Source organism: Centropristis striata, chromosome 1 (genome assembly GCF_030273125.1).
Source record: "Centropristis striata isolate RG_2023a ecotype Rhode Island chromosome 1, C.striata_1.0, whole genome shotgun sequence".
In the NCBI taxonomy this organism is placed as follows: domain Eukaryota; kingdom Metazoa; phylum Chordata; class Actinopteri; order Perciformes; family Serranidae; genus Centropristis; species Centropristis striata.
In genome coordinates this window covers 40,294,239-40,350,518 of record NC_081517.1, presented here as the reverse complement: position 1 = coordinate 40,350,518, position 56,280 = coordinate 40,294,239, and the positions used below count along the sequence as shown (strand labels likewise).

Sequence of the window (56,280 nt, the reverse complement as noted above, 5' to 3'; positions counted from 1 at the left end):
CTTATCTTATCTCATCTTATCTTATCTTATCTTATCTTATCTTATCTTATCTTATCTTATCTTATCTTATCTTATAATCGTGAGTTTTTATCTCTGAATTTGACTACTTAGAAAGTTTGAAACCATTTTCTCGTAAATCATGTATTTGTACTGTACACTCAATGAAAAACTGTCAAATTATATTGCTTTTAACTGTTTTTTTTTAATAACTTAAAAAAACTTTTTGTAACTTTAGAGCAAGAGCCAGAATTTCCTTCAGGATAAATAAAGTTCTATCTTATCTCACCTCATCTTATCTTATCTTATCTTATCTTATCTTATCTTATCTTATCTTATCTTATCTTATAATCGTGAGTTTTTATCTCTGAATTTGACTACTTAGAAAGTTTGAAACCATTTTCTCGTAATTTTGACAAAGAAAGAATAACAAATTTTGACTTTGGCTATCTAAGTATCATTTTTGTTTGTTTTTGCTGACATAAAATATTTTTTTTTACCTCTTTCCTTGAAATGATTGTGACTTATTGACTTATGTGATTTAGTCTTGACAGATGAAGTATATATCCTCTCAAAACGGTATTAATCAATCTCTTCCAAACATATCACAATGAAAATGAAAGCCCAATTAACAAAACCAAATTATTCCAACTTTATGGGCGACCATGTAGTACATTACAGAGTCATATTTGGAACCTTAGTATAATACCAGCAGGGTTAAAATAAGTATTTGGATATTTTACTGAGGTAAAACTCATAAAAAGAGAATAAAAAATACCCAATTACAGCAACCCAGTCTGCTGGTGATCCCACACCACCACCAACACGACTCACATAGCCTCCCATAGCCTCCCATAGCCTCCCATCACATCACTGGATCTGGACTCTTATTATCCACTGTTATCCAACACTGTATTAATCTTCATTTATCTCAGGGATGCATTGCGGCTCCGTAACTTTCTGTCTTATTTATATTCTATTCTTTTGTGTATTATAGTATTTTTCTTCCTAGTCTTTTATAATTTTCAATATTTTTCATATGATTTATTTTGTGTATATATATATATATATATATATATATATATATATATACACACACACACAAAAATAAACAATATAATAATATACAAAATAAATCATGTGAAAAAAAAAAAGATATATATTGCATCTTTAATAGAGCTCCTACAGCATTTCATAGCAGGGACAATAAAAATATTTTATCTTATTTTAAATTCTTATAAAGATTAAATGTTAAGAAGCAGGAAATATACATTGGTAGATAAAATGTTAAGTAATCACTACAGCTGTTAGATAAATGTAGTGTAATGTAAGGTACAATATTTTCTTCTGAATGTGGTAAAGTAGAAGTACAAAGTGGCAAAAAATTAAAAATATTCTGGAATAATGCACAAATTGTGGCTTAGTTAGGTACAGCTGTTGAGTAAATGTATTTAGTTAATTCCCACCATCTCCAGAAAGCTAAAGTGAAGCTAAAAGGTTTAAGTTTGTAAGCATCTAAGAATAATGAATGGATAATACATAAGAGGGAAGACACACACATACACACAAGGCAAGACAAAAATGTTACTTACAGGATACAAAAAGGGATGCAGTATGATAAAAACCCCACTATGAACAAGATAAACATTTACACGATAGGCCTATATAGTAGTATAGGTACATGAGGTTGTAAGCTACAAACAGTGTAATACAAGAATTACAGATGGGTGGCAAAATTGGGACTTGACTCTGGAGTTAAAGACTGGAGACTCATCTGTGGCATGAAAAAGAAAGACTGGTCCCACCTCTAGCTTAACGTACGAGAATGCAACATTCAAGACATACAACCCAGTTACAAGCACATTAAATCATTTTCATTTTAAGACTGCTTCTTTCATGTTCCACTGTAGTAGTTTTCACGAGTGGGAATCATCCTGATCTTTTGTAATCTTTGATTGTGCTTCAAGATTAATCTGTCATTGGTTCCGTCAGAGGTAAATCTGAGGCGGGAACATTTATATTTAGCGCAATTTGTAAATACCTGCGTAAATTATTATTCACCGTGTTTTCTGGAGTTAACACCGTACCGTTCGTAAAATATATTATAAATATTGGTTTTAAATGCATTAAAGGTCAGTACAGTTTCGTACGTGGAACCTTGTCTCGTCACTTGTTTCTAACCGGACTGTTTAGGGCGCGGACACGGTCCTTGTTTGGTTTAGCGGTAGATGAAAATGTGATTTACAGTTTTTGTCAACATTTCGCTGCTTTAACGTGGGGAAAAACAGATATGGTCGTTTTTTGGCATGCAGTTAACCTATTGCAACTTGCTGCTTAAACAGATTTTATTATTTGAGCTAACGTTAGGCTGCTGCCAGAGGAAGGATTGCTTATAATCTGCTAACGATTTTATCGGACATCACCGTAATGTTAACGAAATTAACGGCAGTACTTTAACTAAACAACAGTAGATCTAAAACAACAAACAGTAAGTCAACTTAAGTTTCTAGTGCTGGCTGTAAAGTACTTAGCATTTAGTTTGAAGAGTCTTTATTAACGTGTTTTATGTTATTAACATTAGCGTACTTGCTTCTTACTAAGTAATATTCCAATTTTATGTTGACGTTATTATAATCCATCCACCCATTATCGTTAACCGCTTATCCGCACTCGGTTCGCGGGGGGCTGGAGCCTATTATTATTATTATTATTATTATTATTATTATTATTATAACATTTCCTGGGGGAAAATTAGATTAACTAATATTTTGGAATTAAAAATAAATATAATATCTATGTAAGTCAAATCTATGAGCTCTCCTGATATTTTAATATAAAACCAATTTAAATTCATTAATTAAAAAAAACACATTTGAAGGATTTTGGAATTCACTTATTTTTTCATTGATAACTCCGTTTTGATTTATTTTCTTGAATCCTAATTTATTTTATTTTATTTTTGTTTTTTAGTGCAGTCAGGGGGAATATCAGTAAAACTGGTGTTTTGATAATAGCTCTTAACTTTGGTTTCTTAGTAAATAGGTATAGTTCATACCTCATCAATTTGACTAATTAAAAAAAAAGTTTTAAATTGTATTGACAAAATTGACAGAGAAATACAAAATATGACACACTGCTAAATAAATAAAAAATGTAAATCCTTTTGGTCATGTTTTGTCTTTCGCTGGCCCAAATGGACTTCTATACACCATACAGTACATTACAGAGTCATATGTGGAACCCAATCTAATCTTAATCTGTATGTTATCATTTCCTAATAGTCTCTCCTTTTTTTTTCTTTTGTAAGAGATGCCTAATGCCAGCGCGAGACCGAAGCATGGCAGGAGGACCCGAAGGCGCCGCAGAGAGGACCCTGCCAGAAACGAGCTGGTCTCTAGTTCCCTAGAAAGCGCCCAGCAGTGTCTGTTCAACCAGGACTATGGAACTGCGTTTGTGCACTACCTTCTGGTCCTCAACCTGGCGCCTATGTTTAAGGACTTTGCAAGGGTAACAACTGTTTATACTGCTGTGGAAACCTGACTGTGTACATTTAGTCAGGCGGACACGCCGGACAAAAGCACCAAAATTTTTCCACATGCTCTCTATCACCAAAGGTTTCAACTATTGGTAGGAGCCACTTCATCAAGATTGCAGATAGGAGACGGCAGCCATATAAGCCATAAGTCTATGAGAACCAATATATCTTCCAAGCCACTTAGAAGGTCAATCTTGGTGTCAAAATATACATTTTCTGTATATTTTGTATATCTTCTCCAGTCTGAGTGAAAATGAACATATCTATTTGATCAAATAATCATCTAGTGATATTCTCAATAGCTTTAAATAATTCCTGGACCCAGAAAATGTATATTTTGACACCAAGATTGACCTTCTAAGTGGCTTGGAAGATATAGCATTTCTCATAGACTTTATATGGCTGCCATCACCGCAATCTTGATGAAGTGGCTCCTACTAAAAATTGAAACCTATAATGATAGAGAGTATGTGGAAAAAATGTGGTGCTTTTGTCCGGCGTGTCCCCTTTATTTGGCTAAGCCGCCTGACTAATTCACTGCCAAAGTCATACGTGCAGCAATCTGTTTTTACTGCTGCAGAATCGAAAGATGTTTAGGTTTGAAGCTAAATTTTGTGACCTCTTTTCTTTCAGGAGTCCTTCAGGTTCACTCTCTTCAAATGGACAGAAGAGCTGGACTCTGTGGGCCGCATTCAGGACCTCTTTGACTGTTACGAACAAGCGCTGGAGCTGTTTCCAGCTGATGAGGTTATCCTGAACAGCATGGGTGAACACCTATTCAGGTATTATTCTCATCCTCATAAATGCTATCATTGCTTGGAAACATACACTACCGGTCAGAAGTTTTAGAACACCCCAATTTTTCAATTTTTTACTGAAATTCAAGCAGTTCAAGTCAAATGAACAGCTTGAAAGGGTACGAAGGTAAGTGGTGAACTGCCAGAGGTAAATAAAAAAAAGGTAAGCTTAACCAAAACTGAAAAATAATGTACATTTCAGAATTATACAAGTAGGCGTTTTTCAGGGAACAAGAAATGGGTTAACAACTTAACTCTATGCAGTCTTGGGCTATTTTCTGCATTTTTGAATTCTTTTCATGTCTTTTTTAAGTCATTTTGTGTCTTTTTTTTGTCATTGTGTGTCTTTTTTTAGTCCTTTAGTTCAACATAAAATGTGATTTTGAATCTTTTTTTATTTTCAAAACACTATCATGCTCAATAAAGAATTTTAAATGTGCATTAATTTCAGAGTCGACTGAGACATTAAACTACATCATTTTCAATTAAATTCTGGAAAAGTTGGTGTGTTCTAAAACTTTTGACCAGTAGTGTATAATGTAGTTTTTGACTGTTTTCTGACTCCTTTTTTAAAATCCAGAATGGGTTTTAGAGACGAAGCAGCAGGTCATTTCCATAAAGCCTTGAAGCTGAGACCAGACTACCCCGAAGCCAGGGAAAACTTCTACCGTGTGGCCAACTGGCTGGTGGAGCGCTGGCATTTCCTAATGCTGAACGACCACGGGAGGAACCGCAAGTATCAGCAAGCCATCCAGAAAGCCGTTCAGAGCGGCTGCAACACTGTACTTGACATAGGTACTGGCACTGGGATCCTTGGGTGAGAATTTGGAAACTTTTTATTATTAAGTCACAGAGTGCAGGACCTGTGTCTCAATGCGTGAGTGTTATTGTTCTGATTTCCTGATTCTCTTTGCTAAGGATGTGTGCGAAGAAGGCGGGAGCTGCTGAGGTGTACGCTTGTGAGCTCTCCAAGACGATGTATGAACTGGCCTGTGAGGTGCTGGCCGCCAACAAAATGGACGGCAGCATCAAGATCCTCCACATGAAGTCTCTGGAGATGGAAGTGCCAAAAGACATCCCACACAGGTACAATTTATACCAACAATACTCCACATCAAGCCTACAAGAACAATACTGCAGTCGTTTCCTGTTCCTTTGTTTTTGTTTTTCCATTTAATGTTGTGTTTTTCTCAGGGTGTCCTTGGTGGTGACAGAGACAGTAGATGCTGGGTTGTTTGGAGAGGGCATCATAGAGAGTCTGATCCATGCCTGGCACCACCTCCTGCTGCCCCCACAGGTAACTTCAATAATTAAACACAAACACAGTTCTCCAGTTCCTACGGTACAATATTAATGTTTCTTTGAGTTCTTGGTGCCCAGAATCTCTTGACGTTTGCCGCTGACAAATGGGGTTGAAAAATCCTAGAAATGTGATTGTCATATTTTCACAGTTCAGGGCTTGGAGGACAGGAAATGTTTTAGCTTCAAAGACACCTTTTCCACCAACTTATCTCAGGGTCTTGAACGGCTCTATAACAGATTCTTTGCACCTTTGTACTAGCTTGCAAATCAGATCGCTTTCCACTAGTTGTGAGTGAAACCACTGTGATTAAAGATGAGTCATTAACAGAGGACGCTGCACAATGCGAAACAGAAGTAAACAGTAGAAGCAAGTAGGGATGGGCGTTTGGAAGAAACCTGCCAACTCAAGCATCTATTACGTTAACGATCAATTAATCAATGTTTTTAAACATTCTCCAGTATGTATAAAAACATGCATTAGCAAAATAATATAACTGATAACGGGCGCTTTTATTTTGAAAGGACGAAAAGAGACTCCCTGTCGATCGTTAAACTAACTCAAGTAAGATTAAACTATAAAGATGACGTATGTTTTAGCCCCAGAAGAGGTATGAGGTTAGTTTTTGACAGTACTCTTTTGTGTTTTAATAAGTTTTGCATAAAATTAAACTCAGTAATTCATGCTAGCAAGATTTGGTACAGTAAGCTAGTTTTGCTCAAATTAAGTGTGTTTTATAATTGTTATTGCAACTTTCAGTTTGCAAACTGTAGCTTTATCCAACTTAATTCTCTGCTCTTTGGTTTATTCACGTACAGCTGCAGAACTGAACGCTCGGCCGTGTTTCAGTTCAGTGAGTACTGATACGCAGTCATAGATAGAATTAAATAATACACCGATCGATTAAAAAATCCATGTGATCGACCAAATACTTAACGACCATTAATCGATCATCGATTAATTATTTCCATCCCTGGTAGCAAGATGGCAGATCACGGTCATTACCAGCAAGCTTTTGTCCTGTTATTACAGATATGTGTTTTTATCTTCAATACCAAACTTTCAATGACAAGAAAATGTAGGAGACTCCATCCAACCTGTAGAATATAGCGCCCACTGAAGTTCACACTATAGATCGAGAAAAACCTGCTGTTTGATGTTTTGGTTCCAGCTAGGAAACAACTTTTTGTTTTCCAAACTAATTAGTTATTGGTTGAAATGCTCCGAAATTGAAGACAAAAATACAAATCAATCAATCAAATCAAAATTACTTTATTTATCCCCAAGGGGAAATTCAGTTAGTCTGGTAGAATCTCTGTTAGAATGAGACAGCCTGATGGCTGCAGGAGAGAAGGATCTTTTGTATCTCTCTGTCCTGCACCGGAGAGAGAGGAGCCGTCCACTGCTGATTTTTTGGTCCATAAAGGTTTTGTGTAGTGGATAATCCGGGTATTTCAGGATGGCCTCGAACATCTTGACAGTGCATCTCTCCGCCACCTCCTCTGTCTGTCCAACCAACCGCCTTCTCTGTGTGTGATGCTGCCTCCCCAGCAGACTGCAGCATAAAACAACACACTACCACCACACACTGATAAAACATCTGCAGCATCTTACTACAGATGTTCAGAGATCTGAGCTTCCTTAAGAAAAAGAGGCGGTTCTGCCCCTTTTTGTAGAGAGCGTCTGTGTTTAGGGACCAGTCCAACTTATCATCCAGGTATACACCTAGATACTTATAACTTGGCACCACCTCCATGTCCACCCCACAGGTATTCACTGGCAGAGGAGGGGGCTTGAGCCTGCGTAAATCTATGATCATTTCCTTAGTCTTTGAGGTGTTCAGTAGGAGATAGTTCTTGTGACTCCAGTCACTGAAGGCTTTTATGAGATCCCTATATTCAGATTCCTGTCCATTCCTGATACACGTCTGAGTACTTCTGGATGTGGCAGGACTCAGAGTTGTATTTGAAGTCCCCTATGTACAGTGTGAACAGCAATGGAGCCAGAACAGTTCCTTGTGGAGCCCCTGTGCTGCTCATTAATGTCCCAGAAACACAGTTCCCCAACCTGACATACTGTGGTCTTCCTGTCAGGTAATCTGTGATCCAGGAAATGAAGGAAAGATCCACTCCCATCTCTGTGAGCTTGTTTTTAAGTATGTTGGGTTGGATGGTGTTGAATGTGCTTGAAAAATCAAAGAACATGATTCTCACATAAGCACCAGATTCCTCCAGATGAGCGAGGGCACGGTGAAGCATGTAGAGGACAGCAACACTGGTTGAGTTCATCAGCTCTTTCTACATCACCCGCAACTGGCTGTCTTTTCTTGTTGTTGTAACCAGAGATGGTGTTGATTCCTCTCCACATTTCACGGATGTTGCTGTTCTGTAGATTTCTCTCCAGTTTCTTCTTGTATTCCATCTCTGCCATCTTTAATCTCTTCTTCAACTTATATTGTACTAGTTTGAGCCGTGCTTTGTCACCATCTCTAAAAGCTGCCATCTTCTCATTGAGGATTGCCTTTAAATCACTAGTAATCCAAGGTTTGTTATTGTGGAAACAGCGTACAGTCCTAGTGGGTATGACCGTGTCTCTACAGAAGTTGATGGAATCAGTAAAGCAGTCAACCTGTCTGTCATAGTCCATACTGTTCTCCTCTGTTTCCAGCAACACATTCAGTCTGTTCATTCAAAGCAGTCCTTTAGAGCCTCAGCTGCCTCTGGTGTCCATTTGACTGTGAGTTTAGTTGCAGGCTGCCTCCGCACACAGGGTTTGTAACAAGTCTCCAGAAGAACTAAGTTGTGGTCCGATTGTCCTATTGGGGGCATGGCAGTAGCTCTGTAAGCTTATTTGACATTAGCATATAGCAGATCAAGGGTTTTATTTTCTCTGGTGGGACAATTAACGAACTGTGTAAATCCATTCAGGTGAGAGGAGAGGGAAACATGATTAAAGTCTCCTGATATGATCAAGAATGCTTCTGGGTGTTTAGTCTGTATCCTAGCAATGTAGAACTTCACATGGAACTTCAGCAGTTGCCTTGGATGGAATGTACACAAGTATTGTTATGATAAATACAAAATTTAGATTTTAATAAAAAAGGATGATCTAATACTTTTTACCTTGACTGTATATACAAATGGACTTATTTTTGCTGCTCCCCCTGCTGGCCGTTAGATAGAACACAGGTTTAGGCACTTCTGCTTTGACCTCACTCATCAGGCCTGGACACAAACAGTAAACAGGTTAATGTATCTAGTTAACTCTGATGTTGTGCCGTAAAAGAGGGTTAATGTGCAGTTTTATTAAAAGCACATGTTTCCTGTCCTAAAGAGAGGTGAGAATGAATTCCAGGAACAGTCTGCGACAGGACGGGTCATTCCTGCTGGAGCCACTGTGTTTGGTATGGCTGTTGAGAGCCTGGAGATCCGCCGACATCACAGGTACGAGTCCATCTGTGTTCCTGTGAGTAGGCTGTGTGTCTGATAAAATATGCTTTCCGTGGAGTTAACTTATCACAACAACAGAACCTGGATCTTTTCATTATGACAGCGCTGTTTGTTTTTCACACAGGATTTGTGTGTCCGAGGTGGGCGGTCTGTCCATAGCTGCAGCCGGGGAGCTCCGCAGCCCCGTGAGCTGCAGCCCAGAGCCGGACGACTCCATGGAGCCGTACACCACAGAGAGACTCAGCAGACTGCCAGGAGGGTATAAACCTCTCACCAAGCCGTTCACAGCCCTCAACATAGATTTCAACAACGTGCAGGTGAGCACAAAAGGGGACAACAGATGCTGATAAACCGTGATAATTGGATTCATTCAGCTACTATCAATTTAATGTGTTTTGACTCTGAGAAAAATAATTAATTTACCTGACCATATTTCCGTCGGCCCCATAAAACGAACATATTGGCTGCCTCACAGGCCAAAATTTTGCACGTCGGTGGCCACTTATTATTTAGCTATAGGCCTGCAGGGATTGTTGCCTGGTTTATTAGCTCGCAGTGAACACCTGGCAGATTGGAGTCACAGTGTTTATCTCCCACACAGCACCAGGAGGATCATTAGTTGATACTTAGCCAAACACGACCAGTAGGGACTTTAAGACAAACTTAGGCTGATGACAGAGCTGCGATAATGTGTCGAGCATCAGAGACGCAAACTCTTCTTAGTAAAATGACACTCAGACGTCAGAGCACTGCAGTGTACCTCAGTCAGTTATATAGTACTCTGACATAAAGACACAACATTGGTCACCTAAACAGTTATTCAAGTTGAAGAAAAAACATTAGCCAACTATTTTGATAATGTATATATTGTTATAGTAGTTTTTCTTGCAGAAAATGCTTTGTTTAGCCTCTCAATAAGGACATTTTCTGCTTTTTTTAACTAAACTGAATATCTTTGGGTTTTGGAGTGACAAAACAACACCACCTTGGATATTTCACTATTTTCTGACATTATATAGACCAAACAACAATTAGTTGCAACCCAATTCTTGCAATGCTCCACATCAGCTACAGTACTAGGAATATGACAGTGAGTATGAGTAAAAAAGATAATAATAATAATAAGATTTCCTGTTGCATTTTGTTCTTCCACATTTTGAGAGTTTCTGTTTGTGCAATTTCCCGTTCAAGGGGTTGAGATGTTATCTCACACAGTAATTCTATTTGCATTTCCACCTCTAATCCTCAGGCTTCAAAGGGTTTTCGCTATGATTACCATTTACTTTTTTTTAAATATAATTTTGAAGTATTTACAAATATCCCCAACTTACTTGCGAAGTGCCACAAAACACATTGTGACACAGTGACACATTTATTGTGCATTTGTAAGCGTTGAAACAAGAATATCCACAAAAAAGGCATTTATTTGGTGACAATAATGTGGTGGGCATTAGTACATTACATTACATTCAAGGTCAAGGTCAAGGTCACGTTTATTTATAGAGCACTTTATATACAACCAAGGTTGACCAAAGTGCTTTACATAACTGAATCACAACAAAAAATCCAATCCAATACAAGATACATAATTGAATAACAATAAACTCACAAAATAAAAATAAAAGACAATTTAATCTAATAATATATGAGATGAGATGTACAGTACAGCACACAGAAACAACTTTCTTCTCACGCAGGTTCGAAAGCCTGGGAGAAAAAATTAGTCTTAAGAGAAGATTTAAAATTGTCCAATGTCTTTGACGACCGGATATGCAGCGGTAAACATTAGACCCTGCAACAAACCCGCTGTCTTGTCTTTAACTTTAACGTTTTATTTTGGTAACCTGCAGGACCTGGAGGGGCTGAGCTCCAGGGAGGTTCAGCAGATCCGCCTGCCTGTCACTCAGGAGGGGGTACTGGACGCTCTGGCCGTGTGGTTCCAGCTCCATCTGGACGAGGAGAGCAGTCTGTCCACCGGACCCCAAGAGGACACCTGTTGGGAGCAGGCCATCTACCCCGTCCACAGCACCAGGGGTAAGACTCAGTCGACATGCAGAGAGAAAATATTGGCCTGAGGTTTGGCAAGGCAATAAAGTGTCCATAATTATAATTAATTCTCATGACATATATTAACCATTTTAGTTGTAATCAAATTAATTTTATTTTCCTCTCAGCTTGTATTCTCTGCTTTGATTTATTGTGCATTTCCACATTACAACAGATGAGGGCAGTGTGTGTGTTGCAGACTACAGTACATTCAGTATTTAACATTTCTAACTGTAAATAATGCCTCTTGCAGAAAACATTTCAGCCTATAATCATCACAACTACTTTATTGCAGTTAACATCAGACCAAGAGTTCTGACTACTTAATACTTTTGGTTAATCTCCATTTGAAATAGTGAGAATAATTATTTACTGTCATGACAGGATGATATCTTTATCATCACATAAAGATTTAGCTCCCAAAAAAATCTTGTAAACCTGACACTTATTGCTTAATTATCAACACTGAAGTCCAATGGTGGAATGTAACTAAGTAGATTTACTCAGGTACTGTACTTGTCTATTTCCATATATGTGACTTTACACTTCTACTCCACTACATTTTAGAGGCAAACATTGTACTTTTACTCCACTACATTTAGCTGCCAACTTCAGTTACTTTTCAGGTTGAGATTTAACTTAAAAATACAATCAATTTAAAATGATAATACATTGTTTTTTAAAAGTTAAACCACATAAAATTATATTAAGTAGTTAAAATTTGCCCTACAAGGACAATAGTAACATGATGCACGCATAAATGCATTAAAATAATAATAATATTACAATAATTAGTTTTGTCATATATTTAACAATCTAAGTGGGTTCATTGTGCATAATGAGTACTTTAACTCTGAAGTACATTTTGATGCTGAAACTTTTGTACTTTTACTTAAGTAAGTTTTGAACGCAGGACTTTAACTTGTATGGAGTAATTATGTAGTTCTGTATTAGTACTTTTACTGAAGTAAAGGATCTGAATTCTTCTTCCATCACTGCTAAAGTCTGAAATATGTCAGCGTAAAAATTACATTTTGGACAAAACACTTTTCAGACCCACCAATGTAGCACACTACTACACCAAATAAAATAAAAAACTACAATTTTAAACAACATACTTAAACTGACAAGAAGTGCAAAAAGTTAAAATGTGCCAAATGTCAGTAAGAGCTCTGCATACTCTTTACTTTTCTATCATCCTAACTGTGAACTTAATAGCCGCTGACATGAGGTGACATGTTCCAGTTGGCGTTGCGGAGCCTCGTCTCTCAGACGCGACTCAAACAGCGTTTCACTGTGCTGCTAATTGGCGTCGGCAGCGTCGAGGGAGCCGCCACCTTTCCCGGTGATCACCAACATCCGTTTCCCGGTCGATGTGACGTGTGCGCCGTGATCGCCTGTGACACTCTTTAGTGTTCATGAAATTCTTATAGGCGATAAATATGCATTTTTCCCAAATGCCTCTGACGAGCCGCGCACTGACATGGAGACAGGAACAGATGTTATTCCTGTAGGAATCCTTTCTGGGCCTCTCCCCCTCTCTCTGTGCACCCGGTCCCCTGAATCTCATTTCTCTGTTGGCCTCGCTCTTTTCTTCACTCTCGGTCTCTTTTTAAAAGTCTTTCAATTGTCAAGTCAATTTTATTTATATAAGTGCAAATCATAAATTTGGCTTAAAGGGGCTTAACAATCTGTAGACCAAGCAACACCTTCTAACCTTGAACCCCTGTCAGCTTAGCATTTATAAAATCATAAGCATGAACTTATAAATTATAATTTTGCTGTCTATTTATCTGCAGTTCTTCCCTTTCTGATCATTTCAGGTGTTTTATGAGGTTTCTTTTTTACAGCAGGTGTGGATAAACCGTTTTTTATACTTAACTTTTAGAAATATAAAGATGTTTTTTAAAATAACCTTATTTTTATATGTTGTTAAGCACAAGAAGCTGTATAACTTTGAATTTAACCAACATAAAAGACACTATAAGGAACTTTCTTATTAAAAGTATATCATACTTAAGAAGTCAGACATTTGCCAGTTTCAGTGTGTGACAGTTTTAAATTCTCTATGCCTCAGTACATTTCAGTCGATGCTAAAACTTTAGTGCAGTTCACACACATTAAGTATAATCAGGTCAAGTTAGTGTTTTCTTCTTTTGATTCTTTTCAGGTTTTGTCCTGAAGCCCCGAGACGAGCTGATTGTTGAAGTCTCCTGCAGAGATGCCTTCCTGAGGCTCTGCAGTGTCGCTGTGCTGAGGGACGGCCGTGAAATCCGTTTAGACGAGCTTGTGGATTTGCAGGACTCTGAAAACCCCATTTCAAATCAAACCCCAGAGGCAGAACTGTGCAGTGCTCTAGCATGTCTTCAGACTGACCAGGCTCAAACTAAAGACTTCTGCATGCTGGAGTGTTCAGAAATGGCGCTCCTGAACAACCAGGAATACCACCAGAGTTTTTCCAATGCGCTTGCCAAACTCATCTCCCAGCTGAAGGTGAAATGCCAGAACAAAGAGCGAGGATCAGATGTTCAGTCTGGCCTCCCTGACTCCACAGACTGTAGTGACCTGTTCTATGTCCTGGATGTGTCAGAGGGCTTCTCTCTGCTCTCGCTCATCGCTGCCAGCCAGGGCCGCGTGAAAGCGTACAGCTCCATGGAAAAGAACAAGCAACAGGAAGTGCTAAAGAGACTGGCTCGTGGCAACAATGTCCCAGAACAGAGACTAGAGTTCTGGCTGAACCACATGGAGGACGAGCAGGGGATGCTGAAAAGGCCGACCAGAGAGAAGCTTTGGAGCGCCATCATGCTGGACTGCGTGGAGACTTGTGGTCTCATCAGACAGAAGCTGATGGAGAAAGCTTCACTGGCGAGGTAAGAGGAAGCAGCCAGAAAAGGGCATACAGAAATGTTTGATCACATTTGTTTAGGTGCTTGGTAGGCATATCTCCACTGAGTACTTTTTGGAAAGTTAGTTAGCTAGTTAGTTCCCCTCGGCCCCTGTTCCCATACAGGTACTTTTGTAGCGGCTAACCAACATAGTTAGAATATGACGTAAATAGTTCTGCGACACTTACGTGATTATTCGGGGACAATTTTGACCGTGACGTCAGTGACGCGACGCCACGACTTCACAGTCAATCTACTTGTCGACGGTATTTCTTTTTCCTTTGTCCATCGTCTTCGCTTCTTTGGTTTCTTGTTCTCAATTCTTTCATCTCAGTCTGCTCTGCTTATTTCTTTCGAAGATGGCGCTGTCATGTGTTGGTTGTGTCGAGTTCTACTCATGACATATCCCGCCTCAACCGTATACAACCAGCGTTGACTAGTTAGTAGTGGCTCAGTAGTGGCTCAGAAAAGTGAATACCAGAGGCGGGTACTTTCTGAGCTGCTAACTGGTGGAGTTGGGCGGATCTTAGGCAGATCCTCTCTCCCAAGCCACACCCATAGCAGCTTACTAAAGGGAAAAGTACCTAATAGAATGCGCCTTATGTTTTGATCATTTGAATGTTTCACTTTTGGATATTGGAAATGTTTCAGTAGAGGGGCCTTCATCAGGTTATTATTTTTGATATAATAGAGAACAATCTGATATAAATGTGGGTTGTTTTCTATGATCTGTTCTAGGTGTTTGCTGGAGGATGGAGGAAGTATTTTCCCAGCAAAGATTGAGGTCCATGGTATGATGGTGGAGTCGGAAACGTTGCTGCTGGAGAGTGCTGTCCAGGGTCAGGAGCCCACACTGGGATTCAATATCGCTCCCTTCATCAACCAGTTCACTGTAAGTACAACCACATCAGCTTCTATCTATCAAGGTTAACTTGGGTTAACCAGGGTTTGCTGCTGACCTCGGATCTCGAACTTGAGAAACAAAAAGATGTCGGCTTCCTAAACAGGATGCCATATCATATCTTATGCCTGCCTCTCTGTATTTTCACAAAGAGAGGGTTACAGCAACAAGACAAAAAGGGGAAAATGATGGTCCATTTTTCTGCAGGTCTTGAAATGGTAGTTTAGCCATCATACGTATTGCTTAAGCCCCCTAAAAATATGAAAAAGTACTACATGTTGCTGCTACAGTTTGGTCAGCAGATTACCTGCTGCATTGCAGGCCCGCCCAAAGAAATGTCTGGGCCCCTGAAAAGATCCAGTGATTGGGGCTCCTCTCCAAATCCAAAACTTTACTCATATTAACTAATCCGCATGCTCTCTCTGTCTGACCCATCTGACCAAACACCTGGCATAGTATGGAAATCCACTCGGGCATCAGCTAATAGTTAAAATTAGTCCGTTTCTTAGTTCATGTGGCTGTATGGCTGCATTTTTTTAATAGTTGCATACACATACTCCTACAATAATCAAGGAGAGCATTCAAGGATTCAAGGAAGTTTATTGTCATTATTGGAACATGTTGGTACATGAAGTGGAACGAAATGATGTACTTGGGTCCCGCTGGGGGAGCAAAGTTAGAAAAGAATAGAGCACACAAAAAACAAAACTCAGGCCCTGAAATAAATAAAAACAATGAGTAGACATTGCAATAAAAAGACAATAAATAGAACACATACATTAAATAAAAAGTGTGTGAGAGAGAGGGTGTTGCATTATGAATCAGGCTCAGTTGGTAAAGCGGCTGCATACCGATCGGAATGTTGGTGGTTCGATCCCTGACCATGGCAGCCTACATGTCAAAGGATCCTTGAGCAAATTACTCAACCCCAAATTGCTCCCGATGCTGCGTCCATGGGTGTGTGAATGAATTCCCAATGGTGGCAGGTGGCACCAGTGTGCCCTGGTAGCCTCGGCCACCAGTATGAATGTGTGTGTGTGTGTGAACGGGTGAATGAGTGCAGTCTGTAGTGTAAAGCACTTTGGATAAAAGCACTATATAAGTGCAGTCCATTTACCATTTATTACACTGTTTATTTTTCTTGTTTTTGCCGAAAATGCCGAATATTTTTGTTCAAAATTAAAATGTGGTTGTCATTGCTTATATTTGGGATAGACAAGTTCATTGCTGGCCTCCATGGACCCTCAACACTGCAGGGGCCCAGAAAGCTTTCCCCTGTTGGAAGTGGTTGGAATGATCCTAAAAGTGGGCAGCCCTGTTGCAGTCATAAGATGACCAAAAACAACACACAATGACAAAAAAAGACACAAAATGACCAAAAAAAAGACACAAAATGACCAAAAATAGATGTAAAATGACAAAAAAGACACAAAATGACAAAAAATAGACGTAAAATGACAAAAAAAGACACAAAATTACCAAAATTTGACACAAAATTACCAAAACATGACCAAAAAAGACAAAAAAAAAGACTGTTGTAGTCAGTGACAGTAAATAGTGGCATAAGAAGTCAAATTGAACCATATTGTCAAGCTGAAACTTCTCCAGTCTTCACAAGACAAGTTGCAAAATCTTCCTTTTGTACATCTCAGGCCACTCACATCTCCAATTCTGTCTCATGTTCCTGATGCAACAGTCAATATTTCCAGTTTTCACATGCAGTATGCAGTGTTGCATTAGCAGTGTTTGTAAGCTTGCTTTCGCATTCAAAGTTTGTCCATTCGGAGTAAACGCGTTACTTGTGGATTTGGTTAAATACGATTGACATATAGTGCAAAACTAAAAAGGTACAAAAAAAGACTGTGTGTGTCTTTTGTTGAACAAGGTATTTCACTTGGAATACTAAGGTCCAGGGCTGTGTTTTCTGTTGTGCACGACTCTTTGATGTGTGCTTCCAGCTGTGTTAAAGAAGCTGAAAAAAATCCCTTTTGAATTCTTTTTCTTTATTTGGTCTGGAAATTATCTCTTTTTTTTTCTTCCCAGCATCATGTTTGTGCTCTAATTTCACAGGCCCCCACATGGGACGGTCGTTTGTTTTAACAGGTGTTGTCTTTGAAGCCCTCAGTGGAGGGCACTTTCTAGCACAACTGTCACACAAAGACACAACACACAGCTTGGCCCAAGACATTCCTACCTGAATCCATCAGTATACATTACATCAAGCACATCAAACAGCGGGCTCTGAGGTCTACACAACTGTGACAGGGAGGAGGAAAGATTCTTTTGTTCTGCAGTAAAGGAAACTGTGACACTTTCTGCGCTGCCACTTTGGCTTCTCCCTCAGCTTTTAACTGTGCTGCCCTGCAGCCACGGCCCGTTTGTCAAGTTTGCAAGAGTTTGAAGTGGAAGATTAGTTTCCAAGCATTAATCAGGGATTGAGCGATTATCTACTGACACTACGAATTAAAACCTAATGTGGATAAATAATGGTCTGGGAGTGCCAACAACAACAACAACAACAACCGTGAGTCAGCTTTTGCATGGTTTTTAAAACACTGCAGCAGTGCTTCTGTTTTTTGGTTTTGTTTTAAGGTCTGAGCCTTTTTTCTGAGACTTATAAAAAATGCGGTCTCATGAGCAAAAAATAAACAACCTAGTTTTTTTGTTTTCAAATATAAGAGAACATGATGTAGGTCCTCTACAATAAAGAGAAAAGAGGCACACAGCTTTGTTATAGTACCTAATTTAAAAACAATTGAGAAAGCAATGGTCTTTAAAAAAATATAGCCACAAAAATTAAGTCTTTTTTTATTTGTGTACTTAAACAAAACAGAGTGCTTTGATTTAAAAAAAAAAAAATGTAATATATTTTTTAGGGGGAAATCCATTCCATTGCTTGATACTGGAATGGATTAAATCGTGTGATTTAATCCATTCCAGTTTCCTTTATTACTGACTTTATCTTTTATGTCCTGTAGGTACCGGTACATGTGTTTTTGGACTTTTCCACACTGGAGTGCAGGCATCTCAGTGAGTCTGTGGAGCTCTTTGTTCTTGACCTGATGAACACCAACGCAAACTACATTAACAGAGACGTAAAGGTGAGATATCTGCAGCATGATTGGATTTAATTGTAGAATGCATGAGTGAAGAGGACGTAGCCATCACAGTATCACCCATTAGTTTGTGGACTACTGTTTTGAAGCCTCATACCTACTATACAGGTGTATCTCAATATATTAGAATATCATGGAAATGTCCATTTCCAGTAGTTCAAGTCAAATAGCCCCAACCAAGTATTGAGTGCATATAGATGGACATACTTTTCAGAGGCCGACATTTCCATATTAAACATACTTTTTAAAATTGGTGTTTTGTAACATTCAATTATTTTTTAGAAACTGAATTTTAGGTCTTCATTAAATATAAGCCATAATCATTATAATTAGAAGAAATTAAATTAATTAAGACATGAAATGTTTCATTCTGTGTGTAATGGATCTTTATAATGTGTTATTTACACTTTTTGAATTGAATAACTGACATAAAATGAACTTTCTATGATATTCGAATTCATTGAGATGCACCTGTACACACATCTCTCTTCGATCCACTAAAAATATATTAAGGATCTTTTTTTGAAACTTTTTTTTTTTTTTTTTTGCATAAGTCATTTATTACTTTTAAACTAATAGAAGCAAAACATGACCAGTGATTTAATGGTAATTATCACTGAGTAGCTGATTGTTCTTATCTACCATTAAGTCTCTTTTTACAATCTGTTTCTCAGGTCCAGGCTACATCTTCAGGCAGAATAACTGCAGTTCCCTTTTGGTACCACATCTACCTGGACCAGGAGATCAGTGTGAGCACCCTCAGCAAGAACTCTCACTGGAAGCAGGCGGCTGTGGTGCTGCAGCAGCCCCTGGAGGTACGAGTCGGAGACTGGGTTCGCCTCGCTGTGAAGCTTCACAAGAGCGCCATCTCCATATCAGCACATATAGAGAACACCCCTGGGCCAATGGACCAATAACCTGTTACACTGTAGGTCTGCAACAAGATCATTTCTATATAGTTTATGCCTCAATCAGAAGGAGGCTATTGTCACATTGGGAAATGCATTAAATGCTGTGCATTCCTTTTCTGCTATCATTTACGATTTCTCCTGCATGAGCCACACTGATCTTACTTATCGGTGGGAAGTCATCACGATGGGCCTTCAAGTCATGTTTTTGTTTGTAAATTGTGCCATAAGATTATAGGACATTTATAGTTTGTACTTATATTTGTAAGTATATATTATAAATATTATAGTCGTCCGTTCATTATGGGCACAGTTGTTTTTGTAAATGTTTGTCGGTATCAAAAATTCAAACAATAAATGTGACATTTTCTTAAAAAAAACGCAAGAAAAAATGTAATTAATCTGATTTATTCAAGAGACTGTCAGAGATGGAATTTAATTAAAATGTTGAACCATTTACATAACCCTGTCAGTTTTGTTTTTTAAGAATCATATAAGGCAATGTAACATTCTGTAGATGGACATGATGCAGATAATGCAGTTGATTTGATACTTTTTGTTTTCTGACAAAACCTGATATCCAACACTGTACATTAAACATGTTAATATCCCTGTACGTATCCACGTAAGTCACAATAACCCAAAAAAAAAAGAAGCTAAACAAAAATCTATGGTGAAAAGAAAATGGCTTTGGTACAAAACAGCTCAATCTTAAAAGCTAAAAATAGGATACAGAGAATAAAACTGATCATGGAATATAATGGGTGGTGTAGTGGATAGAATAGTTCCACGGCACATAAAACAAGGCATCTGAGAAGACGAGTTAACACATTTCTATTAACACTTTAGAGTGCGCTGTGTGCAGAAAAGCATTGATAGGAATTTACTAGAATGTGCTGATTGTACCGTTTCAGACTGAACTGTGTGTTATTTTAATACTTCATATGTACTTAGTATACTTAGTAAAACATTGTATTAATATTAGGACACACGTCAGTTCTCCCAAATTGATTTCTCCACTAACAGTTTAGTCATAACTGTTCAACATTTGTTGCTTCGGCTCTTTTCTTTCTCACCCTCATTGATACAAATCTTCTACAAGCTAGGACAAAAAAATAGACACTTTTAGACATCTAATGTGCTTTAAAATCGTAGATTTCCATTTACGATTACTTATTTTAATTGATGTCGTCTGAAATCACTCTAAATTCAGATATAGTGAAGGAAACATGTATTTTAAAAGTTGCATATTTGTCTGTATCATCCAAGTGTCACATCAGAGATGATGATATGATTGAGACGGCATGAGAAAGTGTAATAATTTCCTATTGGGAAAGGATACACATGCAAGTTTTACCAGACTTAAAGGTATGTGGCGTCTCATCTCAACAAATGTGACTAGTGTGCTCATCAGGACGCACATTAAAGGGACAGTTCAACCCAAATCTAAACCACATTTTCCCTTTCACCTGTACCTGTGCTACTAATCAATCTAGATTGTTTGGGTGAGAGATGCTGAGAGCTGGAGATCTGCTTTCTCTTGAATATAATGGGACTATTTGGCACTTGGCTTGTGGTACTCAAGGATCCAAAATAATACATTTGAAGACCCAACAGCAAAGTCTCTTTCCAGAAATGATGCAGTTAGTGGAGATGATCCACACACCTTGTTGTAAGGAGTTTAATAACGGAATTTTTTTTCTTTCTAAGACAGTTCCTAGAGGAAAATATTTGATTTGGGGGTGTACTGTCCCTTTCTGCAGAACCTACAGCCAAGAACAATAAAAACTGCACCTTATCTACAGGTTATTTAGTGCCATAACTTCACTGAACATTCTTGGAGCTGTCACTGGCAGAGAGGTCCATCTTGTTTCGTATTTGTTGGCAAATGTCTACTATGTTGGTTGATGTGCCTTTTGAAAACAGTTTATTTAATGTTGCATCAGTACAGTAATGTCTGAAAGAAAATGGCAAGGCTGTAATTGGGTCCCGCCCAACCTTGTCTGGTAGTCTGTCGGTCACGTCACCTTTTACAACAGGCTAGGTGATCACGATGAGATCTGCTTCTGTTGGCTCTTTGCTTTGGTTGGTCCTTTCCTCTTCAGGGGTTTCTTCGGGATCGGGCTCATATCCATCATCCCACGGCGCCGAGCTGAGCCCAGCAGGGGCGGACAAAGAGTGCGGTGTGAGGGTTTTGCCCAGGCCCTCGTATTGACCTCTGGGGGACACCGGGTTGGATGCTGCCTCTGTGATTGCATCTTGGGAGCTGGAAGAGAGCAGACCAGACCGCTCGCCATCACTCTGCGCCTCACCGAAGTAGGACTTTCTCGGACGACCCATAACTGTTCTCCCTGTCAAAGAGGACAAAAAAAGTCTTTACCAGTGTCTGAGAATTACATTACATTACATGTCATTTAGCAGACACTTTTGTCCAAAGCGACTTACAATAAGTGCATTCAACCTGATGGTACTAGACATAGACCATAGGAATCGAGTAAGTACACAACTTTAAGAGCTAACTGTCATTGCTAAGGAGTGCTATATGTTAAAGAAGAAAAGAAGAGAAAAGAAGAAGAGTTTTTTTTTTTTTTTTAATATATCTGTTAGGAGAGGGTTGCCGGTTCGCCTCCCGCCTGCGGCTCTTCTGTGTGGAGTTTGCATGTTCTCCCCATGTCAGCGTGGGTTCTCACCGGGTACTCCGGCTTCCTCCCACAGTCCAAAAACATGCACTTAGGTTTAATTGGTGACTCTAAATTGCCCATAGGTGTGAATGAGAGTGTGATTGTCTGTCTCTATGTGTCAGCCCTGCGATAGTCTGGCGTCCTGTCCAGGGTGTACCCCGCCTCTCGCCCAATGACAGCTGGGATAGGCTCCAGCCCCCCGCGACCCGATTGCGGATAATCGGTTAATGGGAATGAATGAATGAATGAATGAATATCTGTTAGGTGACCATGACTTAACCGAGGTATTGTTGGAAGAGATAGGTCTTCAGCCTAATATATATGCTACAATGTATTTCAGTAGTCAGGAGAGCACCTACCAACATTGCGGACTTGTTCAGAGATGTCCGCTCGGACGTCAGAAATGTCCCACATTGCCATGAAAGAGTCAAAGCAAGAACCCTCCTCAGCCTCCTGTATGTAGGGCTTGTAGGTGAAGCTGAAGTGATGGGCGATGGCTGCCAGAAACATCTCCACACAGATGATGAAATCCTGAGGGGATTTGGTTGTTGGTTGGTTGTTTTCCACAGCGGTAAAAAGTTAAGTTGGTAAACATTTCGGAGGCCATATAGATATGTATTAACTTACCTGTAAGCCAGTAGCTACAGCCTCCACACTATTCCAGTCCCATGTACGTGTCTCTGAGATAATGCCCACTTTCACCAGCAAAGCAATGAACACAGCTTGCCTAGAAGGGTCCACAAGCATTTACAAAGGATAAATAAAGCATATTTTCAGAAGGTTCCAGGTCGTGTCATTAAGTTTGAACGCAGAATTACCAGAAAGAGACGAACACCACCATTTTGACACATAGAAATTTTCCCACTGGTCTGATTGGACTCAGTTCCTCTCTGAGAGCCCTGTAGAACAGCACCAGGCAGTACATGGCAAACTAGATCAAGAGAAGACAGACAAAGAGAAATATATTCCATCCTTACATGCCCTTAATACAATCTTTACTTTTACATTTAGACTCAAGAATTAGAAGCAGCATTACCAGCTGTGACATGTTGTTAAAGATGACCAGGTACGTCCATGCATTTTTGGAACTAAAATTGCCTTCATCATACACTCCACATAGCTGACAGATCCTAGGAAGAAGGAGAAACAGATGCAATAGATGTTAATTCAAATAGTGATCAAAAAGCGAAAGATGTGGATGAGGAGCAGTTTACTTACAAGGCAATCACTGTTGTGACGGGTCTGACCACGGTGTACTGCAACACTCCCAATTTGCATCTCAACAATAAAACCCTGCAGGGGAATATATCATTTGAATTAGATTTAATTAATTAGTTTAACAACATTGAGTTTGCTCATATTGTATTTTAAATCAAACCCATTTATGGTCATAATGCATGTGGTGAGTGGATCCTTGAAACAAGTGTAATCACAACATTTTAATGCTAAACTGTCATATTCCTCAACAACTATTCAATCATGGACTATGACATCCATGTGCAAAATGCAATACGACCCTGGAGGGTTAAATCATTTACCAAGGCAGTATTATAAAATACAAAGCTAATGCAATGAGGCTGATACTGCTGGCATTTGGGCCAAGTTAATTAATTTGTTCTGCTTCAGTTATGACGTACAAACTGATTCTCATGAAAAACAAATCTGGATAAAATTAACTGCACACAAGCATGTTAACCAATTACAGATGGTTCCTGTCTGACTGGGTATAATTTGAAACTGATGACAAGCATTGATTTGTTTACTACAACAAAGAAAAAAGATTTCTATGCCTTGAAACAATCTCAAATTAACTTTTTTGTACAAGAAACAAACCTGGCACTGTTTATCTTTTAGGCATTTCCATTGTTGACTTGACACTACTCCTTGAGAACACAGCTACAGTAAACTACTATTGAAAAGATTAAGCATTTGTTTAGCTGTAGTGTGTTGGCTGCCACATTGTAAGATGAACCTGCGGTCCTACATGGATTGCATGTATTTCAGTCCTTATAGTAAAAGTGGTTTAATTTTAAAGGAAACATACTCTCCCATTGGCCAGGGTGGGCAGCAGCAAAGAGGGGGCAGATGTTTCTGCTGCTCCTGGGCCTCCAGCATCGACACCAGGCTGGGGTACTGATTCTCCAGGTAGTTCAGCAAGAAGGTCATGAAGTTGTAGATGACATAGGCCTCGTAGCACTCCCTGCATGTGTCCACATAAATTGCTATACGGGGGTATTTCAATGCAATCCACTGCAAAAAAAAAAGAGAGGGGGAATTACATTGAAAGAGAATATGTTTAATTATCTTAATCATGCAGCTTTTATTTTTGAATGTTCTTTAATATAGTAACATGGACGTATGTAGACTGTAATTTTGTAATATACATAGTAATTGTATTTATGTTTATAATATTTATATATATATAGTCATTTACAATATACATGTATAGGTATTCACAATGTAATATAAATTGTTTATAGTATATGTATATATAATTATCTATAATATTTGTATGTGACTATATTGATTATTCACATATGTATGTATATACTGACCCATTAAGGGGTAGGACTAGATACGTTTTTTTACTTCTTCCTACCCCCTTTCGAGCTTGCAGAAAGTGTCTGTTTTTTTTCAATTTTTTTTGCTTTTTTGTTTTGTATTTTATTTATTAATCTATTAATATTTAAACTTGTTTTTTTATTGCTTGCATATTCGAAATAAAGACAATCAATCAATCAATATATAACACACAACTCACACTGTCCAGGCTGTATATTGGGACCATCCATAGTATCCTATAAACAAAAAAAAAAACAACAATAACAAAAAACATTAAAACACAGTCTCAGACAGTCTCATGGATGACATGATTGTTGACGTCTTTACCTGATGATAGGTTTCTGCAGCTCTGGCTGAGTGTAGTGAACCAGATGCTGCAGGATGCCCCATAATGATATGGGTATGGTCATGAAGACAAATATTCCAGCGATGAACCATGCTTTATTATGAGTGCCAACCTGTCATTACATAGAAAGACACAGTCAACAAAGTTAAAGTTAAGTTTTAAGGCTGGGAAAATAGACATTTTTGTAATTTTTCTACATGTAATATGAAGCAGTATTCAGACCCTTTACTCTAGGTTTTATTATACAATTGTGCTCAATAGTAGTTAAAATGCAGAAAGCAATTTTATAGTGTTACAGATTACAGTTATACAGATAATATTTTGTAGGATTATCAGTAAAGATGCATTCATTTTAAATAGTATTTTACAGTTAATCATGATATTTTTTGCTAAAATTCAGCCCTGACAGCCGTATTATCTTTAACAGCGGTATGATTATTCAAAAAGTTTTATAACTGAAATTTACATCTGCAAAGACTCTTTTTAATTATGACAAGTCACTGGACTGGAATCACGAAGAAAGCCACTTCATTTTTACTTCATTTTAGCAATTGCCTAAAATAGGTTTAATTAAGATTAAAACCAGCACTAACAACAAATAAATTGTATATATGTACATTTTAAAGCACATTTAGACATATTTTTATCCTTATTTCTAGGATGAACATTATGATTTTTTATGTGTGTAGTAAACAAGAAAAAGACAATAAACTAAATCTTGAATCTCAATTTAGAAATCTCCAAGGGGACTCAACTACAGACTATAACAATAATACTTGAGTAGAAGACTGTTCTGCTGGAAGCAATGGATCAAATCTATAAAAAGTTTTATTTATGTGTGAATGTTTAAAATTTTATGTGCTTGATGCTTTGGTATTCCCTTAGAAACATTTTCTCATTTTGCACTATACAACTGCTGATTTGCAAGATGACAATAAAGACTTTGTTTGATTGATTGTAACATAAATGCAGTGGTGTAAAGAAAAAGTTGTATAGCATATTATATTCTAACTTGGCATATAACATTACTGACTAAAAAGTACCTCAACATTGCAGTACAGTGCTTGAGTACCAAATGTGATGTTACATTTCACCACATTGTCAAACCAACAGGGCTCCCAAAACCAAAATTAAGCGACATGTCAGCAAGGCCGGCTCTACGCTGGGGCAAGAGGGGGCCCAGCCCCCTTAAATAAATGTCTTGCCCCCTCACATCAAATTTTAGAAGTTGAGAAAGCACATTTTAATATACTCACAAAATAAACAATACATCTGAAATCTGGATGGAGGATGTTTTATTTTATTTTATTCATTCATTTTATTTTTATTTTTCAGTCCCCCCCCCGAGGGATTGCCACTGTTGTGCCGTATTAAGCACCTCTGCCGTGAAAAGCACCCCCTCGTCGCACATGTGGAGAGGACGCTATAAACTACTACCAAACGGACATATATTACCCACAGATCTCTTATTCACGAGTAAATGTCAAAAAGGACTAAATGCTCATGTTTAATTTACTACAAATGACAACGTACACACAATGACAAAAATGATATTCTCATTCCATGTCACGTTCTGTTTAGCGTCCAGTTTTGTGTTAATGATTCATGTTTAAATGCGCTCATGGATTCCACAATAGTCATACTTTCCCACAATCACAGTCACAGATAACAAAAATCGGGTAAATGGTTATTGATGTCATTAATTAATAGCCTGCTTACTGTGTTGTCTTCCATAATATTTGTAAATATATATAATATAAACTCCTAGGTATGTGTTTGTGTGAGTGTATATATATATATATATATATATATATATATATATATGTATATTGAAGTGTCAGTGTATTGTTTTTTTTCTTGGTCTACTTATCATTGAATATAAACTCCTAAGTAAACTCCCCGCGACGAGGGGGTGCTTTTCACGGCAGGGGTGCTTAATACGGCACAACACCACCTTATTGTGGTCAGGGGGTTTGCGTGCCTCAGTGACATTAAGAGCTAAACCAGCAGGAGCTTAGTCCTGGTCCAGGTGGGACACCTGGACAGGTCTGAAGGTAGAGGCCTGACAATCCACTTCTCCAGGTTAGGGTTGGACACATAGACCCCTTTCAATGAAGAAAGCATCGTTACTATAAGCACAGAAAAAAACATTTCTGACTGCCCCTCATATATGCCTGCCTAGAACCGGCCCTGCATGTCAGTCCGATTAATCGATTGCTCGAACTGACCTCTGACTTCTGCAGCTCCCAGATGCACAGGGGCAGGACGACTAATAGCAACAAGATATACAGCACGACGACCAGCGGCCGGATCCATCTTCTCCAATTCCCACAGGAACAAGGCATCTTGATACGAGGCCTTTAAAAGTGGCCCAGGTGCAGTGACAAAACAAATCAACTCGACACCTTTAACGTTAGCTTCGCATTGTTACACTTCCAACTGCCCACTGCGACCCAACACGACCTCTCACTGGTGTACAGGTACGTTATCTCTTCTTCTTATGCGAAGTTTCATTCATGAGGAAGAAGCTGTTGGATCATTACCAGCTCATATGACTCGAATTTTACAAGGCTAGGTTGCTAACGTTAGCTCGTCAGCTTTTTCACCATGTAAACAAATAAAGCAGGTGATACCGTTGTATCCGTTGAAAGTGTCCCAATGTCTCGAACGCAGTAAAGTAAAACTCCTCATTTATATATAAATCCGACTGTTTAGATGTATAAACAGTTAACAGTATTTTAAGTAGGTTTTGTAAAAGTTTCCCAAAAAGTAATTGCTGTTCAGTTTTCTTTCTTCCTGTTGTTGTCTTCGGAAGTAGCGCTAGTCCCGCCTACAATCTGGAATGTGATTGGTGGAAGGGAGACAATTAGCCAATCGATAAGGAGAGCTCGTTATGTTGCTGTGTGACGCACGGCTCTGACGTTACTCGGGACTGGGTTGGTTGCTCTGCATTGTCATTGATCACATGATTTGTGGTTTCGCCAGCAGATGGCAATGTGAATTAACTATTACCAGGATACCAGACCTAAAAAAAATCATTTTAGTCGACCGGGACAGGTCACCGTGTTTACTGTTTTACCATAGATCGCATTTGAAAATGTCTCCCTTTGTTAAGGCTGTTTATGCATTATGTTTTCAATTTGCAAATATTTTGCTTCCACCTGCATTGAAATGACACTTACTTAAACAGTTTATTATAGCTGATATGCTTTGAAAAGTAGATGTATGGGCAATGTTGTTTAATATAGTATGCATTTTTAGTAGTTTAATAGTCTTAATAGTCTTAATTAATAGTCTAATATTTACAAATTTGAAAAAAATATAACATTCTGCTTCTCTTACCTCTTGTACATTGAGTTTGCTTGCACAGTTGGACTCTTTCCAATTGCAAGAATGACCAGCAGTCCTGGACTAAAACTGTGCATAGCCTGTATTTTTTTTGTCCGTACTCAGTGTCTATAAATTACATTGAACATATGACGAATAAAATATGTTAAAAACTTCATAGGACAATGCATTTGTTAAAGTGCAATACAACCAATTCAGTAATGCAGTTAAAATGTATCCACACTGAACTTCTCCACAACATGACAACAGACTTGTCATAGAAAAGCGCTGGAGTTGTTAACATTAACAATGCTTTGTTCTATTCAAATGTACAACTTAGTCATGACAGTATAAGCCAACATGCACAGAACCAGGACCTGAAACCAGAGCAGCTAAATGGAATTCAGCCATTAATCATTTTATTATTTATACCTGGGCTTTGTCCACTGTGACAAGTCAAAATGTCTTCAGTGCGAAAGGCCTGCTAGAGCCAGACAAGGTAACAACAAGGAAAAAGCCCCATATTAGTCCCAGATATTGGTAAGTGAACTTATCTTTGTAATCTTAATAAGTGAAAGTAATTTATTTTTATCTAATTTATGTAATTAATTTTATCTTTAGAAACATTTTAACAATTTTATATATTTTTCAAAAAGTCACTATTTTTTAGAAATATGTTAGTCAAATTAAATACAATTTTACTGACAAAAAATGTTATGATGTTTTCAATAAAAAGGGAAAGCTCTCAATCATGAGATCATCTGTCAGATTTACTGGCTGTTTAAGTAACCATCATCCATTGTTCACTCCCTTCAGAAAAGCATTTATGTCGTTAATGCCGCACTCCACTAGCAATTAGCCCTTTTTAAGGTTTTTATTTTTTGCTTCATCTAAATCCTGCATTAATAAAGTAATTAAGATTTTGCATCAGGACCCCCTCCTCACCATTTCCTTTCGTGTGCATGTGTTTGTGCACCTGCTTGAGAATATTTGTGTTTGTGTGTCTTCCTGTGAAATGAGGGGAGGCAGAACTTTCCTTTCTGTTGCTCCGTGTCTCCACTGCCCCACAGTCACACAAATCACTGGTTGTAGCAGGACAGATTGTTCATGAATTTTGAATTGATCCTTTTGGCTTTTATGAATTAGAAATAGTCTTTGCCACAAGTCGTGAAATAGGGTGCCATGGTGGATAGCTTGGAGGGATTGCCATGCAAAGTGGCATACAGGGTACAGCCATGTAAGGGCAGGGTAGATAAACATATGCTGTGTTTGATCAGACCCATAACAGATTTTAGCATAAAGGATGTGGCGTCCATTATGTCTCATTGAATCGTAGCCATAACTGTAGGGTGAAGTACGTCGACGAGTATATGCCTTGCAGGAAAAACCACATAGATGGGGATAAGCAGAATGGATAGGTCTGAGGAATAATAATAATCAATGCACAACAAAGGAGGAGACTCACTGTCTGATTCCTGAGATATAATGTATCAGCCAAAGTGCACCTCCTTTGTCAGAGGAATACACAAGTCTGCAATTGTTCAACAATTACTTATTTATCTTAATATGTCTGCCATAGGCCTTTGTGTCAGGAAATGTTCAGGCTCACTGAGGGTGTTCGCTTCAGTTCATCTGTTCCTGAACAACAACATAAGTGAAGTAGGATGGAGTCAAAGAAGCTCCTACAACATGAACAGCAGTTATTTTAAAAACAAGTGTTGTAGCTCTGAGTCTCTTAAAAGGATGCTGTGTTTCCAAAACCTTATGTACTTTATTCCTCTGTGCTGTGGACTTCCATTGCTGTCCAAAAAGTATTAAAAATACATCAAGGAGCCACACGTTCCCACATTACCATGAACACTGTAATGTAAGGGACTGCCACTTATTTTGAGTCTCTACAACATACACTAATACCCAAATCTGGGCCGGAAAATGGTCCCCAAATATACATTATTCACTTTTGTTAGACTAATGATAACGCTTTAAGTATATATTTGTGGCATGTCAGAGATATGGTTTTGGTCTTTCACTTCAACTCTGTTGACTATAATAAAAATGGATTATATCACCAGTCTTAAACTTTAAGTGCAGGTCACGACCAAAGTGTTTCACTGAGTCATTGCCGGATTAACCTGCTTAGAGGGGTCAAAAACTGTTTTTTTTGTCACGAGTACTTTCATACAGAATGCAAATATTAAGCAGAAAAAAATGACAGAAGTTTTCTTTTTCCGGATCGTGGTTGGTTTTCTGAGCTTTCGCACCACAAATTTAGGCATCAACCAATCACATTGTGCAGGATGGACATGTTCAAAATGTAGACTATAGTGTATTTGAAGGTTATGAGATACACCTGAGGATTATGAAATAACAATACAGACGGTCTATAGCCTGAACCAAGACAGCAAACTTCATAATTACTCTTTTTTTTTTAAAAAGCCTTTAACCTGCACATATCAGATCCACTTCCATGCTCACATTTCACAATAAAAGCCCTAGACATAGCGTAACTGTTTACCAGAGGGAACTCAAATTCACTCAGAGCATTTAGCTAAATGTAAGATCAATTAAATAGCTTACAGTAGCTTTGGCTATTCAACAATTTAACTCAAACAGGCTGCCAGATGATGCTCAGAGTCAATATCAGTCTGTCTGCCTGTGTGAATCTGTTCTGTTGGTATAAATAGTTTTGAAGCTAAATATTTATAGCCAAGTATTTGACATTTTTGTGTTGTTTATCATCATTACTTTTGGTGTGTGAATGCATTTAGTGTTGCATATTTGCAGACAAAGGTTCAGTGAATTTAGCAAAATCCAGGTGTGACACAGTAAACCTGGAGCTGTTGGGGCTCCAGGGGCCCCAGGGATCAGTTGTCCTCAGTGCCTACTTGATACTTTAACCTGTGGAAACACTGCATTCATTCATTTCAGGTCATAAATTGAAAACATTCAAAAAGCTACACAAGAGATTTTTGTGTGACAGCAACAGTGAGACATACTGTTCTTTGAAAGGATTTGTGGTTTGTATTCAAGGAACTTCAAGACTGATTTCACTTCCTAAAATACAACAAATAATAATCTTGAGAGCTTAAAGATACTGTAAGATTTTTTATTACATACATTCTGGTTTATTCATTAACTTTTTTGGGGGAAAATGGATTCTGTACTAATAATTGTGTGGTTTTGTGGCATACAAGTGGAACACAATTCAATTATTTTATCTGATTTCTGACCTGCATTTTCATGTAGGTCTCTAATTTCAACAAAAAAACAATTATTTAAAAAGAAGAAAAGCACATTGTTTCCTTGCACCCCTCTTAGTAATTATTAACCAAACCCATGTTTTCATATCATAAATATATTGTTGAGAATGAGAATTAATTTAAAAAAAATCAGTTGAAATCTTGCTTTCTTTTATTTCTTAACAGAGAATACCTTGTAAAGCAACTTTTTATTGTCTTTGTCATGATCATCGATTGATATTGAACATATTTTCTGTATCAACAGCCAAATCTGAACAAGCTCTGCATGAAGAAGCACCTTGGATCTTTGAGATATTTCATTATTTGTTTTCGAGCTTTATTCAATTCACTGCTGGCAAGAAACAAGGTTCCCACCAAATTCCACAGAGCTAAAACCAATCTGTTTCACTCTCCCTCACTTTCTCTCACCCTCTTGCACTTCCCAGAAAAGCATGAGCATTTGCTCCAATATGTTTTTCCCCAAATATTATTTATTTTGCATTCTATCATTCATTAAACCACAAAATGCTATGCCTTAGAAACCAAAGTTTTGAGCAATTGTGTATTTTTTTCTCTGTTTCCCCGGACCTGATTGTGGCATGATTTCATATGAGGAATATGGAGCAGTTTCATAAAAGTTTATGACCTGGCTGAGACTTATCGGCAACCCGCTGAAACAAATAACAGGCCAACGTCCGATAAAGCTGCAACTGCTGCAGTGTTCTGTTGATCTTGGGTGTTTTTCAATTTTCTGTATGGAATTACGTGGCTCTGGGTATTGTCTCATTTTGAGAGGTTTGAGAGCATAATCTTGGATTAATGACATTTACGCAGAGTAGATACTGAACTGTGAGAAGTTGCCGCAGACTTGAGTCTTGATACATTAGGTGTTTTTTAAATGGAATTTTTCAAAAAATGCCTTTTAATAGTTGGAATGTGTTGCATTAAATCAAGTCTATTGCATTGCTGCTATTCAGTGTTCAGCAAATGTGTATTATTAGGCCCATTATGACATTGCTTGTAAGCAAAATATATATAATTCTGCAACATCAAAGCTTATATGACTAAAGCACAGATGAGTAATGGTTATACTTTGCTTTCCTCTTTTGGCAGCACAGATGAGAAACAAGTTTTATGTATCAAATTCCCACCGTCCGAGCTGTTCACATCCTCTCCGCTGACATTAGCAACCCTAAGGGCTCAGTTGCCAAGCAGGTCACAGTGTGCTTCAAATCACTCCCAGACGCCTCTTTCTCACAGACGCAGATCAAAAACAGAAGGGGCCCCCTTCCAACTTCCCGGAGAAACCAATATAAGCATGATGGTGAAATAAACCCCGTCAGAGTGGAGATGGAAATTGATTTATTGGTATAAGCAGCAGCATCAACGACAACAAACACATATGAATTCCATTTTCTTAAGATTATAGTGGATTGCTCTGATGAATAGTGGTAAAATAATAACTGTACAGATAATCGCCTGTTCTCCAAGTGTGCAAAACACTCCAACTAAAGAAGTGCAAGTAATTATACACACACACACACACACACACACACATACTAACACAGTCAAATACACACAGGTTTACATACGCTCACATATCAAATAGTAAAAGGCAGTAAAGCTTTTGGTGCTGAGTATGATTTCAACATTAAAAATAAAGTTTGATATTTTGGAAAATACCCTCTTTCACTTTCTTGGCAGATGAGATGATCAATGCCACTTGTATCTTTGTTTAAATGTGAAGCAGCAGATTAGCTTAGCTTAGCATAAAGACTGGAGACAGGAGGAAACTAAGCTTTGTCCGAAGATGACAAAAGCCAATTGTCTGCAGCTCTAAAGCTAAAAAATCAGCACATTATATCTTGTTCACCTTTTTTTTTCTGGTTAGCTACCTACAACCAACTAGCTTAACTTAGCATAAAGACTGGAAGCGATGTAAATCTTCTGTCTGAAGATAACAAAATCCACCTGCCAGCATCTCTTAAAATAATAAGCATGTTTATCATGTTATGCATGTTTTTGCCATTTTAGCTATAGCCAGAAGCTGGTTAGCTGCTGAATATACAATAATTTCCACAGCCTGTTAGCTGCTAGCTATAGCTAACCAGCAAAAAACACTTTTTTTATTTCTTTAATACTTTCAAATGGAATAAACTAACTAGATATAACTTGTAGCTTTAGAGGTACTGACACAATGATGTCACCCTCAGGCAGAGCCCTGCCAGGTGTTTCAACTGTTTTTGGTCTTCTTAACTAACTAAAACCAATAGGGGTATTTTCCAAAACTATTTATTTAATATCCGAACCGTTTACCATCACCATATAAGAACTCATTTGCCTATGTCATTACACAGGTAATGTTGTCTGAGTAAAATACTTCATTATTATTACTGCAATATAACACTTTATAAAAGTGGACACTATACATACTGTTTATATTCAGTTGGTTATACATGCATAAAAGTCACAATTATTGTTGATTATATCTGTTAAAATTCACAGTGTTTAAAAAAAATCCTAATTCCTGTTCAGTTTCAATCTATGGTGATATGAGACCTGTCATAATGCATGACCTCATATTTATCATTTTCTTATGAAAATACAGAGTCGTACCTTATCCTACAACCCTGTACTTGATTTTGTGCCAGTGCACTTTGGCTTATTCTGACTCCGGACATGATTTTGTTTGTGAAATCTTTCATGTTTGGATTACTGACCAGAAGTTTGGTGGTCTGTCGGCCCTAATTCCATTAAATAGATTTTTTGCCCAATAAAGGGATGCATCTTTCAGTCTTTTTCCGATGAGCCAGAAAGCAGTTGGAAGCAAATTAACTTCAAAATGTTCTTGTAATTATACCACAAAGTAGCTCAATGAATAATGAGTGTGAGTAAAATACACTGTGCAACCACTTGCATGTTTAATTGTTGTTTGAGTCGGTAACACGCTTTCCTGTTTTCCACCATCAGTGAGTAGCAAACTCCTGGGGACAGCACATACTCGTCTCCCATCATTCCCTCTGACAGCAAGCAGTCTGCTTTTTCCTTCCTGTAGCTTTGTGCATCCTTCCCAGTAGTGCTGCCCTTTACAGGAATAGCGCACTCTGCTACTGAATGAGGGTAATTTATAGTCACCGTTCAGCTGCATCCTGTTCCTCATCCCACTCTCCCCCTTCTTTCTCTCACGTGTCACAGTGGGTGTGGGAATACAAGGAGTTTGTCTTAGGAAATTTAGCCCGCTGTGAGGCTCGGGCATCTTCAGAGCTTTGTGCGCCAAATCCATTGTTTGTTCCTTTTTTATCTCCAGTTCCTTATCCATCCCTGCCAGGTGTATTTGTTGCTTCAGTGGTCCTACGGATGTGCATTTACTGTCTGAAAAGTACTTTTTGAAGTTATATATATATTTAAGTTGAGCATTTGTTTAATTTTAAAAGCTGCTGGGTAAATGGAAGAGCTTGAAAATAGTCCAAAGGTGACAGATCAGTCGCTGTATTTCCTGGTGGCACGATCAGCATTGTGGTTGTTGGGCTCTGGGCTTTTACACTGGACGCTGGTACCGTTCATGGGTCCGATGCTGCTCGTCTGGCTGTCAGAGTAACACCAGCAGCACAAACACGACTTGAAAAACATGTGAAGACAGAAAGAGAATATTTTAGACGAGTAGTTCGACATATTATGAAATACGCTTATTCACTTTCCTTTTAAGGATTAGCTGAGAAGATTTATACCACTCTAATATTTCTCTGTTAAATATGAAGCTGGAACCAGGAGAGAGCTTCCTTAGCTTAACATTGAGACTGAAACCAGGGGGGAACAGCTAACTTAGCTTGTCCAAAGAAAGGAGTAACCTATGTCTGAAACTGAAGCCAATACAGAAGTGCCTTGGACCTGCAGGGGGCGACTCCAAATGGTTGCCAAAAAAAAGTTTGTTTGCATAGCAGTCTATGAGGAAATGGCCCTACTTCTCACTTGATTGACTACCTCAGTACACATTTTTAATGAGTGTATGATTCTTAATCACTCGTTTCAATACAGCATGATGTTCATATTGCAAATTATGGTCCCATTTAGAGTAAAAAAGACGGGAAAGCAGGATATGCTTTAGGACGTGGCTACCATATGACTGAGTGTGTGTTTTCAGGTTAAAAACAAGTTAATTGTACCATTTTGTTCACCTAAAGATATCATGTTTAGTGTTCAGTTGAACTAAAAGACACTCCAGGAAGTTGGCTGTTCATTTTGAATTGCGGATGCACCTTGCTAATCAAGCTAACTAGCTAGTGCTAGCTTTAGCTAATAGTTTAGCTCCAACCTCTTGTTCAAATATAGTAATTTCTGTCAAAAAATTTCAAACTCAAGGCTTGAAAACAGTAATCCACTTAAAGTGGCATCACAGAGCTACGTCCAGCTCTTTTATACAGAATATGGTCCAAAGATAAGATAATCCTCCTACCAGCTCCTTTAAAACTGACTTATTAACAATTGTTTTTTTCTTTAGTTTAGGCCGTACGAAAGCAGAAGTGTGAATTGCACGAGTTGTACTTTTATGCTGAGACTGTTTTCTAAGTAAACTTACTGACTAGCTGTGTTCCCCTTTTCTCAGTTTCAATGTCATTCCAAGCTAATCAGCTGATGGCTGTTGCTTCTTATTTACTGTACAGACATGGGTTCTTCTCTTAATATAAATCACTTGGCAAGAAAGCAAATAAGGGTTCCTTTAATGTAACAATTTTTTTTTTTTTTTTTTTTGTTTTGTTTTGTTTTGTTCACATTGTATTATAACTGTAGTTGCAACACATTTATTTACAAAATTATAATCACATTATATTCACATTATGCATTGCATAAGGGATAGGGTCAGGCTATAAATTACATATGAACAAAGCCCTGTGTAAAATTGGTCACAATATAGATAGAAATGAAGCTGGAAAGTTTGGTTTCTATAAAAAAAAAAAAAAGTTAAAATAAAAGAAACTGAGAAAAACACTTTCTAATGTAACAAATTTAACAGAGAGGTCTTCCTACATGCGTGGCTCTGCTCTCATCTGCTCCCCCACCTCCCTCCCACAAACCCTTTAACAAGCAAACTTGAGACATGGTTTATCTCCAGCACAGGTCGGTTTGACAGTGTGTGACCTCACCATGACAAAGTGAATAAATAAATCGTTACTCTGCTTTTTACATGTTGCTCATGGAACGTCATAACCATCACACCCTCTGTGTCATGAACAAAAGGCCTGAGTTCACTGTTTCCTTTGCTGACCAGACAAAAACTAAAGGAGTGTGTGCATGTTTGTGTGTGAGAAAGAGAGTGATAGAAAAGTGAGCATCTGAGTTTGTTACATGCATTAATATCCATCTGTTGTGGGAGAGTACTATACCTTGAAGCAGTTTTTAAACTTCTTGCTGACAAAGAAGAGGATAATGGGATTTATGCAGGAGTTGATTGTTGCAAGGTTGATACCAAGGTAATCCATGACCAACAGGAAACTGAAAATAGAAGAAACTCATTATAATTATGTTTATAGAGCACCCTAGAGGCCAATACACCTTTTCAGTGTAGCATTTAATGGTAAACACTTGGCAGAATCAGCTAGTTTCTGTTTCTGGAAAATAAATTCAATTCAAAAAGTAACTCACTTCAGCAGCTCACAGCGCATCTTGTCATCCTGAGAGTAAACCATCTTCTTTAGGATCCGGCTCAGGTGCAGTGGGAACCAGCAGAGGGCAAAGATAAGGACGAGACAGAAAACGGCTCTGGCTACCTCCCTCCTCTGCAGAGAGATAAGGAACATTTCATTCCACCATAAAACAGGAGGTGATGAAGTTTGCGTAATGGAGGGTGTTGGAGGTTAAAATCATGAAATAAACACTGCTGACAGTGCAACATTGACTCATTTCACTGCCTCAAAAAGGTTGCTTTAGCTGATAAATATGTAATCACACATATAGAAGTATTGTTCGACCTGTTTGAGGTGCTCGCTGAGGGCAATCCGAAGACTTCCGTTCCTATGGTTGAGCATCTCGAAGGTCATCAGAGTGTAGAAAATAGCGGTGAGGAGCAGAGGTGCACAAAAGTAGAAGCCAAACAGCCACCAGTCCTTTGCATCCGTATAGAACTACAAAGGGAAACAAGCACATGTAAAATTACATTCAAACTGAAATAATGCATTAGGAATTATGTAAAAAAAAAAAAAAAAAAAAGGCAAGGTTTTACAAGCCACAATTTTCCTCCTGCTCCATTGCAACTCCACGATTTTCTTGTCTGTGTTTTGACTCAAGTTGATGATTTAATGCACCTAAAGGCATATAATACTACCTAGGACTTCATACAACTTTTGCTTCAATTTATATCCATTTCCCACCATTGGTTCCCATTGCACCTACCAGCTGAGGACGGATCCCTCTTTATCATTTGGTAACTACTACTGATATGAGCTTAAAGGTCCAAATGAGACGTCATGCGTGATATTGATGTGTATCATAGAAGTAAAGTTAAAATGATTTTTATTATGCAGGTATGATCCTAGTAGTAAGAATCTATGCTTTTATATGTGAACCTGACTCAGACCTAAACTTGTCGTTTATCGTCGGTCTAAAAACAACCCACTTTGGGTCCATTTGGCTCTTGTAAGTATGTTCTTTAAAAAATACCACAATTGCACAAGTCTGTAAACTTTACTGAACTTTGTTACACAGTTTCTACGGAAAGCAAAACGTTGTTGAGTTGTGTACCAAGAAAACAAAATCAGCTGGGACTGATATCTGTCAAGAGGTCAGTTTTGCTCAGTCTCCAGCATTTCAAAGCTGATATCTAGAGTGAGATTACTTCAGTTTTGTACATATGGAATAGATACGCACATGTGGCTCAGTTTGAGGCCCCAGATTTCAGGTCTCAGTAATTGCACTTGGCCTGCAATCAATTATGTGCTCCAAGTATGTGAAAAGGTCCACCATCACATGAAAAGAGCAAGTAGACCAGGTTTATTTCTTAAAGGGATACTACACTTATAATCTTTTTAGTAGCAAATACTCAATTACGGGCTTGAAAGGTGAATTAGAGTGGAGTATTAATTATCTCTGACAGGTTATATTTGGTTAATTTATCGGAAATACTACTGGTCTGATTTTTGTGAAACTTGTTGGAAGGATGAAGCATATACATGTTACGTGGTCCAAGGAGGGTATGTTTTTATTGTGCTTTCTTTATTTGTTTGTCTGTCTGTCAGCACCTTTGTTAACATTGCAAGATAGGACATTTGTGCTCCATTCACATGGTGTCGGAATAATCGGAAAAATTAGTTCCCGAACATTTTTCATGGCTAACCAAATCTTTGCTCTTTGTTGTCACGCAAATACTGGAAAACAGCAATCAACACGCTAATGCTCTTAGCAATAAATGCAACAAATTCTTCTGCGTAGAGCACTTGTCGTTTCCACCTTTGACCGTAAAAAACAAAAGACTTTCCAACTTGGAAAATTGGAACAAGCAAGGGGCACATGAATGCACCAGTGGCCTTGATGGAGGTCTGCACTCTCCAAATGGACTTCTAGTTTTCTTGTGTTTTTACTTATTTTCTGTCCAAGCAGAAAATATTTATTTATTTTACAGTTCTTCTCATGATCTAAAACTACACTACTGTGCAAAAGTCTTAGACAGGTCTGAAAAAAATCCTCGAAGAATTGATGCTGATTTAAAGGCAAAGGGTGGTCACACCAAATATTGATCTGATTTAGATTTTTCTTCTGTTCACTCACTTTGCATTTTGTTAATTCATACAGATAAACTATTAACCCTTAATAGGGCACTCATTGAAATACTTGCAAATTCCAAATTTCAACCTTAGAGAATATTGGAGGATATTACATACAGCCAGAATGTGTAAAAAAAAAAACACAAAAATAATATTTTGAGAAAAAAGTTTACGAGTTTAAAGTGGCAAATCTACGAGTAAAAAATGCGTAGATTAATGAGATTTAAAAGGTTGAATCTGGGAGAAAAAAGTTGCTTTTTCCCACTTTAAATCTCTTAAATCTGCAACTTTTTTTTCTTGTAGATTTGCCACTTTAATCTAGTAAATATGCAACTTTTTTCTCGAAATATTACCTGAAGTTACCAAATATAGTTCTTCGCCTGATAAAGGGTTAACATTTATATTTTTGAAAGCATTCTGAGTTTTTTCAGACACGTCCCCCCCTCACAGACACGTCCTCCACATGCAGGTGAGTTTCCTATCTCCTAATCCAGTGATGTTTTGTCTCTCCATTGCAAAACCCAACTCTTCCATATGAGTACCATGACACACTGTACTTCACTGCACTTCTTGGCCTCAATACAAAGCAAAACATTTGTACACAAAAGCACTAAACAGCAATTTTCTTATCCAAAAAATGATAAGAAATCAATCAATATGTGCTGTGTGTGAGTCTGAGTGTGTGTTTGTGTGTGTGCATGACTAAATGCGTGTGTGTGCATGTTTGTGTATGTATACCTACAGATGTGTATGTGGGGGAGGGAGGGATGGGTTTTGTCATTTTTATTGTCTGTTTTCATTCTTATTTTTTGTAAAGCACTTTGTGTTGCATTTTTATGTATGAAAAGCTCTATATAAATAAAGTTTGATTTGATTTGAGGATGGCGTACCTGCATGAAGTTAGTCTTGGGGTTGAGCATGCAGGTGGTCATGGTTACGTTCCTGTAGGTGAAGGTGACCATGTCAAAGACAACCGCCTCCGGTACGGCCAGGAAGAGCGACAGCAACCAAATAGTCACAATCTCCACAACTGTGAGCAGAGGGATGCCCACTCCCTGAACTCTGCTCCAGGATGCCACGGCTCTGTACCTGTGAGACATAACAGATGGAGGAGACACATTAAATTGATTAGTTTAAAATAATGTGATTAGGGGATACAAGAGAGGAGTTACTGCAGCAGGGGTGATTATGAAACAGCACTCTTGGGATACAAATTGAAATAGAAAGTATAAAATGTAACACGATTATAAGTTATTACTATTTATTAATTAAAACAGGGCTGCAGGAGTTCAGATGCTTTCAGTCATTAAATAGAAATCAGTAAGTCATCACTTTCTTCGTCTCTCCTGACAAAGACAAAGCTAACAACATCTTCCTTATGCATGGCAGCACACCAAACACAACAAACTGCTCAGTCAGCAAAGAATATCAAAATGTTAAGTTTTAATGAGGAGAGATGATCAATTGTTTATTTTAAATATCTAATATTTATATTTTTGTGAAGCCTCCAAACAGACTGGCCCATGTTGGCAGAGGGGTCTGTCTGTTGGCTTGTGTTTCCCGTGCACTGAATACTTGTTTGCTTGTTTGTTTCATTAATGGAAACCACTTGTCGAAATGTTTTAGTAAAATCCTGCATCAAGATTTTATGGCAAAAACAATATATTTTTCATGACACATTTGAATTTCTCTGTTGAACAACATGGCGGCATTTATATTTCACTAAGTGGTAATGTATCCACCTTTTTCTCTTCCTCCAACATTGAAAAGATACAAAAGAGACTTAATACACACACACACACACACATGCGCAAATATGCTACACGTTTCCTGGAAACAAATAGAGAGCATCTGCTCTTGAACACAACTGTACAGCACTGCTGTGTTTTTTCTCATAATAGAGGTCATTAAATATGTCTGCCTGGTTGAACCTTGGAGCCATTTTGCAAGCCTCTTATCTCTAAAGTTGTGTCTATAGTGCATAAAGTGAGATGACAATGAACTTCAGCACTCCTTGATCATCATTTATTCATTAGGGAATTTCTATTAAGGTCTATAAAAAAAATAGAAGTTGTCAGTATACTTGCCATACATATGTTGTTTTTAATGTTGGCATTATATATAGAGTTTTCAGTGCACTTTATATTGCATGTAAGATAAACGACTATAACATTAAAGAATAAAGAGCATCTCTAGCTCATCACACAAGTTGTGAACACATATAATAGAGCGGAGGGATAAATATAAATCTTCCTCAGTAAGTATTGACTTTTCCCGAAAGTGATCATCATCTCAGCTAACCGAATCATCACGTCATTAAACTGGAATCAAATAAAATACAAAATCTCTGCTTCTCTTAATAACCAGAATTATATTAGAAGAAAACATTTGTGACAAATTAATCTCTCTTGAGTGGAGTAAAAGATGGATGAATTGGCAAGGCTCATCAGCCAAATTCAATTTCTTTAATTGCCTTTCCAATGACTGGACCTCCTACTCAGATTTTGTGTAATAGTATCTGTTTTTTCAGCTATGAAATAAATATGCAGAAAGTTACGCTTCTCTCAGGCTTCAGATGGGCTGTGCAAGACCATGTAACCTTAGATTAAAGTGGCTCCTTTTCATACGTCTCTATGGAATGATAAAAACACAAATTAAACCTTCTTTATTAGAATGAGTTATAATGTCCAAGAAGTTTTTTGGAGGATGGATTGCTTCCCCAAAAGCTACTTTAATATGTTTGATGTTTAATCAAACACCACATCATAAACATGTGCAAAAAATCTTATTATACATAATAAATGTATATTACTGCTCCTGATGCTGCGTTCATCGGTGTGAGAATGAATTCCCAATGGTGGCAGGTGGCACCGTTTAGGGTAGCCTCTGCCACCAGTATGAATGTGTGTGTGAAAGGGTGAATGAGCGCAGTCCGTAGTGTAAAGAGCTATTTTGTCCATTTTTTAATTCTTTTCATGTCTTTGTAAGTCATTTTGTGTCTTTTTTTAGTCATTTTGTGTCTTTTGGTGTCTTTTTTTGTCATTTTGTGTCTTTTTTTGGTCATTTTGTGTCTTCTTTTAGTCCTTTAGTCCAACATGAAATGTGATTTTGAATCTTTTTTTTACTTTCAAAACACTATCATGCTCAATCAAGAATTTTAAATGTTGCAAATGTGTATTACAAGTACACATTACATTAAACTGCATCATTTTCAATTAAATTCTGGAAAAGTTGGTGTGTTCTAAAACTTTTGACCAGTAGTGTAAGTGCAGGTCCATTTACCATTTACCATATTAGGTCACTGTTTTAGCATACACAAAGCAGGATTTTCCTGCTGGCTCACCAGAACTGACTCTCACACGTCAGAGCTCCAGATGTGACTTCAATAAAAGGCTTTTTTTAGTGTGAAGGCACTGACCTGTCCACGCTGAGGGCACACAGGTTGAGAACGGTGATGCCCACAGAGGCTTTCTGCAGGAAGGGCACCAGCTTACACAGAATCAGGCCGACAATGTTGTGTTCAAAAAGCCAACCGGATGCCAGGAGCTGGTGGGAAAAACCACATAAGATAACTGTTACGCAAACACTTTTCTCAAAGGAATAAAAACACATTTCACACTAACATAATGTGTCATTAAATCACTATTTGGCTTAGCTAATGTAGCAGTATAAAGTGAATGATTTAAAGTTATCTCTCTTTAGGGATTTGACTGTTAATCACACTTTTGTTACTGGATTCATGCAGGCCGTCGATGATATCTATTTAAGGAAATTTTACTGCAGATCGGAGACCTCTCAATGTCATGTTTACGTCAGAGTGAGTTTAGTCTGACACGAACCATATGGAGCTCATCAGCTGATAAAACTTTGCACAACTTTTGCAAAACTTTCAATCTCCTGCAAACTTTTAGCCTCTTGAAAACGTACAACCGAGCTTTAATGATAATTCACTATGTTGTCACTTCCACAACCTCTTATAGTATTACTTTCTGTGGGAAAATAAGTCAAGGCCATGTGAAGTTTGTTTCCATCAAAAACTCCTACTCCAGCATGATATAACCTGCGTAAAAAAGACGTTTCCCAGAACTGAAGCCAAAGGAAGAACTTCAGTGTGCTTCCTGGCCCTCCATTGTTTACTTGTGCCATTAAAGTTTCCCAGGAGCGCAGAAGAGAGGCTGAGAGGGAAGGAGCCCACACCACACCACTGTTTTCAGTGTATAAGTAGCTGATTATTTTTGGAAACACTGTCACAGCCCCGAGGAAGTGAACAAGGGGGCTTCAACATGGTTTCAGCAGTGTAGACGTGGCTCTTTCTTTGTTTGTGCACAAACTGTTCCCCCGGTAAGATTTTTGTTTCCTCTCTGCACATGTGTTGCTCAGACTACGAATCTACTGTGACTTCAAAGTCCCAAGTTAATTCTAACCAGGTGGTCTTCTCATTTCTTCTCTTATAAAATGGCGTCCCATTAGATCAAGTTGACTGATGACTCCCATTTGCTATCATTCTTGATTATTATACAAAGCATGACAGTATTTATTGGTATAAATCAACCCAAGACAGGAGCCCTCAGCATAATTCATCATCATTAAGCGCCTCATATTTCACATACAATCCAAAAGTAAACAAAAGCGTTGTGAGTCACCAAAAAAAATAATAATTCAAAACTGAAGCTGGCTGTCACTCTCAGACTGATTGGCAGGTTAGTAATAAACAACTACTTAATATAGTAATGTGTTAATAGTTTCTGATGCTGTTAAATGTTTGTTTACACCATTAATGCTCATTAATATTAGAATTAAATGAGCTGACAATACTTATTACCAGCTGAGAAACATAAACAGATTTTTATTTACAGCATTACAACCTTTGACACTGACTTTTATTTGGATAAAACACTAGAACTGAAAACTCCACAAGTGATTTATCACGTGAGTAACACTGGGTAAAAAACAAAAAAAACCTCCAGATAAGGGGCAGTGACTAATGTCCCAGGTCAATACAAGGCCACTGGCATGTGTGACTACAGCCTGATTCCTGTGTTTATTTAAGCCAGCCATATCCCTGCTCCTCTCATCACTAATCTGCCCACACGAGGGAGATAACGGCGTCCGACTGATTACACTTTCCCGTCTATTTGCACACTCCCTTACCCCCCTTTTCCCGTCTGTAATATTCCACTTTATCTCTGTGTATCACTTCCATTGTTGCTGCATTTCATCATATCAACAAGGAGACCTGTCACTTGGCTCTCAAAATAAGGTCAAGACTTTAATTAAACATGCACAAGCAGATTGATAACTGTACCTTGTATGCATTGAAGGGTAAAAAGATTATGTACATAAGGTCCCCCAGTGCCAGACTGGCAATGAGTGCGTTCGGCCCGTTCCTCATGCACTTGTGCTGGTAAATAATCTTCAGCAGGGTGCCGTTGCCAACCAGCCCGACCAAAAACACGGTAATGAAAATGATCGTGTTGATGTACTTAAAATAGTAGCTAATGTTGGGAGATATAAAGCACATCGGAGGTGCTAACGGCTTCTTCATGACAGTTCCATTTCCAGATCCCACAGCCTGGGCATCAGGCCGCGGGGCCCCCATGTTGAGGTCGGGCCCCGTGCTGGGGTCGACGGTGCTGAAGATACTCGGAGACTGGAGGGTGGAATGGACGAGAGAGTCCTCCTCTTCTTCGGCTCTGTTTATCTGGCACATTCCTCTGGCTGCCATACAGGCCATTAGCACCAGCATATGCACAGCTGGGGTGCCCATTATGGAACACATTCGGCGCTTTGATTCCACTGATTGAAAGACTGTCCCAATATATCACTGGTGAGAGAAGAAAACGGCAAACAAGAGAGAAATTTGGTTAATTTTCAGACACAGTTTTACACTGATTGTTTCACTTCACCTCCTCCTATTTCCCTCTGCTTAAAATCAAACCAAAGTGGAATGCTATATGTCAGTTACACAGTTAAACAGCATTACTGTCCTTTCAAAAGCAGTGAGGAAGTTTAATAACTTCTTCAAGACTTCAAAAAGATTTTGCCAAGAGGGCACAGATGGGGGATGCCAGGGTTTGTTAGAGTCAGACAGACAGTTCAGGATAAAGCATCAGCAGAGCACATTGGGCATCTTGTTTGCTCTCAGTCGTCCCTGGAAGAGGGAGCTGTCTGTTACGGCTTTGTGTCAATAATGTTGCAGCCACACAGTGAAGCTTCTAAAGCTGTTCTCACAATGAGCCCCCTTGCATGAGTTTGCAACTGAAGGATTTCCTCAGTTTTGCGTTCTCCCTCTGTTTCTAATTTAGAAGGGTTTAAACATGTGGTTACAAAACAAAGAGCTTTTTTTTTAACATGAATGAAGTGCTGCAGTGCTGATTTCCAGTCAATGCTTTTCAATGTAAGCATAAAACAAAACTTATGTTTTCAATTCTCCCCCTGAATATTTATATAAAGGTGCCTTCACCTCTACTGCCTCCACACAGGAGAAACAAGAACCTTTCTGGACCAAATCAGAGCAATTAATTCCACAAAACTCCTGTTAAAGAGCAGATAAAGTTTTAAACTGTCATATCGACAGTGAAGCCCTTTTCATCATGTCACAGCACAGGCAACTCTTATAGCCCAGAGTTCTTCCTGTTCAAAGTCCCAGCTGTCACCAAGTACACAAAGAACTATTTAGCAGCCAGCCCTTCAAGTAGCATCACAGTTTAGCATCAGCATGACACTGCTGGGATCAGTGACAGCACGCAAACTGATCTATCCATAAATAATAAATACATTTGGTTTTCACCTACCGCTTCTAAAATGTCTGCCTGGCCCCCTTGGAAACCGTCAGGCAAACTTTCGGCTGAAGCCCCCAGACATCTGTATCACATCACATGAGTAATTAACGCACTATCAAAGCCGCACCGTATCCCACTTGGTTTGAGCAATGCACCCGTCTGCTCTGAGGTGCCTTCGCATTATGGCTCAGAGTTTCCTGTGGAGAGTTTGCAGTATGTGTGTGTGTTTGTGTGTGTGAGCTTGTGTGTATCTCTGCCGGTGTGTGTGTGTGTGTGTGTGTCAAAGCACCAGTGAGACACTTTGACTGGGTGGGATAGTAAATCTCCACCTCCCTTTGGTAACAGACTGGGCCCCCTTTGGAAACATCACCCACCCCCCACCCACCCACCCCTCTTTCTCCTCTCTCTCAGAGGCACCGCCTGCTGACAGTCATCTCCAAGGAACGGCAGCACACACATGCACACTTACACACACACATACACACACACACACACACAGGGGCAAGGGCATCTGGGAGCCCAACGCCCCTCCAATCTGCCCTTTTCTTTAAATCCCTCCTACCTTCTCTTTCAATTCCTCTCTGACTCACATTATGTCTTGTATACATTACATGCAACTGTTTCCTCACACGAGAGGCAGCAGAGATTAGAAGGTAGAGAGGAAGGCACAGGGAAGTCAGTGTCCATGTTGTGATGTTATGTTTGCCTCATTTGAAAACGGGGGGGAAACTGAGACGGGAAGTGGGAGCTAACCATCTTTACTTTTACAGACTAAACGCTGCGTGGGTGGCCAGACCACATCACACTTTGTGACTCTTGCAGCGTTATAATAAAGTTTTTCATTAGCTGGAAATGTGGACAATCATTGTGCAGTTAATTAAAAGGTTTGGGGAAAGTGGTTAAGTCTACATGAGCATTCCAATTACCAAGCAGATAAATAACAAGATAAAACAAATGCAGAAAATCCAATAGATTCATACTTGCATGCAAAAAGAGAAACAAAACAAACAACACAAACAGACAGATAGTGCTCTGTGAGATGACTTAATGCCTGAAAGAGAGTAGAAGACAGGTCAATGTCAAGAGAGAAGAGTGCTCTTACATCAGTGTCCATTATGGATTACAAAATGGACCGTTTATCATGATGTGCGCTGAGAGCAGGAAGAGGGTTATCAGGGTCACCACGGTCTGTTTTCCCACCGCCAAAGAGCTGATGCAGCAACTGCTTAAAGAGGAAAACCACTCAATTTTTGAAAAAAAAATTATGAACTATCCCTCTTGTCTGGCAGAATTCAGAATGTATTTGCTAAAAAAAAGGGCCAATTCTCCACTGAATAGGTTGAATAAACAAATAGATAAATACTTAAGAAACTTACATGTGATCCACTCACAATGAGCAAGTTATTTTGTTTTTATTTAATATGGTTGTGAATTTTGTGGGCTTTTAATTAAAAGGAAATATAATGAAATAAAGAAATTAATGAATTCCAATTTGGTACATTTATAAGCACCATAAACACAATTTTAAGTTCTGATTCTATTATTTATTCAAATTTCATTTAAGTATATTGACAATATGTCTGCCATAATAAATAAATTGACTAAGTATATATGACTTTAAGTATGCATATGATTGCTGCTTATACAATGTACATGGTTAGATAAATAAATATTAACAATATTAAGCTGTATTTATATATTTTCTCTCTTGCCATAGTCAAAAAACAAAATGATAAAATATGCAGTTTGTCATTCTCAAATATATGAATGTATTAGCATTATAAAAGGTGTCTCACAAGGACAAATGTGCCACAAAACAAAACAAAAATTCTAAACAAATACAGAACAGAAACAGAAACGTGCTGGAAATGGAAAATATGTGCTGCTCAAAATCAAAAAATGATGCAAAGTCAAAAACACAGAAAATGTTATTGCAGACAGCCACTGTATCGTCTGACCCCCAATCAGGTTCACATTGTTTGTCAAAGTATTGCAAAAATGCACATGGTTACTACAAATATGATTAATATCATAACTTTCTAACCTTAGCTTTTACGCGCAAAATTTGCTTTCAGACTTCTCCGGTGAGGACAGTTTTTCCTCTCAGCCTCTTATACTTTTGATGTCATGCAACTGTATTTTATATTACAATATAGGGCTTGCAGGAATAATAACTGGATTCCATGCATTAAATACATATAAAATGGATAGAAAACCGTGTTGCATCCCTAAACTTTAAAAAAAAAAAAAAAAATTCAAACTTTGAATGAAACTTTTATGCTTCCTCCCTGGAACATATAGGTTCAGTGTTTATGGTTCATTTGCAGGTACTTTTCCTACAGTCAAATGTGACTTAATTGGGTAATGCCAATATTTACAGCCATTTAAAATTAAAGGGATCGTGTTTTCTTTAATTGTAGTCATGAATTTTTCATGGCTTCTGAATTAGTTATGGTCAGCAGTGGCGAATATTTAATTTATTGGAACGTGATTTGCTGACGGCATCTGATTTTCTTACCCCCCTCTTTTTTTCCCCTTTTTTTTTTCCAAAGTCCCTTGATTGTTGGCAGCTTCTATGACATTTTAACTTTTGAGGGGGTAGTAGAGTCTTTGTTAGTAAATCCATTAATATATAAATGATGAAACCTTTACCTGCTCCCAGTTGCTTTGGCTTTCATGTTGTTGTTGTGTTGTTGTTTGGATCATAATCAGGTATTAATGCCATTCTGTCTGAACTCAAAGATGGCAGGCTGCCTGGTAATTCATATGCTTGTTCTCTGATGGCATCTGTCGAAGTGTGCTCTCTGCATATTGGTACATACCCTATGGGAAATTTCAATCCAGCCCCAGACTGAGTGGGATGTAAGCAATTTCTTAACTGGGACACTTGCGCGAAAACAGAAAGAACAGAGAGAGAGATACAGGGAGAGAGAGAGAGAGGCAGGGAGAGAGAGAATAAGTTTGAGGCCAATTCTACTGTGACAAGCAGTGACAGAGTGAGGAGGGTTCAGTATACTGCCTGGCTTTATTAATTTGGGACATATGCTCCACACAAACAAAAAGTTACGGCGAAAATCAACCATAATAAGAAATGTGAATCTTGACGGAGGAATTTTCCTAATAGCCTGATTAGTGCCACAGCTTGACTTCATCTGAAATTAATCAATATAATATTAACAGACTTTCTTAATTAGGAGGAGGGGAGCTTTGTCACAGCAGCGATGATGATATCTGATGAAAAGAGCCTGCGGAGAACTCTCGAGAAAGAATTTGGCTGCTGTAAAGTTCCTGCAACTTTTACTTTTCACCTTGGCCCCCGAGCGATCTGAAGGTGGATGGTTAATGGTAACTGACAGGAGGTTATCTTTTGTACGACTTTACCAAGATAAATCTGCAGAAAAACAGCTCGTTCGTGGCTCTTGGAGCTCTCAGTGGATTATCTTTGTAGCTGTGTTTTTGTCAAGACCATATGTCGTAAATTTGAAGCATGAGAACAACCAAAATTGTCTGCAGTAGAGATACTTGAGTTAAAAGTCAGCAAGGCACATGTCAGGACTGACATCTCACTCAGAGCTGAAAAGAGAACCTCTGCTGACTGAAATTAAATAAATATGTCAGGGTTTTTTTTAATGACAACACAGATTTTCCCACAAACAGGAAATAACATCAGCATCATAATATTTAAGAGTGAACTTTAATTGTTACCATCAAGTCTTCTGTGACTTATTTCCCTTGATTTCCCTTGAAATTATGAGCCAGAGAGCAGCTGTCTTGAAGTGTAGTTTGCACTTAAAGGGATAGTTCACCCCGAAATTTCCAAAATATTTTTTTTTCTTGTACCTTTTAGTGCTAGGGATGCACTGAATTCTGTAGCTATTCCATGAAGTTGTCTCCATTTGCAGGTGCATTTCAATTGATTAGAATATCATAGAAAAGTTTATTTAAGTCAGTAATTCAATTCAAAAAGTTGAAATAACACATTATATAGATCCATTACACACAGAATGAAACATTTCATGTCTTAATTTATGTAATTTCTTCTAATTATAATGAATATGCCTTACATTTAATGAAGACCTAAAATTTAGTGTCTCAAAAGACCAATTTTAAAAAGTAGTTTAATATGGAAAAGTTGGCCTCTGAAAAGTATGTCCATCTATATGACTCAATACTTGGTTGGGGTTATTTGACTTGAACTACTGGAAATTGACTTTTCCGTGATATTCTAATGTATTGAGATGCAAGGCAGGCAGGATGACGGCACAAACCCAGTGCTTTGATGCATATGTTCATGTCACGTTAGAAACTTATTTTCCATGATGTAACTGTGTCCAGTAGTTCTGTACGTAAATATAACACACCAAAAAAGTATTTTTGGTACTTAAGTTTCAAGTCAAAATCAGTGTCTCTTATTTCTGTTAGGACATCATATGAACCGCATTGCATACGTAAGAAATCATACAACCCAGATTCCAAAAAAGTTGGGACACTGTGTGAAATATGAATTAAAAACAGAATGCATCAATGTCAGAATGGAGGTATATGTTTACAAGAAACAAAGGTTTCACATTTTCAGTATTAAATATCTTGTCTTTCTACTGTTTTTATTCAGTGTTCTAGCTTTTTTCTGAATAGTTCATGGTAAAACGCTGTTTGTCATGAGCTCAGATGTAAAGGAACTATTTTCTTTTTAGTATAGTAAAGTTCCTCACAACAAGGTCTGTGGATTATCCTGGATAGCCGGGTCATGATATCAGGAAAGAGACATTACTATAGAGTGTTTCAAGAGAAGCCAGATGCCTCTATGGCTACAATCTCCAACACGCTGCAAAGAAAAATCTGAAGACTGATTAATACCACAACAAGTAAAATAATTAAAATGTATAGTTTAGATTTTTGGGTGAACTGTCCCTTTAAGAATGTTATTTCTTTGCTGCTTCATATCTCAGAGTTGCATTCCAACCAGACAGCACCTTACGATTCAAAAGTTAACCACTTCCAAAGGATGACTCAGTCTTACCGGCATCAGCTCTTCCAACTGGAATCAGGGAGGAGGGGAGGTTGTACATAAATGGAGGAGTGTGACTGCCAATTTGAGCATCATTGTGTTGAATATGAGGATCATATGTACGAGATTAACACAAATTTCAGTAATTTTTGCAGAATGTCAAGGGTTGACAGGCTGATTCTGCATAGAGTCAATGTCACATGCACTGCAAAAAAGCCAACTTGTATTTTTTGGCCTAAAACAGTGATTTAAGTTGGTAAAACTTGGAAATATAAATGATTGACATTTAGGGCAATAATGTAAGTTAGCACAACAAAGGAAGCCAGTTGTATGCTCAAAAACAAGTTGGTGAGTTGTTGTTACTTATATCTTTAAGTTGGGGTTCAAAACAAGGGACAATAGTTCTGATAACTCTTATTTCTTTGTTGTGAAATGCGGGAAAGCGGTGAAATTCATTAGCGAAAGCTAGCGGCTAACTGATGCTAGCGGCTAACTGACGCTAGCGGCGCTGCTTGTTACAGCTACAAGTGTAGCCGTTAGCGTATCAATGCTAACTCAAACTTGTGGTCGCAACATTAGCTGACATTTCATAGCGGCGTTACAATCGTGCCAATTCAGCACATTGCAGAAGTTAGCAGAAGTAAGGATTAAAAGTTATTACAATGTAAAATTATAAGTTAGTTAGAGTTGACAAAAATCAGAATTTAGAGTTGAGCAAACTCAAAAACAAAACTTAAAATATTTAGTTTAATTGTCCAACTTAAAATTTTATCGAAGTTTGTTGCCTTGAAATTTTGAGTTCACACAACTTTTCTTTTTTTGCAGTGTGGAAGCATTTGCAATATGGTTCATTATAGGAAGAATAAACTTTAATGGTGGTATTTAATGAAATGTGCCAAAGAGGAAGAATACAAATAATGAAATATCTGTGAAAAAAATTGAAATATAGGAGATACTTTTACTATGTAGGTGCTGTTGTTGGGAAACAATGCCAACCAGAGTCCCTGGAGTCTCTCTGTGGCTGCAATAACATTATTCACAGAGACGGCATGGTGCAGGAGCATTGTCTGTAAAGTTTATACTGTCATTTAATGTGGCCAGAGGATCTTAACTGATCTGAAGTCACATAATGTTTAGCTGCTATAAAAGTTCATAATAGCTTTAAATTATAGCCAGCAGTTACACAGCCGACACCAACCCACTATTATTTTAATCAGCTCCACTTTTTTAAGTCTAGCTGTACAAAGTTAACTGGGTGTTAAATTTCAAAAAGCTTTTGCAGCTTTTGCTGATGAAAGTGGAGGTACACAGAATTCACAGCTTATCGATTGCCTGCACACGGCTCTCAACATGGCTGAGTCAGCGGCTAGCAGCTAATGGTGCTAATGCCAACAGGAACAGTGCTGAAACAGTTACAGTTGCAGCAGAGCTAACAGTGTAACCTGATGGGGAGCATTGTTGCTTAAGGTTCAGTTCAGTTCAGTTCAGCTTTTATTTCGAACATGTGCGAGTAACACAACAAAGTAAACTCAAAAACAAATACATCTAATGAGAATAATCAAAACAAAAAAAATAGCAATAGTCAAAACAAAAGCTGTAATGTGAACGCAACATGTCCGAAAAGGAGTAGGATGAAGCATATGCTTATTAAAACCTACCCCTTCTCCACTACTCAATTAACACTTTTCTCCCCCCCCCCCCCCCCCCCAACATACATATTTAAATAATACATATTTACAAAAAAAAAACATATAAACAAAAACATAAAACATAAACAAATACATGAATAATTTATCATTTATGAAAACACCCGGTTGTTAAAGCCCTTCTTCCTCCCTGTCCCTTGTGAAAACCATGTGTTTGTACCGCTTTTTAAACTGGATCATGCTTGGACATTGCTTGAGCTCCACACCCAGTCTGTTCCCCAGCCTCACTCCACAAACTGAACGACAAAAACTTTTTAATGTTGTACGTGCCCGCTGATGTTTTAGATTAAACTCACCCCTCAGATTATAACCCCCAAATCTGTAAAAAAAACAATTTTTGAATACAGGTTAGCAACATGGATTGGCTACCACAACAATTGCTACTTATCTGCAGACAGAGAGGCTCAGATTTAAACAAAAAAAGAGGGATTTAGAGCAAGTGAATTCTCCAAAATGTTCATGTATTCTTTAAATATTACCAAACAGACAACCAAATACAGTTTGCTCATGTATAATTACCACAAGGAACCAAATAATAAGGTAACTATGGGAAACATACTGTCCATTAAAGTGATCCCTGTGTGTAATATTATGCTACACAGTGATATCACTTAAAGTAAAAAGCTGTCATCCAGCAGGATAATGCTTGTGAAACCATTGTAAATCATCTTGTAAAAACAATCAATTGCAATTCATTTTTTCATAATTGCTCCCCTAATGTACAGACCCAATGCTTGTTACATTCACATGGTAAACAAAGGCCTCTCAGACGTCAGGATAACTGATAGTGGAGTCTTTAACGTGGTACTTACAGCCGAGACACATTCCTGTGTACAATCTGGTTCTTGTCGGACAGACCCTCTCCTCACAAGAGCCTGAGCCCATCGCACTTTGCTCTCTCCTATCAGAAAACCCTGAGTGCATGCTCAAAATGTCTGGGGCACAATTATAACTCCTTGTCAGCAAACAGGACTCTTTCAGATACTTCTGGGTATTTTTTAAAACACAGATATCTCTGTGTACACTCCGTATAAACTACCAAATTAGTGTGAGAATGTTGTGTTGCAAGTCTCACTGCTACTCGAGCTGCAATCAACACTTTGCAGTCTTTCCTTCAGGTAGGTTACGTTTGTAAAACATCTGTGGACAATTTGAACGTGGCATGCTACTTGTAAACACAGCTGTGAAAACCAAGTGGCCAAATACTGAAGATAACAAACCGCCGTCAAGAGAGACTGATGGCGTTTCCGTGTTGAACTTCCAGATGTTTTTCTGTTCATACTTGTTACCTGATAAAGATCTGATATCAGAAAACAATTTGAATGCATTGCACTTCATAACTGCCGCCATACTTGGTGAGAGCAGTGTTTTTAAGGAACAACTTTGGCAGAAAATTGTGGAGATTAAACACAAATGTTTGATAAAATTGTTGTTGTTTTTTAGATAAAGGAGGCTGAGAGTTCACGCTGCTTTCTTGTACTAAATTGGCTACTAAGTTGACATGTGTGTAGCATGTGATGGCAGTCTGTCAAGAGGCCGCTGACATGCTTTCCTCCCAGTCTGTTCCCCACTGTCCATCATATCCAGTTTCTATTTTAATTGGACCAACCTCCAGCCAGACCTCGGCCCCCACCCCCCGTCCACCCTTCCAGAACACTTAATCCCTCCACTTATTCCCCTTGATTGCTTGCAGTGTTGTTTTCTGCTTTGATGTCGGGCATTTGGCCTGTTTGTATTGCTCTCTTGGACTGCCTTATGAATCTACGGAATACAACGTTTTCTTTATATGAATACTTAAGATTTATAAAAGCTAATAAACTGGATTTGTGTGTAAAACTCAAGGTGAACAATTTGATAAATAAGAGTAAAATGTAACTAATGGGGCCTCCCTTTATTTTTTTACCTCAAATTATCAAATTGAATATCAGATTACTGACACTGCTGATTAAGGCAGCAGCAAATCTAATGATAGGCTAACTGGGGATTTCCACCGGACGCATTACAGCAGCAGCACGTCTCCACAGCGTTTTTGCTGCGTCTGTCAATTCACACCGGACGCGTTACAGCAGCAGCACGTCAGTTTAGCGAGCCGGTCGTATACACGCGAGATAACGAGATCACGCGATAATCCTGACCATACGGGAGACCGCAAGATCCCGTGATAAACTTTAAACTCTATTTATACAGTCTATGGATAAACTGTGTGTATAAAGTAAACAACAACAACAAAAACCAACTTACTTTGCTTCTCTGAGGTGAAAGATATGTTGATCTGACCATCTATCCTTATAAAAACAATATGTTATGTCATAAATGACTGTATGATGTTCCACTTCAACAATCAGTCTCTTGTCTTCCGTGTCGCCGATCCTCTTTGCCGACCCTTTGAGTGATTGATTGCCGATCCGGTGCCCCGGTCATAACATAACGTTGATGTGAAGTAGTTTTAGGCTGCATGAACTGCGTATTGTGTTTTATTTTGAAAGGGGCGGAAGTGTTTTACGCTGATTCTGAGTCGGACTTCCTGTCTGGTGCGATCTGCTCTGTTGAGATTCACGCGATTTGGCAGCGTCTCGCGGAGAAATAGAAGTCCTACCTAATGCTCGCGTAGAGACGCTGACGCGACGCTGCAGTAACGTTACGCTACGCGCCCGGTGGAAATGCCCTCATTGATTAGAGTGTTACCTATTTGCAACGTCATACGCGACGCTGACGTTACGCTGCAGTAACGCGCCCGGTGGAAATCAGGCTTAAAAGTAACTGCCAGAAATAGTGCCACTACAGTATCGCCGGAAATACACAAGGGTAATTTAATTTTTATTTTTGTGTAACAATGGGCTAATAATTATTAAGATAATTCAAGCAAAGTCTAATCTTAATACTTGCATGCCTGTGCACACACACACATGCTCATTGTATAGCTTGCACCTGTCAGAGTACTCAGACACAAGTAGAAGATGTAAAGAAGCCCTTTGAGTTTTTGTTATGTTTTTGTAGTTTCCATTTTTTAAAATCTAAGATGTACATTTGATTTAAAAGATGATGATTTGATTGTTCTGACAATTATTGCTTTTGCTCAAAGTCACTCTGCACCATAGAGCTCCTCTGTCTTCCAAAAACCATTAAAAACGTGTCAAAGAGCCACTGGCTGACATGGTCCTTTATTACAATAACCATTTATTTAGTTTTAATCTCACTTGCACCATCCTGCTGCTGTTAATTCTTACAAGAATACCATATCTTTATTTATCCATGGCAGAACATAGAAAGTAAACTAAAGTTACAGAGCCTATATATATATATGTGTGTGTGTGTGTGTGTGTGTATATATGTATATATATATATATATATATATATATATATATATATATATATATATATATATTCAGGTGTCTGAAAGGCAAGAAGCCAAAGTGAATGTCCATTAAACCTGCAATCTCTCTGATAGCCAGCAGGTGGCGACTCTACCAAGTCTGAATAGAAGTGTATGGAAAAAATGACCTTCTTCTCACTTGATAACATTTTCGTAATGAGTTTATGGTCTCAATCAGTAGTTTCCAGTCTTCATAAATACAACAGGATGTTTATGTTGTATTTGATGGTCCCATTAAGATTAAAATAGATGATAATGTGGGCTATCATTTAGGACATGGTCTGTCAATTAGGATAGAGGTGTGGTAATGCATATCCATGGCACTCTATACATGAATTATGGATGCAACTTGCTTGCCAAGATAGCTAGGTAGTCAGCCTTAGCTGGTAATGGTTATATTTGCTTTGCTGAACGTTCTTAGTCTGACCCACCCTCTCATCCAAATATGGTCACATCTGGCTCCAAAAAAAAGGTTGTGATGCACAAAATGCCAATGTTGAGGCTCCAAAACCAATGTGTGACCTCCCAGTGGCTACATCCACTTCTTTCGTATCTATGGTTGTCAAAG

General features: G+C 38.3%; 3 protein-coding genes across 5 annotated transcripts; 1 reads left to right on the top strand and 2 right to left on the bottom strand.

Annotated features, from left to right (window-relative positions):
- The first annotated feature begins 2,107 nt into the window (after positions 1-2,107).
- On the top strand, positions 2,108-19,398 carry prmt9 (protein arginine methyltransferase 9). Of its 3 annotated transcripts, XR_009394996.1 has the most exons (14): positions 2,108-2,485; positions 3,305-3,504; positions 4,166-4,314; positions 4,910-5,146; positions 5,248-5,415; positions 5,524-5,626; positions 8,963-9,072; positions 9,203-9,395; positions 10,929-11,112; positions 13,295-13,994; positions 14,748-14,779; positions 14,887-14,901; positions 17,889-18,011; positions 18,701-18,839. XR_009394996.1 is itself a non-coding variant. In XM_059342261.1 (13 exons), the coding sequence occupies exons 2-13, from the start codon at positions 3,307-3,309 to the stop codon at positions 18,941-18,943; spliced, it is 2,562 nt and encodes an 853-aa protein (XP_059198244.1). In that variant the 5' UTR covers positions 2,109-2,485; positions 3,305-3,306; the 3' UTR covers positions 18,944-19,398. The 3 variants fall into 3 exon arrangements, 2 of the variants coding, with proteins under 2 accessions (XP_059198244.1, XP_059198258.1); XM_059342261.1 differs by having other exon boundaries at positions 2,109-2,485; positions 14,748-14,901; positions 18,701-19,398; XM_059342275.1 differs by lacking the exons at positions 2,108-2,485; positions 3,305-3,504; positions 4,166-4,314 and having other exon boundaries at positions 5,030-5,124; positions 14,748-14,901; positions 18,701-19,398.
- On the bottom strand, positions 19,327-27,573 carry tmem184c (transmembrane protein 184C). Its single transcript, XM_059342288.1, has 10 exons — positions 26,752-27,573; positions 24,505-24,635; positions 24,377-24,413; positions 23,660-23,865; positions 22,834-22,908; positions 22,652-22,745; positions 22,434-22,546; positions 22,243-22,342; positions 21,975-22,146; positions 19,327-21,285 (listed from the first exon to the last, which is right to left on the bottom strand). Exons 1-10 carry the CDS (start codon positions 26,866-26,868, stop codon positions 20,975-20,977), a joined length of 1,356 nt encoding a protein of 451 aa, XP_059198271.1. The 5' UTR covers positions 26,869-27,573; the 3' UTR covers positions 19,327-20,974.
- Positions 27,574-32,441: 4,868 nt separating this feature from the next.
- ednraa (endothelin receptor type Aa) lies at positions 32,442-45,863 on the bottom strand. The gene is made up of 8 exons (XM_059342248.1): positions 45,638-45,863; positions 44,149-44,667; positions 42,262-42,389; positions 39,734-39,932; positions 37,056-37,208; positions 36,730-36,863; positions 36,471-36,579; positions 32,442-34,707 (listed from the first exon to the last, which is right to left on the bottom strand). Exons 2-8 carry the CDS (start codon positions 44,620-44,622, stop codon positions 34,570-34,572), a joined length of 1,335 nt encoding a protein of 444 aa, XP_059198231.1. The 5' UTR covers positions 44,623-44,667; positions 45,638-45,863; the 3' UTR covers positions 32,442-34,569.
- Positions 45,864-56,280: the final 10,417 nt, after the last annotated feature.

Excerpts from the sequence above, each read along its gene's own strand:
- prmt9 (XM_059342261.1), top strand. The coding sequence starts at position 3,307 with ATGCCTAATGCCAGCGCGAGACCGAAGCATGGCAGGAGGACCCGAAGG. Across the intron at positions 3,505-4,165 it reads TGTTTAAGGACTTTGCAAGG|GAGTCCTTCAGGTTCACTCT; the intron begins GTAACAACTGTT and ends CTTTTCTTTCAG. Across the intron at positions 9,073-9,202 it reads GAGATCCGCCGACATCACAG|GATTTGTGTGTCCGAGGTGG; the intron begins GTACGAGTCCAT and ends TTTTTCACACAG.
- tmem184c (XM_059342288.1), bottom strand. The coding sequence starts at position 26,868 with ATGCCTTGTTCCTGTGGGAATTGGAGAAGATGGATCCGGCCGCTGGTC. Across the intron at positions 22,746-22,833 it reads GTCACAACAGTGATTGCCTT|GATCTGTCAGCTATGTGGAG; the intron begins GTAAGTAAACTG and ends CCTTCTTCCTAG. Across the intron at positions 21,286-21,974 it reads TGAACAAGTCCGCAATGTTG|GGAGAACAGTTATGGGTCGT; the intron begins GTAGGTGCTCTC and ends CCTCTTTGACAG.
- ednraa (XM_059342248.1), bottom strand. The coding sequence starts at position 44,622 with ATGTGTTCCATAATGGGCACCCCAGCTGTGCATATGCTGGTGCTAATG. Across the intron at positions 39,933-42,261 it reads TGTGCCCTCAGCGTGGACAG|GTACAGAGCCGTGGCATCCT; the intron begins GTCAGTGCCTTC and ends TATGTCTCACAG. Across the intron at positions 37,209-39,733 it reads CCAAGACTAACTTCATGCAG|TTCTATACGGATGCAAAGGA; the intron begins GTACGCCATCCT and ends TTCCCTTTGTAG.